This window comes from Paramisgurnus dabryanus, chromosome 16 (genome assembly GCF_030506205.2).
Source record: "Paramisgurnus dabryanus chromosome 16, PD_genome_1.1, whole genome shotgun sequence".
NCBI classification, from domain to species: domain Eukaryota; kingdom Metazoa; phylum Chordata; class Actinopteri; order Cypriniformes; family Cobitidae; genus Paramisgurnus; species Paramisgurnus dabryanus.
This window is the reverse complement of record NC_133352.1, coordinates 22,141,801-22,193,223: the sequence shown is the minus strand read 5'-3', so window position 1 is coordinate 22,193,223 and position 51,423 is coordinate 22,141,801. Positions and strand designations below refer to the sequence as shown.

At 38.8% G+C, this 51,423-nt stretch overlaps 3 protein-coding genes across 3 annotated transcripts in view; 2 read left to right on the top strand and 1 right to left on the bottom strand.

The window, feature by feature from the left end:
* The first annotated feature begins 3,369 nt into the window (after positions 1–3,369).
* lrit3a (info leucine-rich repeat, immunoglobulin-like and transmembrane domains 3a) lies at positions 3,370–11,429 on the top strand. Its single transcript, XM_065270289.1, has 4 exons — positions 3,370–3,485; positions 4,994–5,460; positions 8,414–8,719; positions 9,775–11,429. Exons 1-4 carry the CDS (start codon positions 3,370–3,372, stop codon positions 10,806–10,808), a joined length of 1,923 nt encoding a protein of 640 aa, XP_065126361.1. The 3' UTR covers positions 10,809–11,429.
* Positions 11,430–13,703: 2,274 nt separating this feature from the next.
* On the top strand, positions 13,704–42,257 carry egf (epidermal growth factor). The gene is made up of 23 exons (XM_065272709.1): positions 13,704–14,257; positions 21,555–21,754; positions 21,845–22,026; positions 24,452–24,679; positions 24,762–24,967; positions 25,582–25,695; positions 25,896–26,018; positions 28,827–28,949; positions 29,065–29,190; positions 29,326–29,462; positions 29,706–29,854; positions 29,939–30,043; positions 30,839–31,062; positions 32,573–32,740; positions 34,461–34,580; positions 34,728–34,844; positions 35,102–35,227; positions 36,604–36,726; positions 37,262–37,430; positions 37,891–38,055; positions 39,953–40,049; positions 40,246–40,345; positions 40,475–42,257. The coding sequence occupies exons 1-23, from the start codon at positions 14,056–14,058 to the stop codon at positions 40,633–40,635; spliced, it is 3,465 nt and encodes a 1,154-aa protein (XP_065128781.1). The 5' UTR covers positions 13,704–14,055; the 3' UTR covers positions 40,636–42,257.
* A 6,308-nt stretch (positions 42,258–48,565) lies between these two features.
* elovl6 (ELOVL fatty acid elongase 6) overlaps positions 48,566–51,423 on the bottom strand; it is an 18,551-nt gene continuing 15,693 nt past the window's right edge. The window contains exon 4 of the mRNA XM_065272698.1: positions 48,566–49,474. Coding sequence (XP_065128770.1) covers positions 49,041–49,474 — 434 coding nt within the window. The 3' untranslated portion in view covers positions 48,566–49,040. The remainder of the gene's footprint in view (positions 49,475–51,423) is intronic.

Genomic DNA, 51,423 nt, shown 5'->3' with positions numbered 1-51,423 from the left:
TGGGTTAAATGGCATGACACAAACTATGTGTAAAAAATGTACACATAATTTTTTAGAGTGCACGTTTAACTGTCATTAAGTGTTATTTTTAATGCAAAAATGACATTGTTTGAGATGTCTTTGTTATGACAACTTTAAATAAACCAATAGAACATAACTGACCACTTTTTTACCAGTGGTACAAATGTAAGTTGTCATTAAAATCATTAAGTGTTAATACTCTGTCATATAGTTTTATAACAACATCATGAATATTCTTCAGTTCATAAGATTTTTTTTAGGTTTTCTCTGTGTGTTTAATAATAAAATCAATCATCTAATAATAATAATAATTACATTTTATAAAATTATATTTTAAAGAATTTGGAGACCGATTCACCTAAACTTAAATGAAAACAGTACAATAATTGGTTAAGCCATGCAGCGTTGGGTCCATTGCTGCAAAGTTAATTACATGAATTAAATGTATTAAATGTTTTGTTACTTTTTTCTTCTATGTCAGAAAATTTCAGAACCCTCTGTGTAAGAAAGAACCAGTTCTGTTAGTTGTCAGTTTTTATGTAATGTTCACATACATAAAGTTAAGTATAATCTTTTAACATGTCTGTTGCATTTTGTAAAGGTATTTTTTTTACATGATATTAACACTTAATGACATCTAAATGACAGTTTAATGTAATGTTAACCCATAAAGCTACATAGTTTCTTAAGTTTGATATTTATTCTGCTATGACATGTTTATGAAAGGTTTATTACATGTTATGATGTATTGGGTTGTTAAGTTGTCATAACAACAATGTTATATTTGCATTAAAAATGATATAATTGAACCAATGGCACTTAATGACAGTTCTCATAAATGTGCATAAAATCCAAGTTCATAGCAAGTGTCATGTCATGATTATGAAGGTGTCATGTCAGTCACTCTTATGAACACCCCTTTAAGTAAAGTGTTACTGTAGGCCTACTCAATGTGATATGGTTGAAGCAAGAGATTATCAATTCTCTATAGCATTTCCATCAAATGTCTGATTAAACAATGTAAGATAATCTTCACTGAGTCTGTTGTAAAGTTAAGCAAAAGCTCTAGCACAATAGTAACCATTTAAAAACGACAAGCGTAAACAAACTCTTTTATACCATGGTCTGTTTAAATACTCGATTCTGATTGGCTGGAAGGTGTGCATTAAAACCGTTTAATGCACAGGTAGTTCCAGTCAGTTTGATTACAGTTAGAAATGAATCCGCTACTATAAACATTGGTAACCATAGTAACACAGTTACACTTGCAGAGAGAGCAAGCGAGCGAGAGAGACGTGAGTGCGTCACATCTCTCTTTAAAGTACGTCTCTCTCTCTCTCTCTCTCTCTCTCTCTCTCTCTCTCTCTGGTGCTTCTCTTTCAGTTCTCTGTCTATCTCTTTTAAAACATCGCTTCGAAATTTCCAACTGTTTGATTTTTGTTTTCATTTAATGTCATTCATTTAAATAAAAGCAATACAATGGCACTACTTTATTTAAAGTGGACGGAGTGCGAGCCTTAACTTAAGAAAATGACCGTCATTTTACCCGTCTGTTAAAGAATTCCACTGTAAACATTAATTACAGCTTTAACTTGGCAAATACCAAGGTATAAGCGGGATAATCCACGGCTAGCCATGCATTAAAGGGTTTTAATGCACTTCGCAGAGGCAACCACCCTCCGCTACGCGTCGGGTGGTTCTTCGCCTCTACGTCGTGCATTAAAACCCTTTAATGCATGGCTAGCCGTGGATTATCCCTTACATAAATACCAAAAAAACAGAACACCACACTATATTAAATCATCTCCAAATCTTATCTTAAATAGATATGCATAGAATAATACTTTATTTTCACATTTACTTTTTAATTATCCAGGGAACCTGAAACTTAAAGTTATCAAACTAATTACATTGAGTTACTACAACTTAAAAATTGTTTGAAACAATCTAAAGCAGATATTTAAGTTACACCCAAAATTATGATGTAATTATCAACATTATTGTGTCAGGACAAATCATTTAAATAATGTTTGCAACTTGAGTTTAATTAAATCAATACATTTGAATGTTTAACTTGCACCAATGCATTTGATTAAGTAGTTGTGACAGATGAATGATTTTTTTATAAAGTTGATCTAATGCACACAGGTCTGATATGCAGGTCTGTGCTATTTGCATTCAAACCTCATGGAGGCAGACTATCACAGGACATCTTGCAACTGTCCATAAACATAACTATTTAGCATATAAAACAATAAAATATACATAATTATAAACATACACAATATTCTGCATTTTAATAAAAAGTTAGCCTCCTGTAAATCAAAAGCTTGTGTGATGCTGTATAATGGTTATGATTTGTGCCAATGTTACATATTGCACTTTGAATCTGATAAAATAAGTCTAGTTAAAACACTAAACCTCTCAATATCAAGCAGATGCTATGAGAATGAAAATGTGGATGTTTTAAATTATTTATGTATTGCTTTCATAATCAGGTTACACGGGATTGTACCTTGACAGTCTGTAATGACTAATCTCCTCTGATATACTCTGCATATATTATACAGTACATAGAGTATTTTATACACACATTATACATACTTATACACAATACATCCTTTAAACATTTCTTATGCAGTTGCTAAATAATGTCTCTTATTCAGTGATGTGTATTTTAATGTAAACTGGTCATACACTGTTAACTGTTTAACTGTAAACTGTTTTATTCACAACTTAAAATGTTTAAAACCTAAACTAAATATCTCTGAGTTTGGCCTCCCCCTGCCCTGCTCTTTATAAATCATGACCTGTACTACAGCTTGCACTCAGGTGTGATGTACCCTTATGCACGCACAGCCATTACCTGGAATAAGGCGCTGGTTATATGGATAGAAACGAAATGCACCATTGATCAGCCCTGACACAGTTGATGCAGGATGTGTCACGTGACGGGAGGACCTTCATGATGTTAGCCGATTAACATGTGCCCTGCCCTCGGAGTGCTTATCCTCTAACAGTCGTATACACTTCTACACCGGCACACGCAAATAACCTCATGCACACTTCCCATCCAGCCCTGTTCAACTTTAGTGACCTACTCAGCCTTGAGAAATCCTCTTTCTAATTTAGACTCCCCCTCCCCTTCATCCCTGTGTGTTCCCTCTTCAATCCTTCTACTCCTCTGAAGCATCATGGGTTTCTTTCACCTGTTATCATGCTAAACAGAATACATTTCGCAAGGTACTCTTCTTGCAACTGTTTAAGAGCTGATAAAGGTGTTTTTGTCCACTGGTGATGGAGTGCTGGGTTGTGATGTGTGCATGTGTTAGTTTAACTCAGTGAAGGATGTATCGTCTCCTGGTGGCCCAGGTCCTTTTGGGCTGCTGGAGTGTGGCACAGCCCTTCTGTCCCTCTCAGTGCACTTGTGTGTCTCATGGACGTAGTGATGGCACTGGCACCAGGTAAGAACACTATTGGGCATTTATGTTTGACATTGTGTGTTATTATTTTTCAAACGTTTGTGTTTGTGTTCATACTGTAACCTTGGGGGGTGTAATGTGTATGGTGTTTAGACACACATTGTACATTGTTTTATAAAAATAATTTATTTGGTATTGAGTTTTAGTAAATTACTGTAAATACACATTATCTCAGTCAATATTCAATATTTCATAAATGTATTATAATAAAAAAAGTTTAACTTATATATTTAAACATTCAGCTATAAACACATTTTAAATTTTAAAAAATTAGTCAAATGTGGATTATAAATGAAATTATTTTAAAAACTACAAATGTGGATTATAAATGTTAATGGTTTACCTTGCATTTAATGTCCATGTAGTCATTTCAGATAATCTTTTAAACACATTATATATGTTAGAAATGTATTGCTGAAACACGTTACAAAGACTGAACCATGAAGTACTGAATTGTGGAGTTAGATCGTTAAACAGTTTTTCCACATTTCTGTGTTAAGGATCGTTTGGGCGGGGCTAAAATGGTGGCTCCAGTGCATCATCGAGCCACCATTTTAGCCCCGCCCCTAACACAATTGTAATCGCAGTATTTGAAAGTTGAGAGAGATGTCAGCTTCCAGCCTGATCTCATGAGAATTCACATATATTTTACGAGTTGGCTAATTAGTATGAATTCATACGAAGTTAAAGGCGTTCTAAGCGAATCTGCGAGACGTTAGTTTTTGTTGACTCCTCCCCCTCCCTTCCGTGCTTTCATGAACGCGCCCAATCCCCACCCCCTAATCCGATCTTGTTGTTCATTGGCTGGAACACTTTGTTATGGTTTCTGTTTGTAGGTTTGGCCACTGTGTTGTTATTGCCGTTTGTGAAGCCTGGGCTGTCTACAGAGATCGCGTTTTTTTACAGTTTGATCAGAGGACAGGCAGCAAGCAGATAGTGAGGAGATGTTTGCTGTATGTAACAAAATTGTTTTATGGTCTAAAACGCGTCAATTCGCTTAGAGCACCTTTAATAGTGCAAAAACGTACAATTCAACAAAACCAATCCCCGCCCCTAACCCCAACGTCACATGGGGTCAAGGCAAATTGTACAAAACCTTACAAATGTGGTCGTATGAATTAATACAAATTAGCCAACTTGTAAAATATGTATGAATTCTCATGAGATAGAATTGCAGTTTCCAGCTAGTGGGCGTGGCTTCAGTGCAGACAGTGGACACGCCCTCAGCGCCTGAGAGCAGAAATTCCTGCCTGTTTTTCCAATATTCAATAACTTATTTTATTTACTTGCCGTTTTTTTAATCATCTTAATTGGGTTGGGTGGTTTATATCACATTTTTCTGCGCGAACACATTTAATATCAGACTTTAAATCTGTTCTCTTTAGAAGCTAATTTTCTGCATATAAGCTGAACACTAATAGGCTACTGCAAAGTCTCTAATGAACACAAAGCTTGAGTCTCATTAACCTATCATTAAAAATCTGCAACAGGTCTGTTTTATGCAATGATCCTGACATGGCAGATATTCCAGTCAACGTCCCTGTGGATACAGTAAAGTTACGGGTAGAGAAGACAGCTGTGCGTCGAGTGCCCACTGAGGCCTTCTACTACCTGACAGAACTGCGCTATCTTTGGATCACATACAATTCTATAAGCTCTGTGGACTCCGGCAGTTTCTACAACCTGAAGGTTCTACATGAGTTACGACTGGATGGGAACATGATCGCTACCTTTCCCTGGGAGTCTCTGAAAGAGATGCCCAATCTGAGGACCTTGGATCTGCACAACAACCGGTTGACTATTGTTCCTGTGGAGGCAGCACCTTACCTGGTTAACATCACCTACCTGGACATATCTAGTAACAAGCTAACTACTCTTCCCTCTGAGTTGGTGGACATCTGGCCTCCGTTTTCAGGCATCCTGCCCAGTGCCAATGCTTCACAAAAGATTGTTCTTGGTGAGTATAGATGATGATGATAAAATGTTTCTTATGATGTTGATTATGGATGAGCATAAAGACAAATGTTGGATGACAAGACTTTCTTTTAAGGTGTTGTCATTCTTCATGTTTTAAAATATTATTTATATAAATTGGGGTAGCAGCAGAAGCTAGGCCTACACATGGTTCCAAGCTGATCCTTTAAAATGGTCTTAATATGTACAACTTAAGTATGGATATGTATACATTGAGGTAGGTTGGAAAGTACATTTGGTACCAGTATGTACCTTTGATGTACTAATGTGCACTCTTTGGTACCAATATGTACCTCTGATGTACTAATATAAACTCTATAGGTGCAAAGGTGTACTTTTTAAAAGGGTACCGCTCCAGTGACAGCTAGCGACCATTTTGTGGCCATTTTTTTCTGACAGTGTACTTGCAGTGTAGTTTTGTCCAATTCCATTGACTTTTATTAGTTGTGCTGTGAGGTACGGTATTACTCCGCGCCGGGAACTTTGTTTCTATTCTTTCAATTGGCAAAGGCGGATTATCGCCACCAACTGGGCTGGAGTATTTATTATTCAAGCTCTCAGCGAAAGAATGTACGGGTGTGAGACGTTTGTAAAAATAGGTCCACAAGTTTACAACGAATGCTAAAACACCTGTTGGAAAGCATCTTTTGCAGCGATTTTTCTGTGAGCATATCAGTGAACACCCCTGACCACTCGGTGAGTTTCACGTCTTTGTAAACGAAAGTTTAATGCATTTTAGGAAGAATTTGGTTTAATTATTTGTAAATATAATGTTATGTGGTATTCATATATTTAACATATTTAGATTACATTTTTGTGTAATATTAAACTGTATATTTCAAAATAATTAGCAGCATCTGAGTTAGCGTGTGTTTTGAGCGGTTATCTGGAAATAACAAACATATTCCAGTTTCCTCCCACAAGCCAAAAACATGCAAGTTAGGCAAATTGGAGATGCCAAATTGTCCCTCCCCCAACCTGTGTATTGATCAACTTGTGTATGGATTAACTGGTTCTCGCCATAAATTTAGCCATTGATGCTGGAATGGCGTAAAGAAATAAAGGAAGAAGAAGAAATAACAAATCTGCAATTGTTGCCTCTGGCCAATCAGAATCAAGCATTCCAATGAGTCGTGTAATATGTTATTTTATCAGTATGAGTAATCCCTGCACGCATTTTTTAAATTCTAAAAAATGTGGTTGAGAACATTTAAGAAGTCTGGAATGATTTTTCAATTAACTCGTATTCTGATGTAATCTGATTTAATCACAATTCGCTTCGAGGTCAGTATCACTGCCAACTCGAAAGAAAATAATAATGTTGGGTTAAGCAATTAGTGTGGACAACATCTGTTCTGAAATATATGAATGAAACATATTAAATATTAAAGCAACATGAATGTTAAAGAAGCTGGAAAAGTTCACATGGACAAATAGCTTCACAGATTAACAATTCTGTTATATTAATATGAGTTGAATGTTAACATAATGCTTGTGGATTAATATAAATGAAATGCACATGAAGTATATTCACATATGAGTGTACACATTACTCCTCTCTTCATTATGTCTATATAAAGAGGTTCCAAGTGTGATCTTTAAATATCTAAATCTGGTCTGTGTCTTCAAGGGCTTTCCCAAGTTAAGTACAAGCTAATCTTCTAAAGGCTTTTAGCTGTGTGTATGAGATTTGAATTTTAAGTGCTTGTGTGTTTAATGAAACCGTACCTGTCATCACAATTCATAATTCAGTATAAACCATATCCTTTCACACAATATATGAGGTTGACCAAGGTAAAGCTATTATGAACAAGGGAACATTGTGGAATCTCCTTTGTGTGCATATAAACTGACATCAGCTGTCACCGTAAATAGTCATGCTGTTCACACATGCCAGCCCAAAACATATTTTCTAGTCAAAAATTTGTATGCATCTTTTTTAGCGTCTCTGATTATTTGTAATAATAAAATCAGGCCTGCACTGTCAGAAAATAAGAATTTTAGTAAAATCAGGCTAAAGATTATATTTACAGATTAACTTGTTTCAAAGAGGGAACTGCACCCTATAGCCATAAGTTAAAATGAACATTATTCAGGTACCTACATAATATTATAACTTCAACTTGCTGTGTTTTGGTCAACTTGGTGCCATCCAAAGCTTGACATGTTTATTGAACTGCACTCTGTACACTCTCACCTGTTGCCATAGGTGTCCCAAGATGAACAAAACCAAAACATCTAGAATGGGATATTACTTTATAACATCAAGATATAAGCAGTTATCATCACCCAGCTGTTCAGCTGTATCAGTGCAATGTCTAAATCTTTGTTTACAGTCAACTGACCTACCGTCCTGTCACAGACAGAAATATGTGCAGACTGTGGTGTTTATGTCCAATACCTGATGCTAGTCAGACAGGATTTCCTGTATTGTACAGTATACTATATATCTCTATAAGTCAAAAAACTAAAGCATTGCTGAAGGCTTTATCACATTATGTTGAAATTTTGAATTAGTTTCTGTGCCATTCTTAAAATCTGTTAACAGTATAAGAAATGTATTATTTCAATTGACAACATGTGTTGTGAGATGCAGATACCAATGTGCCGATACCAATATTAGATTACATAGTGTGACATTAATACCAAAAGATACTGATAGTTTTGCTTTATATTCCTTGTTTTAAAGTATTATGTTGTGAAGTCCTAGAAGTTCAGAGCATACAAACTACATACAAATACAGTTCTGTATTTTGAAAAAAATTTGCAATACAGATTTAAGGCTGATATATTAGTGCATCTCTGCTTGTGGAGCGAATTAATGAAAATGTTTACATTTATTCATATTATAATCTATATTTTAAATTGTAAATGTAACTGTATTTACATAATGTTTTAATATGCATATTCTTAACAAGTACTTTAAATCTTTATAGGTCTGCAAGACAATCCTTGGTACTGTGACTGTCGTATTTCCAAGCTCATCGAGTTGTCAAAGATGGCCACCATACCTGTGGTGTTAATGGATCTGTTTTTGACATGCATTGGGCCAGAGAATTTAGCTGGTGTTTTGTTCCAGCGGGCTGAACTGGATCAGTGCCTGAAGCCATCAGTTATGATGTCAGCAACTAAGATCACATCCCCATTAGGGAGTAATGTTCTCCTGCGGTGTGATGCCACTGGTTTTCCTACACCTACACTTCTCTGGACCAGAGCCGATGGATTGGCACTCAACAACACAGGTATTACTGTCAGTTTTAACAATGTCTAATACAGTGGGCGGTCACATTACAGTCTTGCACTCCACTATTTTTCATTAATATTCATGTAAAAATGTCAGACTAGAAACATGAATTTGGATTTCTTTGCATATGAAAGATCAAGTTTGATCTTTAAAGGGACACTACACTTTTTTTAAAAATATGCCCATTTTACAGCTCCCCTAGAGTAAAACATTTGATTTTTACCGTTTTGAAATCCATTCAGCTGATCTACAGGTCTGACGGTACCACTTTTAGCATAGCTTAGCACAATCCATTGAATCTGATTAGACCATTAGCATTGCGCTCAAAAATAACCAACGAGTTTGGATATTTTTCCTATTTACTCTTACCTTGACTCTTCTGTAGTTTTATCGTATACTAAGACCGACAGAAAATTAAAAGTTGCGATTTTCTAGGCAGATATGGCTAGGAACTATACTCTCATTCTGGTGTAATAATCAAGGACTTTGCTGCTTAACATGGCTGAAGGAGGCACAAAGTGCCCGAATATAGTCCCCTGCTATTGAAAGTAACCAAGGGGACTATTTTCAGGCGCTGCGTAAAATCATTGCGCCTGCTGCAGCCATGTTACAGCAGCAAAGTCCTTGATTATTACGCCAGAAACCACAATGAGAGTATAGTTCCTAGCCATATCTGTCTAGAAAATCGTAACTTTTAATTTTCCGTCAGTCTTAGTACATGATATAACTTCAAAAGAGTCAAGTTTTAAATGGGAAAAATATCAAAACTCTTTGGTTATTTTTAGCGTGATGCTAATGGTATGGTCTAATCAATGATTGTGCTAAGCTATGCTAAAAGTGGTACCGCTAGACCCGGAGATCGACTGAATGGATTTCAAAATGGTAAAAATCTAATGTTTACTCTAGGGGAGCAGGAAAGATTATTTAAGAATATAAGAATAAAAGTTGATGAAGTGTTAATTGTTTGCTCCTTAGGCAAAATGTTAATGTGTAAGTAGCTTTGCATAAAAGTGTCTGCTAAATAAAGAAATGTAATGTAAAATTTTTTTGTAGTTATTCAAGAGTCTCCAGGTGAAGGGGTTCGTTGGTCCATCCTCAGTTTGCATAGTATTGTACTGAAAGACGCTGGCGATTATCGTTGCAAGGCTAAGAATGTTGCGGGAAATGCCGAGGCGTACATCACTCTATCTGTGGATGGCGTGGAAACGCAGACTCCATCTGTGCATGTAACCAAGAGACCGGATGCAGATTACAAACCTGTTGATCAAACCGTGATTTCTGTAACGGGTACACCTAAGATCCCAGTTTTTACCTCTTTAAGCCCTGCAATTTTACAACCAACAGTGCAGTTACCTCTGCAACCCAGCAAGAGTCTGGGACCAGGTGAAGGAGTGCAAAGGTCCCCACCTGCTAAAGACAGGCCAGCTAAAATCCAGCAAGGCAAGGGTTACATAATGAATGAAAAGTCGAAGAAAAAAGCTGATGTCGAAGATGTTGAAATAGTGGAGGAGACCAGCGAGACGGCAGTCTTGCTATGGACATCTGATAACTTGCCAAGCGACACACCCATTACAGTGGTGTACTTTCCATATGATGCTAAAGATGATAAGGAGTCAATTGATACAGTGGTGGGGCAAGGGAAGCTCCTGCTGGAATATTTGATGCCTAACCAGATGTATACAGTGTGTTTGGTTACTAAGGGCTCTGTGAAAGAGCAATGTGTGGATTTCAGTACTTTGGGTAACACTGGCGATGATGGACAGAGCAAACTTTTGATGATTGCCAGTGGGGTCGCGTGTGTAGTTGCGGTGCCTCTCATAGTGGTGCTGCTCTACAAGATCGTGTGTCTATGCTGTAAAGGAAACAGTACAGAGAACAGTGGACCAGAGGAGGACCTTGCAAAAGAGACATATGTTAAGTTTGAGACACTTACAATGAAGCAAAGGACACTTAACGGCCAGCCCAACGATCTTTGGGCCAGGAGACAGACTCAGGAATCTGAGCGAATGCTCCTTTGCTCGCGCTCAAGCATTGACTCTCAAATGACATACAAGAGTGACACCTCTAGATCTGAGTACTTGTGCTAATGTATAGCCTTGTGTTATCCTTTCCACAGACTTGAGAAGCAACATAAGTTTTAAAACATTAGGGTTGATGTCAATCCCATTGCCTTACATGACTTATCATCACTCTAAATTGTATTTTGTGTTTAATTTTATACGTTTTGTTCACTTTTGTTCATTTAATCATAATGCTGTATTTATGAAATGCAGAAGATGTACAGTACTGTCTTGATCAGAACAGTTGTCCTTAGTAAATATAAGCAAAGAAGAAATTGGAAATGTTTTTTATAAAAAAAAAAATCACAAAACATTGTATTGATCTAAAATGATAGTGTGTGAAAGATATCAAATCAAATGTTTTATTTCATTTATTTGATTTGATTTGATTCCTTCCACACACTATCATTTTACATAAATACAATGTTTTGTGATTTTTAAATACATGAAATAAAACATTTATTTGATAATGAGATTCCACCTTTGTTCCACCAACAAAAAGGTTTTATGATTTTTTTTTATTTAAGATTATTAATCTTTAAAAAATATATTTGCACAACCTTCTTTGCTCAAATTTACAAAGGGTGCCAATAAAGTACTTTGTGTATGATGAAAAAAAATGCTGGGTTGATGAAACAAAAAATTAAATGGGTCAAAATTAGATGAACCCAGCCGATTGGGTTGTAATATTACGTATGCTGAGTTGTTTTAACCCATTGTTGGGTCAAATATAAACATTTTCTGGGTTCATTTAACCAAAGGATTGGGTTTGTCCCTTTTTGACCAATGCTGGGTGTAAATTCACAATGCATGTAAGTAAATTAAATATACTGCCTTTTCATGCCTTTTAATGTATTTTTGTTTTTCTCAACAGAAAGGTGTAAATATTACTATTTATTTTGTGCATACAATTAAAGGGATAGTTCACCAAAAATGAAACTTCTGCAATCATTTACTCTCTCTCTCATGTTGTTACAAACTTGTATACATTTATTTATTCTGCTTAACACAAAGGCATATATTTGTAATGAAGCATGAAACAGAAGCACCACTGACTGCTATAGTATGAAAAATACTACTATTGAAGTCAGTGGTTTCAAACATTGCTCAAAATGTCTTTCTTTGTGTTCAGCAGAACAAAAAAATTAATATAGATTTGTAAAACATGAGGTGATGACATGATTTCCATTTTTGTGTGAATTATCCCTTTAATGGCAGAGAAAAGTTGACGTATGCCGAATTCAAAATAGGTTACAACTGTTTTCTTGTGGTTACCATTTCAGTTATGTCATCATGTCTCTTTTAAAATGTCAAATTCCTAGTTTGTCATGTAAAGATAGAAATAAAATAATCACTTTCTATGTTACATTATAAGTTATATTCTTACATTTCTCGTCTGAAGTGTCCACGTTTTTTATTATGTCATGTTTTCCTTTAAACGCAACAGGTGTATTTCTAAACGCACTATGATTTTCTGTCTTTACGGGTGGTATGTGTGTTTAAATGTACCCACCCCAACACTGTGATTGACAAGTATATGTGTAGGTATTGGAAATGCAAATGCAAAGGGTATTGCAATTTCATTTGAGTTTTGGCAGGATCCGCACGTGACGCGAGTGCAAGTGAGATAGCAAATCACAACTCGAAAGAAGAAATTCAATTGCAAATGCACTTTGCTTTTCCATTTGAAATTTGGCATATATTGTACGTTCGCGTAAACAGAAATGCAAACGATTTGCATTTACGTTTGAATTAAGTCACAGTTTTTACACCCACAAGTAAGAAACGCAATTGCAAATACAATTTGCAATTCCTTTTTAAAATTGTCGCAAAATCATCTTTGGCTATTTGTGAAAAGATAAAAGTAACGCAGTCACCTACTGGTTTTGTACTGGTCAACGATCCACGTGACACAAGTTTGCAAGTGAGAGTTTACCAGTCTTTTCGCGAAATATTGTTCCACAAGTTTGGGTTCTTGGTCTGACTCATTTGCATATGGCCGGCCCTTTAGGCTATAAAAGCAAATGTTTATTAATTAAAAGGCACCAGAATACAAAAAAAGGGCATGTACACCAGTAAATGTTTTGGACCCATGCACCCACATTTTTTTTCTTCCGAGGCCCATGTGTCAGTGTAAACAAATAGTTAATTAGAGTAACCTAACAAAAGCTTAACCAATTGACACTCAAAGCAAACTATAGTTAAAGCATTGTTGTTTCAGTTAGCAGTTCAGTACAGTTTTACAAAATTATATGTCAGTTTAGTTAGTTAGTGGCATAACGTCATATCTGGTCCTGTAAGTTTGTGTCAGAGTGGATATTGTGCTGAATTTCAACAGGGAATCTCTTGTATTTCCATTTTTCCCATAGTGTCTCTAATTCCTCTGACAATACGACAGTCATTCGTTTAATAAGATTGCGTGTATTGCAGAGAAAATGGGAAACAGAGCACATACGAGCCCCTATGATTTCTTATTCAATGGGCCAGACAGCAGCTATGCAGACACAACAACAACAGTTTGTTTGTATGCACTACAGGTTTGGCTATACATGCACAATATAGAGAAACAATTTTTGTGGAGACATTTTAAGGCTCCTCACCATTAGAAATGGGCTCATAATAGCTGAATGATATACTTTATAATAATGTTTAAGAATTATTTTTAGGGTTACAATCATTGATTATACATCAATTTCAATCTTTGACATGACCTATATTAAAGATTTTAAGGCTATATTTACAGAATATAGGATGACTTTATGTAGAAAACAGTAAATCACTGGGTGTGTGTTTATGTGAGGGAGGGATGGGAGAATCCCATTACTCACGATCTGCACAAAAGCTTTGGGTCTGATCTAATTACCACTCCCACAAAATCATATGCATAGAGTCATGGACTAAGAAAGGCCAGGAGGTGAACTGGGCTGACCGAGGGCTATTCAGTTTTTGTGTTCCTTGAGGCTGTGTTTTGAAACTCTTGTAACAAGGAAAAACCTCTTTATAGCCGTGGCTAGTCTCACCATGTGTCAAATTTACCATGGGACTGTCAGGAATTTCATACTTTGCTTCCAAAACAGCTAGAGAGAGCAGGAGGACTGGAGATCGGAGCACGGTTCTACAGACCTGGGTGTTCCACTCACCGTACCCTCACTTTTACCCAGCTCTGTGTTAAAAGGACACCTTTGGGGTATAGGGACACTTTTTGGGGTCTTTCTGGACAGGTCCTCATTTGAAGCTACTAGGCTAAGATGCATGGAGGTTATGGCTGCATGGTATGGTACCGTGTACATGGAAATACCTAAGCGAAGAGACCTGTAGAAATTGGGATAGGATTATGTTCTGGGAGACTATAGCGGCCACCTTTCAGTTGTGGTTCTGGATGGTGAGAATTGGCCCTGCCAATGCTTCTGGGCTTGCTAAAGAAGCATTATGTTGGGATGGACACCCCTGGGCCACTGGTAACTTCAGCTGTGTGGGTAAGTGCTAATGTTAATGTAAGATCAAGCCAAAAGTAATGAAATGATAAGGTAGATATATACAGTATTGCATATTAAATAGTATTGACTTATCCTCTCTATGAAAAATATTATTATACTTAACTCCCATCAGGAGTCATAATATGTATGCTGATAAGCATAAGTCTGTTAAATATCTCTGTAAACAGAATAAAAATACATCATAATACAGATTATACAACTTCCTTTATTAAATAACATTGTAAACAACTATATAATTGATCAATATAAAATATAAATAGCTTGAGATCCTTTGAAATATTTGATCATTCATACCCAGAGAACGTCTCGGTTACGGATGTAACCCTCGTTCCCTGAAGGAGGGAACGGAGACGTCACGTCGTGACCGACGAATTGGGAACTCGCTTAGAGAGACCAATCTGCTTCGAATACTACTAAAACGCCAATGAACTTGGCATTGAGATATTTGCATAATGCTGGCGCCGCCCCGCCAGGTGCGTATATAAGCAGCAGGTGCAAATAGGGAAATTAGCTTCTTATTCGCTGAGAAAGCCGGAAAGTGTGACCGGCCGTAACAGCAGGTGGCAGCACCTGTGGCGACGGGACGTGACGTCTCCGTTCCCTCCTTCAGGGAACGAGGGTTACATCCGTAACCGAGACGTTCCCTTTCAGTCGGTCACTACGCCGTCACGTCGTGACCGACGAATTGGGAATCCCTATCAAAACGCCACTAGGGGCTGACCTCTTCCAGTGACTGCGTAAAAGCCCTCCGGTTCCACTTAAGGAGGAGGAGGTAGGTTTTAAGGCAGAAGGCCGGGCACTAGATGTTCCTTTAACCCCACAGAAGTGCCAGCGACTGGGAAGCGCCCTACCTGAGCGGGATAGGAACGTTGCGGAAGCCACCACCCGTCTTAAGGGCTAATGGTGGGCGAAAGTCAACCGTAGTTGAGGAAATAAGACAGCCGTGGCTGTGTAAGCAAAGCAGTGCTCTGCTAAGGGAAACGTGGGCTAGTAGGATTAACCCCACGGAAAAATACTCACAATGGAACCCGGTGGGACACAATGTGGAGCCCGAGCCAGACACGTAGGTTCGCGAGGATACAGCTAGTGAAAGGCTGACAGCCAATGCTCCGCAACAAAGGCTGCCAGGGCAGCGGAGGAAGAACAATTCAAACCATTACGCATTTTTGTTCTGAAGGCCTTCCATACTGACACAGTTATGAAGCATCAGTTGGAGGCTGCAAGCCGACCTGCGAGTCTGCTCTCCGTGCTCCCCCTGGTGAGGAAAGAACACGAGAGGAGACAGGCTCGATACGAACACTGTAAAATCTAGTGAACGTATTAGGTGTCGCCCAACCAGCAGCTCTACAGATGTCTGTTAGCGAGGAACCACGAGCTAAAGCCCAAGATGAGGCAACACTCCGTGTGGAGTGCGCTCTCAAATTAAAGGGGCAAGGAATACCCTGAAAATTATAAGCCAGGGCGATAGTATCAACTATCCAATGAGACATCCTCTGCTTAGTGACAGCTTTCCCTTTCTGCTGGCCACCATAACAAACAAAGAGCTGGTCTGAGGTCCTGAGGCTTTGCGTGCGAACCACGTAGAGTCGCAGTGCGCGTACGGGGCACAACAAAGCCATGGTTGGGTCTGCGTCCTCCGGGGGCAGCGCTTGCAAGCTCACCACCTTATCTCTGAAAGGAGTGGTGGGAACTTTGGGCACGTAGCCTGGTCTGGGCCTCAATGTTACCTTGAGGCAGCAGGACCAAACTGAAGGCACGAGTCGTCAACAGAGAATGCATGTAAATCCCCTACTCTCTTCACTGAGGCCAAAGCTAGCAGGGTCAGAGCTTTCATTGATAAAAGCTTCAGACTCGCAGACTGCAAAGGCTCGAACGGGGGGCCTGAAGGGCTTTCAGCACCATGGACAGGTCCCAAGGAGGAATAGAAGGAGGGCGCGAGGGGTTTAGCCTGCGAGCGCCTCTTATAGTGTAATAACCAAATCATGCTGGCCAACTGATCTGCCGTTGATAAGTGAGTGAGTGACGAGCAGAAATAGCGGCGATATCAACTTTAATGGCGAAGGGACAGCCTACCATCTAACCTATGTTGAAGATATAAAGCACAATGTTAATGGGGCATTCTCTGGGGTCCTCGCATTGCAAAGAGCACCAGGTGACGAAAAAGGTTTCATTAAGCGCGTAAGCCCGTCTTGTGGACGGTGCTCGAACCGCGTCGATGGTGTTAGATACCGTTTGCGATAAATCACCTAAACCTTGCGCGCGCTCAACGACCATACATGGAGATCCCACGGGTCGGGGCGCGAGTGCCAATGTGCCCCTTCCTAAGAAAGAAAGTCCTTCCTCAGGGGAATCCGCCAGGGAGGGCTGTCGCGAGGAGCATTAACTATGAAAAACCAATTCCCAGTCGTCCAGTACGGACGATTAATAAAAGGCTCTCCTCGTCCTGCCTGACTTTGCACAGTGTCTGTGCGATTAAGCTCACTGGAAGGAATGCGTATTTGCGCATCCCCCGAGGCCAGCTGTGTGCCAACGCATCCACGCCGAGGCTGCCCTCGGTTAGTGAATAAAATAGGCGACAGTGGGTATCGTCCGGCGACGCAAACAGATCTATCTACGCACAACCGAACTTCAAACTAGCTGGACCGTCTGGGGGTGGAGTCGCCATTCGCCGGGGCGCGCAGCTCGAGAAGCGCGTCCGCTGCTGTATTGAGCGAGCCCGGAATGTGAATGGCACGAAGGGACCTCAGATGCTTCTGACTCCAAAGGAGGAGATGACGAGCGAGATGCGACAGGTGACGAGAGCGCAAAACCGCCTTAACGGTAAATAACGCAACAGTCGCAATGTTATTGGTGTCGGCTAATACATCCTTCCCTCGCATCTCCATAGCGGAGCGTACAAGTCCCAGATATACAGCGCACCGCTCGCGGCAGTTGGGGTGCTATGCACACCCCTGAGACTGCAAGCCCGTCATACGTGGCGATCATCCCGTGCTAAGGGCATACATGCTACAGAATGCCAGGAGACCTTTCAGGGGGCATTGTCTATCGGAAATGCCGGGTCTACCACGGGGAAGTTGGAATGACACGCAGGTGTAATGTTTACACGGTGTATGCCGGTGCGCCACGCTCTCCTCGAGACTCGATCGTAAGCCAACGCTGAAGCGGTCTCATATGAAGCAGCTCGGGCGGTGTCACAGCCGCAGCATGCTGTCATATGTCCAGGAGCTACTGAAATTGTTTCAGAGGGACCGCGTACTTCCCTCGAACTAAACCGAGGCAAGTCAGAACTGACTGGTTGCGCGCTCTTGTAAAACACGCCATTTAGTCGATCGAGTCTAGTTTCCATACTGAGAAAAAGGATCCTCTGCACGGGGCAAAGGACTCTTTCCCAGTCGACCTGAAGACATAAACGAGCGAGATGCCGAAGCATTAACTCTGTGTTCGCGCACGTCTGCCAAGAACGGGCTATTATAAGTCGACGTACATAAAAGCAGAATGCGAACAACCCTCTCTCTGATATTTTAAAGCCGTGACTAGCACATGGAGACACGGAGAGAGAGAGACAGCTCGAATGATGTACTTAGTATTAATATGCCCACCCCACGACGCAGAGCGAAAAACGGTCTAAAGCGAGGGGAGATGGACACATAAAGTACACGTCTTACAGGTCTAAGGCTGCAAACGATCTGAATATTGAAATACGAGCCTCGGCGTTATCGTCCAAAAGAACACCTTTGTAGAGCCGGTGCGTAAATCAAATCGATCGTAACCCGCCGCGTATTTTGGGTACTATGAGATAAAGGCTGGAAAAACCCTATCATCATCATCATCTCGGTAAGAGGGACCGGCTCGATACATCCTTCGCCAACAGGACATCGACCTTTGCACGCAGTACATGTGCATCGGGCGCTTTCACCACAGTGAAATGAAAGCCCGAGAATTTTGGGGTGTGCCGGATCTTGTAACCGAGGCGGATTGTGCGTAAAACCCAACGAAACGGGCTGGGAACTGAAGCCAAGCACCCAGGCACCGTACGAGGAGAATTAACGACACTACCGAAGTACCCGCGGTGGGGCAGCGAAGCGAGACAGGTGGGACTGCCGGTGCGTCTGCTGTGATAGCATAAGCATCTACAGTATGTGTGTGTGACACTGACCTGAGCCCGCTGAGGGTGACGGTCGTCTGGTCTCCTCAGCGGAGAGCACAGACTCCGAGGAGGGTGCTGGTGGTCCCGTCTCCTCAGCGGAGAGCTGGAACTCCTCAGGACACCCGCTGGCGATAGAGGAGAGGGAGGAAGAGCACGTAAATGCCCGCTCACATCTCTCTCGATCCTCTGGAGACCTGGAGAAGGAATAGGAATGCACTCTTTTTGTGGTTTTGTGGGTGCCGGCTGAGAAGCCGGCGGAACAGAACAAAACGAAACCAAAGATTCTCCACCCGGCCCTCTACCGGTGGAGGGAGCGATGCCATCACCGTCTCCCGTAGAGTGATCCCATCCGAATCCAGGTCGCCCGTCTCAGGGCCGCTTCGATTTCCGTCTACCACGGGAAGCGGGTGGGGCGGGCGGGGCGGGCTGCCGACGGCTGTTCCCCCTCCGTGGCCTGGAAGATGTTCTAGTGGGGGGGGTGGAGGCAGCCGCCGCAGGGCGCCCTCGGCGAGGAGCAGACGGGGCCGCCGGCGCTGGAGGGCGAGATGCAGGTCGCTTGCGCCGGGGCATGATCTGAGCGATCGCCTCTGTCTGCTTCTGGGCGGCGGAGAACTGCTGGGCAAAAGACTCCACCGACTCACCGAAGAGACCAGCCTGGGACACGGGAGCGTCTAAGAACTTGTTCTTCTCCGCATCCGACATGTCCGCCAGACATAGCCATAAGTGGCGTTCCTGGACCACCATCGTGGACATGGCACGACCAATCGCCTGCGCTGTCACCTTCGTAGCGCGAAGAGCCAGATCAGTGGCAGCCCGGAGCTCCGAAAGGACAGGCGAGTCGTGTCCTCCCTCGTGCAGATCCCTCAAGGCCTTCGCTTGATGAACCTGCAGCAACGCCATTGCGTGCAGGGCTGAAGCCGCCTCTCCACATGCCTGGTGGGCAGCGCCCGTTAAACCGGAGGACTGTCTGCAGGCACGAGAGGGGAGGGTTGGGCGGTCCTTCCAAGAGGGAGCGTGTGCCGGACACAGTTGCATCGCGACAGCACGCTCCACGGGAGGGATCCCCGTATAACCCTTAGCGGCTCCGCTGGTGAGGGAGGTGAGGGGGGAGGGCTGAAACGGCCGTAATCTCGTGGAAAACGGCGACTTCCAGGTTCTAGTCAGCTCCTCGTGCACCTCGGGGAAGAAAGGCACCGGTGGAGAGGGTTGTGAAACCCGGGCAGCTCCAAAGAACCAATCATCCAGGCGGGACGGTTCGGGCTGAGGGGGGGGAACCCACTCTAACCCTACGGTCTCCGCCGCTCGAGCGAGCACGGCCACCATCTCTGGATCGAACTCCGGCGTCCCAACCCGACCAGAGGGAGGAAGGGCGTCGGGGTCCACGTCAGGGGGAGGAGGCCCACCCTCGGATGCTGCGGCGTCGGTGGACCCGGAGGGCGGCACGATGGATTCTAGAGACATCGTAGAACACGACGCTGAAGTCTCCATCGGCACATCAACCGGCTGTGGATGAGGAGGCTGAGAGCCTGAGGACGAATCCCCCGCTCGGCTCAGCACAGTGATGCGCAGGTCGTCCTTTGAGAGCTTCACAGCCGCACCGTGGCGGCGTTCAGCACTCGCATGACGAGGGTTGCGCTTTTCCCGGAGGAAAGACAACCGTCTGCGCAAATCCACAAGGGACATGCTCTCGCAGTGAGAACACTTACCCCCAGCGAACGCTGCCTCTGCGTGCTCGATGCCCAAACACGAAAGACAACGCTCGTGACCGTCCTTCGGACCCATGTATTTGCCGCACCCAAGATCGCACGGACGAAAAGCCATCCTGAAAAGGACGCTGATGTCCGGATATACGAGAGAGTGGCTGCCTTTAACAAGGCACAAAGCTCTCTCGTATCACTCTTTTAGGGAAATTCACTCAGATGCTTAGTTGATGAGCGCACAGGGAAAGGCAACGCACACACTAAACTCAAAAACAACAAACAGATGTAGAGCCGTGGAATAAGCGAAGCGTCCGCTGTGGTACTGCTAGTACAACCAACTTCAGCAATCAGATCCCAACAGAGTAGAGTAGCTTCTCAGTAGCAGATACTGCAGGCTTTCGAAGCGAATAAAAGCTAATTTCCCTATTTGCACCTGCTGCTTATATACGCACCTGGCGGGGCGGCGCCAGCATTATGCAAATATCTCAATGCCAAGTTCATTGGCGTTTTAGTAGTATTCGAAGCAGATTGGTCTCTCTAAGCGAGTTCCCAATTCGTCGGTCACGACGTGACGTCGTAGTGACCGACTGAAAGGGAACTAAAAGATCAGACTTGCATCATGCTATTACTCTTCAAAATGTTTCCAGACTATTGACTTCTGACTGTAAACAGCTTACATCCCCATTTCCAAAATTTTGTGTTATTTGTCTCTACACATCCTAGCAACATGACAGTGTCTCTGTGAAATACATGAGCACAACCTCATTTAGAAGACCTCCATTGTGGTGTGGGTTGCTAGGATACAGTTGCTTTATTTCTAGAAGCATCTGTGAGGCATGGACCTCTCCCTATTTATGCATGAAAAGACTTGGGTCACAAAGCAACATTAATTCACTCGTTCCTTGACATTATAGGTGCTAATGTGGGTATGCAAGAAAAAGAATAATTAGCAATTTTATGACCAAGAAAGAATGTATTTGTGTATGTGACAGGTCGCATTTATCAAATGCATTGTTTTTGTGACACACAACATGGATTCAGGGTGAAACATGAATGTTAAAGCTAACTGATCTGATTTATTAAATACTGAGATGTAATAAAACTGGCATAACCCATCACTTGTACCTCATGACCGTTGAGGACTTTTTTGTTAAATTTTTTTTTTTTTTTTTTAATATTTTACAGAACATAAAACTTTCTAATTCCTTATAAACACATTTCCTTTTAACCAATCATATCCTGATCCTTTGCAAAATAAAATGTGCATAGTGAATAGTGAAAGGCTAGTGCGTGGTTAATTGAAATAGTGGTCCATGATAAATAAAGAATCATGGAATTTAAAATAATTTTGTGAATATTTGATATGAAAAGAAAAACTAAATTCAGTTAACATACTTTCAATTAATACGTTATATTTATCTCTCTAAAGATCCCGAGCCTTATCTGGTAACTGGCCTTGGAAACAGCATTATTAAAATGAACCTGAATGGCAGAGACCAGAGAAGAATCCTGTCTGGAGTGGGAAGGTCCATCCTGCTGGACTTTCACTTAGGTGAGGGGACAGTGTTTTGGGCTGACATACATGCAGGACTAATAAACAGAGCAGGACTGGATGGGACACACAGACAGGTACTATCAAAGCATCATCAGCGACTAATATGTTTGTGTCTATCAGCCTCTTATTGCTGATCGTTTTCATTGTTTCTGTTTTTCATTTAGACGCTTATCTCATCAGTGAAGGGAGTCACAGGGTTGGCTGTGGACTGGATTGAAAACTCAGTAATCTGGAGCAGTGCAGAGAAAGGAACAATACAGAGAGTAGACACAGATGGGAGAAATGAAAGGACTGTCCTACAAGACCTGTCCCAGCCAAGCTCTGTTGTAGTGGATCCGAATGAGAGGTAAAAATGAGTCGCTATACAGTGATGTCAGAATAAATAAATTAATATTACTTTATAAAACTACATTAAAATAAGCAATGCAAATGTCGTTATGATAAAAATAGATTTAGTATTTTGTTATTTTATAGAAGTTTTCATCGGGCACACGCACATTGCCACGTTACACCCCTGGCCCGAAGTTAACTTCTGGTCGGTGTTTCTTTATCAGTTTGGTTAGTTACAACCTGACCTCTGGAACAAATACTGTGTCGAAAATAAAAACAAATTTGTGAGGCGACGGGGAGACAAGGGGAGATGGTGAAAATGTCAGTGGCGGCTGGTGACTGCTCTTCCGAGGGTCGCAAATTCAAATTATGTGTTGGGAGTGTCATGTGTGTTGGGAGTGTTTTTTAAAATATTTGTTTGTTGCGTCATGTGGTGCATCACGTGTTTTGTCAAAATAAGTGCCTGCTGCAGACTCGTCTAAACTGTTTATGATAAAAGAGACGCTCACGTTTACAAAATACATGCAAGGCACTCCCTTAACAGTAAACTCTGATTACGCATGACATTATGCGAGTATGTGGCAAACGCGAGCGTCTCTTTTATCATAAACCATTTAGATGCGTCTGCAGCAGGCACTTATTTTGACAAGACACCTGTAATTCACATAGGATCACTCGACACGTAGAACACATATTTTGAAATTAAGAACCACACACATGATGGGCTACATACATGTTGTGACGAACTTCGCATCGTGCGCCATCGAAAAAAGAAGTCACCGGCCGCCGCTGGGGAATGTGTAAAGAGATGTTTGGCAGCTAGGCAAGAATTCAAAGAGAGCTAACATTGTATTGGAATTGGATATTTATAATAAAAAAATCTACTCTAGAGGGACTCTCCCGAAAGTTAGATTTGGGCCACAAAAATCATTTGTTTATCTTTTTGCCGCTGAAGTGTCTGTATTATCATATATTATCTTAATAATTATAGAATGAAATATATGATAAAAATCAAAATAGTGATGTATCCAGGATTGGACTCAAATTGCCCTAGATGTAGTCTGGAACCAGCAGACCTGAGTCATATGTTCTGGGGATGCCCCAGATTAACAAAATTTTGGTCAGACATTTTCAGAACTTTCTCATCTATCTGTAACAAAGATCTTGATCCGAATCCTCTATCTTCCATATTTGGAGTGGTGCCAGAAGAGTTACAGCTAACAACCAACCAATTAGAGCTCATCACTTTCTCCACACTGTTGGCTAGACGCCTGATCCTCCTTAATTGGAAAAAAGGAACCCCTCCATCTCATAAGCGATGGGTGAAAGAGGTGATGTCATATCTCAAACTAGAACACCTTAAATATACTATCCGAGGCTCCTCTAAAAAATTCTATGCGGTCTGGCAGCCCTTTTTATCTTATTTTGAATCTTCAGTCTAATTAATAATTTGCCGGGAACAATATGGTAATATTGAGGGTATTTAAATTTTTTTTTTTTTTTTTTTTTTTTTTTACGGGGTGACTATGTATGTAGGTTTATGTTAAATTAATGTTATGTGTATGTATCTCTATGTGTTTGTAATTGTTGCATAAGAAAAATCAATAAAAAAAAAAAAAAAAAAAAAAAAAAAAATCAAAATAGTGGTTTGCCAACATGCTAAAATAAAAATATTAATTTAATCAAAAATAAATAATTACAATATTTAAAAAAATATATATAATAGATTTTTACATTCATAAATAATTATTTTTTTAATAAAATATAGCCTAAAACACAAAAGCAACAATAGTTGAAGAGTAATAGGAAAACTCAAAGCCAGCATATGGAAGCTTGTGGAGCCATAGGTCAAACCTCTTAGCCACAGCAACATGTTTGACATTTTTAATCTGTTCTCGCAGCAATGTGCTTGTTGACTATAAGGGAGATGGAGAATGACTAAAGTCTTTGTTAAATTTTTCCTCAAGACTGTGTTGCTCAACTCCTAGCTTGCATGTGAGCTATAAATGCTGAAGCATTCAGACAGTCACATTCTTTGAAACATGACTGGCACATAGGTGTAATTCAGACAGACAGTGTTTCACACAAACTCTCCTCAATTCCCTATCAGAGGACTGCTTTCTATACAAATAATCAACTATTAATCACAAACAAGTTTGGTTTAACTTAAACAAAATAAAGCATATATTCACTGAGAGAACTTCATTTATTTATTCAAATGTATGTAAAAAATTGAATAATTGACTGCATCACACTATTTACTGTATGGTTATATTCATATTTTTTTTTATTGCAACCATTTGTTCACCTACAGTACACTATAATCCAAATTAATCTAAATAAGAAGTTTCTGCTTTTAATTTCTTTGTTTATTTCTACAGGTTGAGATGTATGCAGAAATGTCAGAGTGCCATCACAAATTGTTCTTTGCAATTTTCCAGATATATTTTCTGGTTGTCAGATGGAGTAACTCCCAGCATCCAGCGTTCGGACACCAGTGGTGGGATGAGTACAACTTTGCTGAAAGTTACAGACAGGCTCAAGGTGTTGGTAATTGACCATAGGGACAGGCGATTATTCTGGATTCAGCAAGGCCTAAAAAGGCACACTGCACTGGGGTCCTGCAATTATGATGGCAACATTATCAACGTCTTCAATCAGCCCTTAAGGTTAAACTCTCAGAATGTGTATTATTATTTCTACGAGGTACTTTATGGTAAAATCAGTATGTGTTTTCTGTTTTACGCCTAGATCACAATCTCTGAGGTTGACAGTCTTCCTGGATTATGTATACTTAACAGATTCTAAGTCAAAAAGCATAAGACGAATAAACAAGTATATAGGGGGCCCAGGAGAGAATGTCAATTCCAAACGGATGCTGCACCCCCCTACTGATGTCAAAGTGGTACATCATATTAATCAACCAGTGATGGAAAGTCCTACTTCTTTGACTCCAGGTTTGTATTAAAAAATTAAATGTCTGTTTTCAGATGCCCCCCTTAAAGGAATAGCTAATCCCATAATATAAAAATGTTTCCATAGCTATCCTATCCTAAGTGTGAATTACAGTATCTTCTTCTTCCAGCCAAACACACTCAATGGCATTGGATAGTTATTTATGGCTCCACAAACACATCCATTCATCAATAACTAATTTGTATTGCCGAGGCGAAGCATTGAGTTTTTGTAGGAAATATTTATATATCAAGCTTGGCCATATATGAACTATATATGGCCAGATGTGTGTTTACAGAAGATTTTAGGTAATAATGTAAGCAATGGAAGATATTTAATAACTCTATGTATCCTGAAAAGAAATAATATGTTTGTGAGAGGAAACAATTAATTTTTGAGCTTATTTAGCTATCAATATGTTGATAACGTTGAATCTCATTGGTTCGTGCATGTGTCTGTGCATCTCCACCATGTTTGTGTTTTCACAACTATGACCTATGAGCTTTATATCCGTGCACAGCATCCCTAGTCGATCTTTCTTTACGCCTCAAAGCATACAAACTCCATTTCTCTAATAGTATGAGCTTGAAAGGAGATTGTGTCTGTTTTTGTGCAGGTTGTAATCCACAGTCAGGAGATTGTGTAAAGGTCTGTTCTCATCAAAGTGACACCGGATTTTGCCACTGCAGGGATGGTTTTTCTCTCAATAAAAAAGGAAACTACTGTGAAGGTACAACATCCATTTCCCAATATTCAAGATTTTATTAAAAATATTCAACTGATATACTAATCTTCTGACATAAACTGTAGACTGTGCAATTATATATTTTCATTTTTGGGTGATCTATCCCAAAGTCCCTAAGGGGAACAAAGTGACAAGTAAAGCTTGTTTTATATTTCAAAACTTGATCTTTTGTTACTCTCCTGTAGATATAAATGAATGTGCCCTGTGGAATCACGGCTGTTCGCTGGGGTGTGAGAACGTCCCGGGCTCTTACTTTTGCACCTGCCCTAAGGGCTACCTGCTATTGCCTGATATGAAGACCTGTCAAGGTACGAATAGAGAATGGGGAGCACGGATAACTAAAACATGTTAATGGCACTGTTATCATACTACATACAGTGTACTCAAATTTGGGAAGACGTTAGGTCAGAGAGAGCCCAGTGATAAGATGATGAGGTGACATCAGTAATAAGGAACATATTTAGTCAGCAGCTTTGCCTTGCTAAGCAGGTCACAAGTACATCAACAGCCAGACTAACTCTCAATACAATTCAGTCACATGCAGACACACACATCTGCAATCTGGTCTGTTGTTGTGTTTCTTGACTTATTAAGTGAACAGTCATTGAAGAACAGTCAATTGTAGATAAAAAAATATGAAATATATATTTATATTCACATATTTAAAATATGGTAATAAAGGGATAGTTCACCCAAAAAATCATTTTCTCATCCTCATGTTGTTCTAAACCTGTATGAATTTCTTTTCTCTGATGAACACAAAAGAAGATATTTTGATAAATGATGGTAAGCATACAACTGATTGTAACCATTGACTTCCATACATAAATACGATGGAATTCAATGGGTCAACTGTGTACTTACCATCATTAATCACAATATAGCTTCTTTTGTGTTCATTAAATAAAATAAAAACTTATACAGGTTTAGAACAACATAATGATGACAGAATTTTCATTTTGGGGTGAACTATCCCTTTAAGAAGGACAATAAGATTATAATGCAGAAAGGTTGTGTTAATGTATGCAAATATATAATTTTAAGCCTATATATAGTTTTAAATCTATAGTCTGGGAGTAGTAAATCAGTATTTAAGTTAAATCTCTCTGCAAAGCTACATCCCAGAACATCAAATGCTGTCAGTCACTCTGTACAAGAGACTACTTTTGTACTTTCACGTTTGTGGGTGGGATTATGGTTGTGACATCATAATGGGATTAGAAACAGTATCCTGTTAAGAAGCTTGTTTGCCACAACCATCTGGCTTCCTCAAAGCTATTTGTTGAAAACAGCACAATTTCCATTTTTAGGATACAATTTTTTCCCTTAGCTGGAGCTTTGTAGATTAAGATATACAGCAATTAGATACATATACATTTATCTTTCGTTTTATTTTGTATGTTTCTTTTATTTTGATATTGCTGAATTGTTAAGTAGAATGTAAAAATCCTTTAGATGTAATAAATGGATTTTAGAAGTGGTTTTTTGTGTGTGTTTGTGTATATATTTATATATATACGCTGCAACACATCCTCATCCCATGACGCCACTTGACCATGCGTCAATATGTTACGCGGAGGGTATACCCTTCGCGTCATTTTTTGACGAACTGGGGACTTCAATACTATTAGGTACGCGAAATTAAACAGTTGTCGCCTTGTACACACATACATACATACATACATACATACATACATACATACATACATACATACATACATACATACATACATACATACATACATACATATATATATATATATATATATATATATATATATATATATATATATATATATATATATATATAACTACATGTACAACCACAGTGCAGTAAATTGTTCCTTAAGAGAGGTGAGAGGAAATGTTAAGGTGAGAGTTGATCAGATAAGGGGTTTGAAACTTCAAAGATTGAGGCCATTAGCTTCAGACTTGTCTACTTTATCATCATCCTGTACCAGGTTGTTCAGCAAAAAATGCATGAGCAGATTATTATGTAGGTCTTTCTTGGCTAGACCAGTAGGGGAGCGATGTTGAGCTAAAGGAACAGTGCATTTTTTCTTTGCCAGTAAAAGTAAAATATCAAAGGCTGTATTTAATACTGTAGCCCCCTATACCCTCAATCAATATTTGTTAACTAATATAGTAACAACATAAAGAGCTGTAACAACATAAAAAAACGGCTTTTGTGGAACACACATAACTTTCGGTGAACTCCGTAGAGTGGTTTATTTCCGATAACAAGCAAAATAAACAACACATAGATTACTGTGTAAAATGTGTACTACTGTATATGATGTATGCAATCTAAACGACAGATTGGCTGCCAAACCTCCCATCAAATAGCAGTAATCCATGATCGCCGTCTTCCCTCGTCTTTGGAAAACCAAAAAAATTAATTTCGACGAGGTAATTGTACAAGAGTTCAGTTTAACAACTAGTCACACCATTAGACAAACAAAGACCGGAAGTAAAGTTTTACTCAGACAAGTAATCATGTCACCGCACGTGCGTCCGATGACAGTCTTGTGTGGTGTATAGATCGGTTGTATTATTGCAGTGCACTTGGGATTTAATAAGTGCACTTGATAATGTCCTCTATAATTTCAGACAAAATTGTTGCCCCTTAAATAATGCACTACAAGGTTATTGGGGGCTATTTCGGACACCGACACTATGCTCTTTTATTTGATTGGTTTGACAGTTGTTGTCATAATTTCAAATAATAATAATGAAATATGCTTAGTGTTGAGGTAAGCAAGATGATGCAAAATAAACAAACATAAAAGTTTAAACTTGCAAATACAAACCAAGTGTATCTAGTTTATCTAGTTAAAGGGGATGTATCAAGAAAAAGTTTGTCCAAAAAAAGTCTAAATCAAAAATGTAAAACGTTTTCAAATGCTTTTTGTTTTTATTTTTTTTATTCTTTTATGTTAATTTTTTAATGCAGTCAAGTAAGAGAAAAAAAACGTCAATTTGCTATTACTCTTTATTAATAAATTAATGTATGCCATTCTGATATGCACTTATTAATCTTTTAGTCTACTTAGTTAGCCAAACAATTAATGACATAAAGTTTATTCTGTTTTCTCTTCTTCCATATGCTTTAACAGAAGCTAAACCATGTGTAGAAAATAAGACAGTTTGTGATCATGCTTGCATCCATACAATACAAGGAGATGTGTGCTTGTGTCCAGAAGGATCAATACTAAAGGCAGATGGGCGTTCATGCACAGGTGTGTGAATCAATTAACTTGACACCTTATTTACTGAGAAAAACATCCTGCATGCTAGTGTATGTGTAAGAGGATTTGTGGGTATTTTGTTCACCACTTTCTCTGTATGTTTCAGGCTGTATGTCTGCAGATCGTGGAGGCTGCAGTCATATATGTGTTACATTATTTCCAGGCAGGTGGGTATGCGAGTGTCGACCTGGATATCAGCTACAGCCTAATGGAAAACACTGTGCTGCCACAGGCGAGTTACACTACATAATCCTGTATCCTATTTTTTGGGTTAAGCGTGTAGTTAATCAGGGTTTAAGTGCATTTGCTTCTAATTACCTAGACATGTCTGGAATCCTCTGACATTTCTTTGCTTTATTTCTAGCAGGACCTCCACCATACCTGTTATTTGCCAATGTAATGGATATAAGAATGATGAACGCAGATGGCACAAAGAGCAAGAAACTGCTGGAGGAACCAAGAGGCACCATTATAGCTGTGGACTATGATCCAGTGCAGAAACAAGTGGGTGATCATCACTTACCGTACTGTCAATGCTGATGAGGCTCCTATTATAATTTAGGATGAGTCTACACTGCCATCTAGTGGAGCAAATCCAAGAGGCTTTGAGAATGAGGTCACAATAATGTGCATTTACTGCCATCTACCGGCTACCAAGCATACATGCAAGATTTACCTTTTATACATGTATAATTTAAATTCTCATCTGTGAAAATAACGATCAAGTCTCATGTGGTGTATGTGTAGGTATATTTTGCAGATAAGGGGCTGAAACGTATTGAGAGAGCTTCAATGGATGGTAGTTTAAGAGAGATATTGTTCTCCTCTGGATTAGACTCACCTGAGGGCCTAGCTGTAGACTGGGTCAATCGTAAACTGTACTGGACTGATAAAGGGTAAGGCAAAACACAAAAATGTATTTCCGAAAAAATTAACTGAGTTGTTTATTTCCTCAACGGAGCTAATATTCTGTATTTCAGATTATCTTCAATTTCCCGCAGCGGTTTAAATGGGCTTGGCAGCGAAATCTTTATAGATGAAAACATCCAGAAACCCAGAGGCATTGCGCTTCATCCACAGGCACAGTAAGACCTTTTACAATTAAAAAGGTTAATATACTGTCCCAATAACTCTGAATGACATTGTTTACTTTTACTTTATGTATTTGTACTTTTGTCATTGTTTACTCCCTGTTGGAAAAAAAACACCATAAACAACCATAAACCAGCACCAAAGAACAACTTATGCTAGTTTTGCTGGTATGCTGTTTTTTTCAGCAGGGCTCACCCTGATGTTCTTCCAAATTCAAACATTAATGTTTAATAACATTTGGATTGATTGTTATGGCAAAAATAAACTTATGGTGCTTATGTTTTGTTTTTGTATTTATATTTTTTTTTAATTTAAAGAGTAACTAAACCCTAAACCAACTTTTTTTAGTTAATGATCTGTAAGAATGATGCTTTATTAGTGCTGTTCATTGATTTTAGTAAGTTTTTTGACATTTGGATATAAAGTGTTTCAATACTACAATATATGGTGTAAAAACGTCTGAGTGCTGCCCTCTTCAGGTTGAACGGTGGCTACTGCAGTTGAATTTTCCTATTGGATGGTGGGTCCAAGAAATAACTCGTGACGTAAGCAGGTTCAAGCTTACCACACCCTTGTTACGATCTCACCACACGTCCCCTCTATCTCCGTTGGGATCTGCCCACTTTTCTTGCATTTTTCAAATATTGCAGTGGGTGGAGTCAGGCCCTGACCAGGGGTTTAGTTACTCTTTAACAGACTTTTTAAAAATAGAATTACATGGCCAGGATTCGGTTTCTATAGTCATAGTCATTGACTCATACAAGGAATTACTATGTCTTTGTGTGGAGGAAGGTGTACTGGACAGACATGGGAAATCGTCCTGCAGTGGAACGGTCAGATCTGAACAGAGAGATGCGTGAGGTGGTTGTCAGCACTGGACTGGTGTCTCCCAGTGGATTATCTGTGGACCACGGCTCTCAGCGTCTGTTTTGGTGTGACCTGAATAGTGGTCTGATCGAGTCAGCCAACCTGGATGGTTCTGATCGCCAAGTACTAAGCGAGAACCAAGTAGGTGAGGCTTCTTTGGCAAACACACACACACACACACACACACACACACACACACACACACACACACACACACACACACACACACACACACACACACACACACACACACACACACACACACACACACACACACACACACACACACACACACACCTACTGGATTTTTTTACATGGAAATGAGCTTTGTACTTTTGTGAAATAACCTTGTTCAGAAGACGAGCTTAAATCAAATCATCATTAATTTCCATGCTGATTCAGGCCAGTGTTTGCTGATTAGGGCTTGGTTCAGATTGCAATTTTTTTTTATTTAGAGTTTATTTTGTTATAGTTTAAACATATCTATCTTATTATAAAAGCTGGCCCGTCCTGAAGGCAACACAGGCAGTCGCCTGGGGCCCTGTCTTGTCAGGGAAATTAAACTAGTTGCACCGGCTTCCTCAAAGGACGTCATGTGTGTGCATGCAAGTGGGAGTCAGATTCTGGCAGGAAGTTGGAATCTGGCGTTAGAGCTTGACATCGGGCTAACATGATCCTGACGTCAGGCTTGTTTTCAGACCGACGTTAAGTTTCAATGTCAGTCCAACATTGGGTACAGATGTCAACCCGACATTTGATTTTGAAACCGATCTTGTGTTTTGTTGTCAAATCCGGCTTTGTTTATTGATATCAGTCCGACGTTGGGTTTCGACATCGATCTGACGTCGAGTTTTGACATTGATCCAACGTCAGGTTTTTGATGGATTTCGACATAGATCTGACGTCCGTTTTTGTTGGTTTTCAAGGTCAATCGGATGTCGAGTCCTTTTCGGGTTTCGACGTAGATCCGACGTTGGGTTTTTGTCGGATATAGACCTCAATCTGACTTTGTCGGGTTTCAACGCCAATCCGACGTCAATTTTTTGTCGGGTTTTAACGTCATTCCGACGTTGGATTTTTGTCGGGTTTCGACGTCATTCCGACATCAGGTTTTGTTGGGTTTCGACGTCAATCCGAATAGCAAGTGAAAAGGTCAAATACATTTTACCAAACAATGAGGTCTTTGATGTCTTTAAATACCAGCGCCGAGGGAGAGACGCGCAAATGCAGCAAATATGTTGGTAAAAGCATTTTAAAGTGTCTGAGAAAGACGCAAAAACATTCAGCACTACAAGTTTAATTTATTATTTAAAATCAAGACATCCTGAACACCAAACAGTGTATCAGAAAAACACGGCATTGGGTATTTGTCTGCTGAATGCACAAGCACGAACAACGAGAGACTTTAGCTCTCATCTCATGTCATAGAATGACGACCATCAGCAGTATGTAATTAACACTTCCTAGAACCAGTAAATTCCTAAAATGATAAACACACTTATATTAAATGAGAAATAACAGACATTGGTCTGTATTTTATTATTAACTTTCTTTCTGTTAAATTTATACTTGAACAGTCTAAGAAGAGCTGAAATATATTTGAAGTCATACTCATATGCACATAAGACAACATGCATCTTTTCTGCTTGGCTCAGGTCATCCGTTTGATGTTGCTGTGTTTGAGAACTTTCTTTGGGTCAGTGACCAGGAAGACCACCAGCTCTACCGCCTGGACATGAGAACTGGAGAAAACATTCTGGGTCTCCATGTTAAGTCTGTCCAACCAGCTGCTTTGATTGTTGTTCATCCTCTTACAAAACCAGGTTTGGATACTGATGCCTGTTCTTAGCCCAGCTACTTGAAAAATGGAGTTTAAAAGAAATGCATTACAATATTAACTCTTTCACCGCCAGCGTTTTAAAAAAAAGTTGCCAGCCAGCGCCAGCGTTTTTCATGATTTTCACCAAAGTGTAATGCCTTCCAGAAAATCTTCTTCTTTAAATATATAAACATACAATATACCAAATGAAAGAACAGAACCTCTGCTTTCAAAAAAAAAAAAACATTTCATCCTTCCTTTAGTGGTTCTTTTTCGATTAATCGTTTTATTATACGTGGTCAATTCAGAATCGATTCTCAAAGAGCAGAATCGATTTTTTCCCCCCATATTTTTTCCTGCAAACAATGAACATAAGATTATCTTCTTCACTATGTCACCCTATTTTTTGCCTTGCACAATGTTACCAAGGAGCCTGTCATTCTTTCATTCAGTGCTTAAAATGGCGGTTTTAGGTGCTTCATCGACGTTGATGCCCCATTAACATAAAAAGTAAGAGGTATGGAAGCATCCCGAGAACCGGAAGCGAAAATATTGAAAATCGAAAAGAGTTAAAGGGATACTTCACTGATTTAGCATTCAGCTTTGTATCTGTAGAAACCCGGCAGTATTACTGAATGACCATGTTTCCCTCCCTCATTTCCCCCTGAGAGGAGAGAGATCTGCATTTTGGTTCTGCAAAAAAAGTCCTCCGATGATGTAATATGACGATTTTTGCATCATCGGAGGACTTTTTTGCAGAACCAAAATGCAGATATCTCTCCTCTCAGGGGGAAATGATGGAGGGAAACATGGTCATTGAGTAATACTGCCGGGTTTCTACAGATACAAAGCTGAATGCTAAATCGGTGAAGTATCCCTTTAAGTTACTACCAAAAAAGTAACTAATTGCGTTACTTCGTTACTTTTCATGGAAAGTAATGCTTATGTTACTTTTTAGTTACGCATTACTTTTTCTTGGCCGAGGCTTGATCTCTTTCGGCCCTTGCAGGTGTTTTTTGTGACTGAAACATTCTGCATTCAGAAACTGCATATTTCATCACAAAAATGTTGAGCTCTGGTCTGCCATCTCAGTTTCTGACTCAAACTGTTCCCACACAGGCGTGCACGCTCAGAGTGCATAATGTGACTAGGTTTCGTTTAATTCAGTACATCATTTTTTTATCGAATTAATTAAACTAAAAAAGTAACTTGCATTACTTTTTTGAAAAAGTAACACAAGTAATAATGTGTACATTTAAAAAGTAATGCGTTACTTCAGAAAAGTAATATTACAACGTACAGTAATGCACGTTACTTGTAATGCGTTACCCTCAACACTGCCTGGGACTAAGGGATTGACATTTGTAGTGTATAACCCTCATGGTTTAAAAATGTTGTATTTTATTAATTGATAGAACAAACTAACTTTAAAGGAAATAGTTTATCCAAATATGAACATTTCCGATAATGTATGCCATCCCAGATGCAAATTAAGCGACAATCAGCGCAGTAAGTTCAAATATGGTGGCTCAACAAAAAACATTGAATCGTGTCTCATCTTGTGACTATGTCACGGGAGATTTTTTTTATTTAGGTGAACCATTCCTTTAAATTTAATATTAGAGCCCTAAAATGTTCAATTTATTACGTATTCTCAAATTAAGAATTCATACAGCATGAAAGCATTTTTTAACATGAACATGTGTTTTTCCACACATGATCAGGTGGTCCTGAATCAAGTCTAAGCAATAAAACACTAAATGACAAGAACACACCGCTGGCCATGTCAGACATACGTTCAGATGAACACCCACAAGGACTCTTTGCTGAAAAGATGGTGTCAGGTAGAAGCCCACAAGAATCCAATTTAGTTTTTGAATTTTGCATTTCTAAGAATCTTCTCAACCTAAATAATAACACAGTTTTGTTTTATAATTTGAGATGTATAATCCACGTTGCCTGCTAATACTGTTTGATGTTTTTTGTCATAGACCAGGATGATTGCTATTCTCTTAATTGTGATGTGAACACTCAATGCACGCTGGAGGAGGGTAGAGCTGTTTGTCAGTGTGTGAGAGGCTTTATTGCAGATGGAGAGCTGTGTGTAGGTAAGTGTAAGCATCTGTGTGTGTTTATGCTAGATGTCAGATGATTTTCATTTAGTATGGACCTAAACAGATGGTTTGTGTCTCTGATGTACGTGTGAAGCTGAATTTGTGTGTATGGATATTGATGTGTAGGTAGTAGATGTGTGAGTAGAGTATATGCCTAATATTGGAGGTATTGATCATGTTTTATGTAAATGTGAGTTTTGTTTACATGTACACATACAGTATTGACAATAAGTGTGTGTGTGTTTGCACAGATATCGATGAATGTGCAGAAGGTCTGGTGGAGTGTAGCAGCTCTCATTCTCAGTGTGTGAACACGGCAGGTGGATATTTCTGCCAGTGCAAAACAGGATTCAGCGGAGATGGTCACCAATGTGTGGGTAAGACAACAAATAAACACACATTCAGTCTTGGCTTGTTCAACTGGGGGGACAAAACATTATAGGCATAGTTCACCATTATTTTCTCACCCTCATGTTCTTTGAACCCCCAATGTCTGTCCCGTTGATAAAGCCTTATAGCAGGCTTACTTCAAGAACTCATAAACTAGAAGTGGTGCGAACATTAGGAATTGCAACATCTAGTCCTTTTAATCCTTTGTTCTTCAGATTCCAAATGCAGATTTTTTTTTTAAAGTGTTGCTTCTCTTTCAGTACAAAACAGTGATATCGACATTAAGAAGGTAGAGAAATAAAAGTCTTCAGGACATTTAAAATATGAACTTATTATTAAGTAAGCATTTACTAATTGTTAACAAATACAACCCTATTGTAAAGTCTTACCAAAAAGTTTCACTGTACTACTACTGATGACGCAATGTAGAAATTGATAAAATACATTAATTATTAAATTGCACATACACTCACCTAAAGGATTATTAGGAACACTTGTTCAATTTCTCATTAACTAAATTATCTAATCAACCAATCACATGGCAGTTGCTTCAATGCATTTAGGGGGGTGTGGTCCTGGTCAAGACAATCTCCTGAACTCCAAATTGAATGTCAGAATGGGAAAGAAAGGTAATTTAAGCAATTTTGACCGTGGCATGGTTGTTGGTGCCAGACGGGCGGTCTGAGTATTTCACAATCTACTCATTTACTGGGATTTTCACGCAAAACTATTTCTAGGGTTACAAAGAATGGTGTGAAAAGGGAAAAACATCCAGTATGTGGCAGTCCTGTGGGCGAAAATGCCTTGTTGATGGTGTAATGATGTGGGGATGTTTTCTTGGCACACTTTAGGCCACTTTGTGCCAGTTGGGCATTGTTCAAATGCCACGGCCTACCTTAGCATTGTTTCTGACCATATCCATCCCTTTATGACCACCATGTACCCATCCTCGGATGGCTACTTCCAGCAGATAATGCACCATGTCACAAAGCTCAAATCATTTCAAATTGGTTTCTTGAACATGACAATGAGTTCACTGTACTAAAATGGCCCCCACAGTCACCAGATCTCAACCCAATAGAGCATCTTTGGGATGTGGTGGAACGGGAGCTTCGTGCCCTGGATGTGCATCCCACAAATCTCCATCAACCGCAAGATGCTATCCTGTCAATATGGGCCAACATTTCTAAAGAATGCTTTCAGCACCTTGTTGAATCAATGCCACGTAGAATTAAGGCAGTTCTGAAGGCAAAAGGGGGTCAAACACAGTATTAGTATGGTGTTCCTAATAATCCTTTAGGTGAGTGTATTCCTCCTTATACTAAATGTCTTAATACATGTGTTTTTGTGTGTGTCTTTACAGATATAAATGAGTGTCAGTTAGATATGCACAAATGCAATAAAAATGCTAAGTGCTTGAATACAGTAGGAAATTATCAGTGTAAATGTCAAGCCGGCTATACGGGCACTGGATTCCACTGTCACGGTAAGAAAACCAGCAACAGTCTATGTTTAAGTCCTCAGTGTTTTGTTACTGTATGCTTCCTACAAGAAGGAAAAGTCACAAATGTGATATCTTTAATATCGCAACTATTTCTCCTAGACCTCATGATGACAATGAGATTAGATGAAGAGCAAATGGAAATGTTTCATTTGTTCTATTTAACTACTAAGCAATTTTAGAGAAAACATCTGAGACTAAGAGATAATTAAATGAAACACAACTATAGCAACCTATGTGCAATTTTGTTTATTTGTTTATTTTATTTTTTTTAATGGGACCATGCACAATTTTTAACATAAAATTTCCATTTCATGTATTGTACCAGATTTAGCCAAGGGCTAATTTTCATCTGTAGTCCCCCAATAAAATGTTCATCTGCGTTGAGAAGTTACTTTATAAGATAATCTTATAAATATGTTTGTGTAAAAGAGTAATGCACCGATATTTAACAGACAATGCATGATACAACAGGATGTGGCATAGTGACCCCATTGTCATGCTCTTTTTCTTGTTACAGAGGAGGTTAAGGGCGCCTCCTCCTGGCCAAGTACAAGTAGTCCACTTGATGTCACATCACAATGGCAACACAATAACAGCGTGCAGAGCTGCCCATCCACCCATGACTCTTACTGTCTGTATGAAGGGGTCTGCTTCTATTTACCCGAGTTAGAGTCTTTCGCCTGCAGGTAAGTGTCGGAATATTTAACTTTGCCAGGTGAAAACTTCCCCTTGATCTGCTTACACATTTTTTGGAGTCACTTAATATGTGTCCTTGCATTTTCCACTATTTCCTTTAAAACTAAAAATCTCTACAATAGTTGTCTTTGCAATGTTGATCAGCAGCAGATGGCAGTCTAGTACTACAAATGACTTTGCTTTTATTGAACATTTACCCTTGACGATAAGGACATACATTGAAGGAATAGGTCACCTAAATGTGAAAGTATTAATTTAAGCATGTATCCTTTCTATTCAGTTTTTGCTCTGTGTATCCGCTGATGTGTGTGTGTGTGTGTGTGTGTGTGTGTGCGTGCGTGCGTGCGTGCGTGCGTGCGTGCGTGCGTGCCTGCCTGCGTGCGTGCCTGCGTGCGTGCGTGCGTGCGTGCGTGCGTGCGTGTGTGTGTGTGTGTGTGTGTGATGCTGCAGCTGTGCTTCAGGCTACATGGGGGAACGCTGTCAGTTCAGTGATCTTGAGTGGTGGGAACTGCAGCAGGCTGAACAGGAGAAGAAGAGGAACGCGGTTATAGCTGTGTGTATTGTGCTCCTTGTTACCCTGCTCTCCATCGCTGCCTGTATCACCTACTGCTATGGGTGAGAGAGAGTCAAATAGGCCCATGTGTACACTTACTGTTCTCCAGAAAATTGATGTTGTACTTTTAAATTATTTTTATTCTTTATATTTACACATTAGCAGATGCTTATATTCAGAGCGTGTGCATTCAGTATGTGGGTTCCCTGGGAATCAAATAATTGAAACCTACTGTAGCCTTAGTTACTCAGTTAATTAGTTATTAAGATTTGAATTCTCCTATTGTTATTTTATTAATGTTAACCATAATTGACTCTGGTCTGGGGGGCAGTGCCCCCCCCCCTGCCCCCGCAAACTCCGCCTATGGCCATCTGCCATATTTGATGATCTTGAAGAAACAAGATCAAAATAGAGCTTGACAATACAATGGATTAAGCACATCCTTCAGCTGCTATTTCATCAAAGAGTTCAATTGTAGCCAGCCTGGGTTTATTTCCCTGCTTTACCGGGTGAACAGCGTGTAAATGTGGCATTAAATTGTTTATTAGGAGAGCGTGGCTGAAGCCAAAGCCAATGAAAGATTTAAAGATGTGTTTTTTATTCCTTGAGCATGTGTCAAAGGATTTTAAACACATACAATCACACCTAGGCGGTAGTTTTCCCAACCTGGTTAAGTATCTAATTCTGTATGCCAGTGTTTGGGGGGCTTAGTGACATCGAGCAGTGTTTTGGGGATTGCTTATAGTCTTATGTATGTTTCCTCTCGCCCCTGCACTTCAATGCATTAGTTGCACGCTTTCAATTACATGCTTGGTTTAGCTTGTAATACAGCAATTACACAGCAAAAATAGGTCATTCCTATACCCCAGAATGGACTCAGTGATCTATAACATTATTTTAAAGCTACATGGGTGCCAATTTTTCTCTCTAAAATTGCATTTTTCACTGTTTTTCTTACTCTTTATCTTTCATTTTCTATCTGTTTTACACACTCGTAGGTACACACGCGCTCGCAAAACAAAGCTATATTGGTTTATTTCAAAGTCCTTTATTGCCGCAGGTGTAAGGTTGAGACACACATCAAATACATATGTTTGTAATACCAATATGTTTATAATATGTTTGTAGTACCGTCATAACTAGACGCAGTTTTCAATATTTCATTCAACGGCATCTAGAGATTGTTTTTACCCTCCGTGTCAGTTGTCGCTCCAGGGACAGAAAAGAAAATCCTCATCTAAGTGTGCTATTTACATAGATATGAGAGTCACGTGACTATAAACCGATGCATAGGAGTCAGTCAATGACTTTGACATTTAACCGCTTCAAGAACAAAAACGTCTTTTGGAAGGTCATTGAATTTACAGGATACACGACTGATGCAAGCCATGTCCATGGCTTAGTTTCAGCAAAACACTACATTAGATTGAAATATGTTGTGTTTAAAAATGACACTGATAATTTATTTTATTATTTTTATTCACTATTGTCAACATTTGTGTTACAAGTGTGTTAAAGGTGCAATGTGGGACTTTTAGAAGGATCTCTTGACAGAAATGCAATATTATATACATAACTATATTATCAGTGGTGCATAAAGACCTTCCATAATGAATTGTATTGTTTTTGTTACATTAGAATGAGGCATTTTTAATCTACGTACACCGCGGGTCCCCTCACATGGAAGTTGCTATTTTGCGCCGGCATGTTCCTACAGTAGCCCTAAACATACAAACTGTTCTATAAAGTGCGTTTTGTTACTACGTTGGCTCAGACGGTTACGTGTTTGGACTGTATCGGCTACCGTAGCTTCTCTACGCGTTTCGAAAGGGAGGGGTGATCTGTGGACTGAGCTGTTGGTTGCAGTTCACAATCTCACCACTAGATGCTGCTAAAATTTCCACATTGCACCTTTAATAGTATGCAAAAGATAATAATTACATTTTTACATTTTGTCAGGTCTAAAAGACGTTTTGGAGCTTATCCTTCAGATGATGACGTGGGTAACATAAGCATGAGTGAGGACAGTATTACTGAAACGACAGCCATTTCACAGGTTAAATCAATCATAGTACTGAGTAAATGATTGTATAGTGTATAGTAATGTTTGATGTGTAGATTAAAAGTGTGAGTGGATAGATGAAAGTATTTATTTACTTTTTTCTACATACAGTATATTGAGTAAATCTATATCTAGAGATGTGAATCGCTGGCTTTTTTAAGATTGTTTTATATATGTTGTGTTTGTGTAGATCTTTGTAGTTTTGGACAGAAGATCATGTGGTGATGAAAGGATCCTTCATGTTGTGGGGTGTCCAATAAGCGCATGCTCCTCTTGTTCCTCAAAAGCAGGTATTTTAATTCCTGTCTTCTCCCTTATTGCTGAGTTTAAGATTTAAAATAATTTTCAGTTGAGATAAATGTTTAATTTCTGAAGTCGCTGATGCAGTGTATTGTTCTGATTCAATGTGTTTTAATTAGAAATAAGTATTGCTTCAGTGGAGTCTGGGAGATTACAGAGAGACAAACATGATCTGGATGCTGCCAGCTGCTCTGTATCCTGCAACGCAGACACATTGGTTATGGAGAAGACCACTGATAACCTAATATCTTTAGAAGACCCCCTGTCAATGACCCACTGATTTACCCAAAAGCCTCATTTAAAATTCTGTCATATTTTTATCATCTTCATGTTGTTCTAACCTGTATGAGATTCTGCTGAACGCAAAAAAAGATATTTTGACAAATGAGGGTAATCACACAGTTGGTTGTACCCATTGACTTCCATAATATTTGTTTTTCCTAATATGGTAGTCAATAGGTACCATCAACTTTGTGATTACCATCATTTTTCAAAATATCTTCTTTTGTGTTCATCAGAATAAAGGATGAGGGTGATGACAGAATTTTTATTTTTGCGTGAACTATCCCTTTAAGAGACTGGCATGTGAACTTTTAATTTCGTTCAGTATACAGTAGGTGGATGAAGGAGTGCGTTTTGTTTTTCTTTGTGTTCCAGAAAAACAAGACTCCAAGTAGCAACAGTTATTTGTCAGCAGATTTCATGCAAAAAATAGGTCAAGACTTGATCTGCTGGGATCTGTAAAATCAGTGCACATCCTGCAAATGCAATACAAATAAGAGCTTTAGAGTGTATTGAGATCATTTAAACTAACGGTGCCATCTAAAGAGAGTTGTATATTCAGCTGTGTATATTCAGCTTGCTGTTTCTTTTAATTCTAGAGCCATGAGACGTAGTATAGACATAGTACTGTTAAATTTGTTACCCATTGTATTGAGTATTAACTCTGTAAATAGTTTAAAATGCCTCTTTTGCTTTTGAACATATTGTGTAAGATTATATTAAACTTGAAAATATAATATTAGTTGATTTATAAAATAGTTTAACATGTTTGAGCAGATACAGAGGGAAGAAATTATGCTTTATGAGCATTTTTTTAAAGAAATTATAATAAAAAAAATCATATGATAGACTCACAAAAAATACCATTGGAATTATACAAAAATTTTAAGTCTGGATTATCATAATACATAAATCAGTGAAAGAATATACTTATATATATTTTTTACAGTAATGTGAATAACTAGAAAATAACTACACTTCTTACAGCTCATTTGGTATTTCAGTCACAGATATTCTCTGTTTTTTCAGCACGCCTTTAAATTTAGATACATCTACTGTATATCTGTCCAACAGATAAAATATATGCTGGGATTATAAGGCTTTAACCTACTTCTGCTTTCTGGACCAAATATACAGAATATGCTTTTTGTTTTCTCTACATTTGTTCCCTTTCTTCCTTTGTCTTTTAATTGATGTGCCCTTTTCGACATATGTTATCCAAACACTGTCTAAATCCATAGTGATATGTTTCTTAAAATATATGCTCAAACTCTTTTCTTCTAAAGGCTGTAGATGCTTTAGTGAGTAATAGATAAATGCATATCTTACAATGTTTTAATAAATGAAAAAGGTGGGTAACGGTTCTGAAGTGTTAGTATTATTGTAAAAAAAAAAAAAAAAAAACGGTAATTTTCTATTTTTTCCAGGGAATGTTTTCTTTCTCAGAAAATGTTGAAACGTTTATTCACACACAATTACATATACGTCTTTTTGTTTTATGTGTCATGTATTGATAGTATTGTTCAATAATATTTAGTCTTATGTATTTCCTAAAAAAAAAGAAAATGTAAATAACTTGGAAAAATTAAAGAAATTTAGCTGAAGGCCGAGAACATTAAATAAAATGGTTTATATAAAGCATGTGTCATTTCTTCATCTTTAAATCTTGTCTTGAATTTATTATTATTCACAATAATTTTTTGACTTAGTTATCCGTAAGCCTTTTGTTTTGACTGAGAAAAGAACAACCCACACATACTCTCTCTCTCACTCTCTCTCTCTCTCTCTCTCTCTCTCTCTCTCTCTCTCTCTCTCCTGTCTCTCTTTGCCATCACTGGCCCACATCTATTGATTTTCTGAGAGGGTCCACTTATCTATATATTGCTGTCTGATATGATGAGCAGTGCAGTCCAGGTTGCACTTCAAACCGGGTGGAATGGAACCTGTAATAAAGATGAAATTGGACCTTTGTCAGTTTCTCTTATATGATACAAAAGCAATAAGACTCAAAAATGAGTGGACATGTTGTCTTTAACACCTCAGCATTTTGCCCCCTTCAATTTTTCATTGTACACACACTAAAGGCAAAGGGCATATTTGTGCCAATATTTCCTGGTAGAGTTTAAATTTACTGTATTTTTATTTGTGGTGGTGAATAGATTTAAGTTTCCGTTTCTTTGTTCATCACACAGTATCATCACATTTCACATTGTAAAAGCTCACAATGCCTTAATATTATAAGCTGACAAGGAAGTGCTTTTGGAGGAGATTAAGAGCAACAACAACACATGCCTCTTACTATAATAATTTCAGTATGTTTGGAAGGAATCGTGCTTTTCCATTTTTTTCCAACTGACAAAATGTGAATCAGGATCTGAAACAATCTGGCCACACTCCCTCTCTCAGCTGTAGGGAATTAAAATGTGGGGATCAAAGGATGAGAGAGCTAATTCACCTGAGAGAGAGAAGATGGCGATATGAACAAAGGTGTTTGCAGTTTTTCAGTTTTTTACCATCTTTTCTCCTCTCATCAGACAGGAAGCAGTTGGTCTGTGGAGAATCCAAAAGGTGCACAGATGAGAGGACTAAATAAGGCATTAGATGCCCACTCAAAGGCTTTGCTGCTGATCCTCTAGGTCAGCACTGCACCCTTCTGGCCTGTGACCTGCCCATAGCCACGCTGCTTTGCTAGGCTTTGAGTAGATTTAGCGCAGGAGATAATGCACGAATTTGGGAACAGGCACATGTGCTTAATGCTCAATTTTATCGACGAGAACATCCTAATAGAGCTGTCAAACAGAAGGGAAGAACTGGGGCTGGGGAAACTTGAGCTTGTTCATGACCCAAGGCAAATGCATTTCATGTTTTAATAATGTTACCAGAATGATCAAGAATGACTTGTCATGTGAACATGAGTGATTGGTTCTGGATGTACTCCCCCCCATTATCAAAACTGACAGTAACAACCCCCATTAATATTATACAATAAATATGAAAGATTATAAGACGCGACTTCATTCCCCACATTTGCAAACCATTAATGTGATAACACTTCACTTACTATTACATATATGGAAAATATAACTGATTAGAAGCTGTACACATTAACAGCATTACTAGCTGATTCGTGGATCAAGGTTGCAAACCATTCTGTGGAAGATAAAAAGATGAATCTACCTCAACGAAAGGCCGGTGTTGTTATCACCTGTCCAGTAGGGGGCGATGATAAATAGCATTGGGAAATAACAGGAAGTATTGCGAAGGAATTTAATCCGTCCGGCATGTGAAACAGATGAGATATGGGTATTTATCTCTTTATTTTCACATCAAAGCCGTCAATTAGGTAAGACAATCTGCAGTTTAAGATGTTGTATGGGCCTGTTTTTGCTATGATAACACATCATTGTGTGCCATTTGTTTCTAATTTAATTGTCTGAAGCTGTTTGATGACTAAGTTTGTTTGGTCTGTCTATAAAGGTAATTATTTATCCCCATAACCACACCTTTTTGTGTTTTGAAAATGTCGTTCGAGTTTTGAAATCTCAACTCTGACTGTTCCCCAAATTCGTGTTGTTAGGTTAAGTGCTATATACAGGAACAATGGATACACTGTAGTCTTGTCTGGATGGCTTTTGATAGCTGTTTTCCCAGCCCTAAACGATTTGATTGGTCTTGAGTTAGCCTTCATAATGGCAGTATATTCTGTGAGCACTTTGGGGCGGTTTCCCGGACAGGGATTAGCTTAATCCAGAAATAGGCCTTAGTTTAATTAGGAAATATAACTAGTTTTACCAAACATCCCTTACTAAAAACATTGGCTGTGTGCATTTGAGGCAAACAAAGGGCACTGATGTATTTTAAGATATGTCATTGCAAGTTGTTTTCAGTTTGGACAGCTCTTAAAAATTTTTACTCTAATATTAGTGTAATCCCTGTCCGGGAAACTGCCACTGTAACTATATGAATCCTAAATAATCTAGCATTCATTGTTATGGTGTGCAGATCTACACGAACTGTCAAAAGCTAAGAGCCACGTTTTCTCCACAACACAAATGTCACTATGGAAATTATATTGTAACTAAACAGTTCAAAATGAATGAATTTTTAAATTGTAAGAGTGAACATAAGCCTATAAAATTGAAAAAAATTAAAATAAAAAATAATTATTTCATACATTTAAAAAAGAATAATAAGTTGGTAAATAAAAACATGTTTTAAATAATATAAAAATATATACATTTATTTATTTGATTTTTAACGACATAAAAGCAATATGTTAGCACAATTATATATTTGTCCACAAAATAACTTCAAACAATGAAAAAATGTTTAAGCTTATGAGAAGTGAGCCTAAACTTTTAAATGGTGTTTTTTGATAATGAAAAATATACAGAAAATTTCTAAACTTATATTATATATAATATTTTCAATTAAATAGGTATTTATGTAGGCTTATGTAGAAATCATCTATATTTAGGCTAACACTTTAAAGTTTGTCTGATCTGAATTTCCATTCATCATTGTAATCGCTTCTTGTATGTACATCAACATATCTGGGGGCGATACTTTGAATTATTACCTGTTTCGCTGACATGCTGCACACCGTGTTGATTGATTGACCCTTTAAATGATAACTGATATTTTATGAACTGACCTGAGGCTTTTTGTGGCATTTTCCAAACAGAATCAAATTTATTGCCTGTCATGTGACTGTAATAAAACAATTAAATAGACTTCCACTATTTATCTTATGACACAACAAGTGGGAGATTTGTAACATATTCATATTGACTATAAGCAGGAGAGTTTACAATTCAATGTCTGAGATCAAAGGTAATGTGGTAAATGCATAATGCATAACTAAAACTGTATAGAGAGAAAGCTACAAAGGTCTAAGATCTGTTTCATGTCTGTGGTTGGACTATTTTGGTATTGTATGCAAAAGCTGGTGAATTGCTTGGGTCCTTGGGCCAGATTTGCCCCTGCCTCAGATGGTCTGTAGCAGCATTTTGGGTGATGATCTTCATTGCAGTATGGGTCAGCAGTGAGTTCTCCATGGGTAGGAAGGTTATTTTCTGAATCCTGACTGAGGTTTGTTTTTTAGAAACTCAACACTTTCTTAGAAAGACCCTTTAATGAGTTGCTCTTGCAAAAGATTTTATTGCCGTAGGTTTTGTCTTGGCTGTCAACTTAATTTACAGGGCCTAGGACAAAAGTGTGGCTCCCAGCAGTATAAGGTGTAAATCTTGTGCTTGGTTATCTGAAGGAGGATTAGTTTACACAGCTTGTCTGGTTAGAACTGTAATCATGCATTAAAGTCATTGAGTACAGAAGAGGAGGTGTCATTTTATTTTTACATAGCCACTGAAGGGAATGAATGACAGAATGAGTGATTGAAACAATCCTGCAGGGCTGAAATTTCATCATGCGGCTACTGTTGTACACTATCACTAGTTTTTCTTGTTTTAGAAGTGACTGATGGGATTAACAAAAGAGGAAAACTAAACGCACGTAAAGTCATTCCTGATCTCTTTTGTGAAACTCAACATATCAAAACATTTATGTAAAAAATGCAATGATTTACAAAATCTGTTCCAGTTGATTTGTAAAACATGTATGTGCTGTAATTGCACAACCAACATTCATTCATCTGCACTGATGCACATTGTGTTTTACAGGATCATATCTTGGTTTCCTAGAATTATCTTTATGTCTGCACAATGTTGCTTAAGCTTTAATATTAACTTAAAAATGAGGATGTTGTTCAGCCAAAAATTTGATATTGGCTGTTCATTATTGGCTGACACTTTTATCTAAAGCAACTTTTAGTGTAGTCAATGTTTAGGGGAGACTTTGGCTCCATCATTCAAAAAATATTTAAGTTAGATTGATATTTTTTTAAACAATCAACACACACATCTCTGCTACGAATGAACACTTAAAGTTTGTTTGTGGGACCTACCGTTATTGTACAATTACACCAAAAGTGACATGAGTGCAAACGTAACTTATCCCATAGGTGGGGTTCACTGTAACAAACAGAGGGTTTGTTGTAACACCTGCTAGAAAATGTTGTATAAACACAAATAATTGAATAACATTCTGTCTACTAAAGGTGGATACTGTTTATATATCTGCCTATAATAGATAGATATCCACACATTCATCCTTCATCTAACCATCCTTGTATTAAGCATCAATGCAAATAAATGACATAATTAATAAATGACATAATTGTCAGTTATTTCCCCTGATATTGTAAGTTATCATTTTTATTTCATTATCATTGTATCTGAGGCTTAATTGTAACACTGTGTGACTACCCCGCAGTGTAAAATGTTTTTAATCCCAGCTATTAGTTACTTGGAGTTGCTAACATGTTTCAAAATGGTGTTATATTTTAGGTAACAAGACCGTGATTAAAAAAATATAAGGTTGGATTTGATGACTAACACACTAAAAAAAACAAAAACCATAAGATAAAGAAGTTTACTTCCATGCCTCTTTGTTCAATATCTTAACCAAAACACATCAAAACGTTTCACAAATTTACAGGAGATCATCTTCTGACAGCAAGAGAAAAAACTAAAAGCACAGATGTACTGTGTAAATATGTACTGTAAAGTAGCCATGTTACAATTAACCCCGCGTTAGTTTGTGCCCCGCTCACCCCTACATTTTTTATCATTATGTGTTCCATGGGAATCAAACCCACAATCTTTGCATTCCCAGCACTAGTCTTTGATCTCCCCATTGAGCTATAAGAACATGTGAATTTAGAGGTTTGATGACAGACCATTTTAGCATAATTATTATATGCATGTGATTTGATGTAAGGCAGAGCGACAATGGAGAACCTGTAAAGTATCATCTTCATGTGGCTAATGAAATTTCAAAAGTCGGGCTAGTTTCCAATGGAAACTGTTAAGTCTGTGACTTCGGCAAGTTAAAAGTGCTTTTGATGGATTGTCTATTTCCATCATTTCCTAAAGGCTTGAAATGTCTCACAGCTGCATTTCTGTCACACTTACTCGAGCACAAATTCACAACCCCACCCCGACAGGCGCATCAAAACATACCGCTTAGTATGGCTTTAGAAACCAGGACAGTCTGAGCGTATGCCTTATGTCAGTGTTTCCATCTGGCATACTGCTGAGCTTGTTCGCAGCGAGACTGACAGTTCAGATGTACAACCTGCAGTCATGAGCAAAATATGTAGCCTACCAGAAACAGCACTGCATGCTCCTATCATTTTTAAAGTGAAATATAAAGGAATAAAGACAAACAGACACAGATTATTATTTTAGCACTTTTGGCTCTTTGTTAAAATTGTCTATAGATGTTTTACATTTATAGAGTGCAAATGCACAAGAGCACAACAGATACCATTCAGTGACAGAGGTTATTCAGATTTGTTACAGCGGATATAGACATGTTGCATTTTGTGTAAATATGCCGGACTTTAGACAGGACTACTGTAGTTAAGCTAGACTCTGCAATGTTGGTCTTTGGACTACATGAAGTTAATTAGGACCTTAAGCCATCGGAAGAAGGTCAGGCCTGTTAGAAATCAGAACAACCAGTGAGTCGCAATGATTTATATTCCACGAGGCTCTTTAGTGTTCTGATGATCATTAGACCCAAATGTCCTCTAAATGACCTTCATTGGTCTTTATTCCCTTTATATACTTGTGTATGTGTATTTCAATGGCATAAACATTTACCTGCCTATTCACCTACTATTTTGCACTAAAATGATATGCACATCAAATGGAAAACTTGAAGACCTGAGAGAATTTTGGTGCTGCGATGCTGAACAGACAACACTGTGGCGTTTTTAGCTCAACATGGACCAGTCATCCATTGACATGGCTTTTGTATAAAACTACCGTACACAGTCTAGTATCTAATAAATAAAAATTCAAATGGAACATTAACATTTAATGTTTAGACAAACATAACCATACAATTTATCCATTTAATAATCTCTGAATTTGTAATTCATTGTTTTTTTTCTTCTTCAAAATATCCTTCATTACATTTCGACCTCTCCTCCTAAATTCTGTTTTAAATTATTTACCTCCGTTTTCATCTATACATCTTTTTTAAAAACAGAGAAATGGGCACATAAACATCACATAAAAACACTGATTTTTTTTGTTTGTTGAACTGATATCATAATCTTAATGATTTCTCAGTGCGGCTCAATAGAGCTCCCCTAGTGGCGAGGAGGTTTACCTCTATACGTTAGTAGTACAGTATGCACAAGCTTTGAAAGTAGCCCCTCATTGTCTTCACTTTGAATGCGAGTTTAAAAGCCCTAACGGTAAAGACTCACTCATTGGTCCACTTTTCTGTTCTTTCCCAACTTATCTATTTAAATAAATTAATCTTTAGCTTGCTTTATTGGCTTTTCTTGACTGCATTGGATTTGGTTTTGGTCATGTAGGCTTCAAAGAAGAACTGACAGAAGAGTACGAAGTAGCTGAGGTACATGAGGGATGACCACACAATGTTCTGCACGTGCGACGGGCACTCTTGGCCTTGTTGCATCCACGAATACACCAGGTAGTTGACCACGCAACCCATCACCATCTGTGTGATCTGCGTCAGAGTGATGAACATGGCAAACTTGCGGGAGATTTTGAAGCCGGAGGCCCTAAGAGCGTAGTAAGAATACATGACGGCATGAACCAGGTAGTTCATGGTCATGAACCATCCACCGCCGGCCACCATGTCCTTGTAGGAGTACCAGGAATACAGCAATACTGTGATGTGGTGATACCAGTGCAGGAAGATTAGCTTCTGCTTGCGCAGAACAATGAACAGTGTGTCTCCTAAAAGTATAAAAAACAGAAATGGCATGAGAACACTGGACAAAGATTACAATAGTTTTTATTTTAGTGGGAGTATGAGGTGTAAGACGCTTTGTTTTTGATGGAAATTTACATTTTGTAATCTTACAAAACTAGTAACAGAAATGTTTGGTGAAAACACTGATCTCTGCACAGCCAGTTTTTGAACATGGGGAGATTGTAAAGCTATAATATTGTGAAGGTTACATCAGTGTTCCTAAATATCATCACTATCTAACCATAGCAAAGTTTATCAATGTATTCAGTAGACAAAGCATACAATTAAGGTTTCATAAACACCTTTTGTAAACAATATTTACTTGGAAAAGACGAATAAGAATAGAAAAATCAATAAAAAACAATTTAAGTTACACATTATGTCATTTATTAGTATGAGTGTGTGTTTCAGCCGGTCAAAGGTCTGTGCATCGTCATGCTTGGTTTGACTCTATATGAATGTTAGGGTCATAACATTGTCTTATTACTACTGTCTTTCTTTACAAATGGACTGGTAGCTTACTAACCACCAGGACGTGGCAAACACAAAAGGCCCAAGCAGGCGGAAAATTGAACCTTGCAGCATAACCCTGAGTCTACAGACTTGGATAGTGGTTCTACAATAAATTTAGTTACGCTTCAAAAACCAATTATATTCATGCAGATGAACATGAGACTTCTCAGTAGTGCTTTGTCACTGAGGCATGCTGGATTGCAGAGCTTACAGCTTTCTGTTAATGGATTACTGTTGCTTTTAGAATTCGGGACCTCTGTTACAGTGGCAGTAACCATTTCTGTGGCAAGATATTTACATTTTTATTACGGTACATAAGAATGGATTTTGTATCTTTTGCAATCCAACAAGGCAAAAATGTAGCCAAAAAAGCATGACTTTAAAATGTGGCCTGAGGGTCCAACAGCACATCCTGCTTTTTACAAATGCAATATTTAGGATAATACAGTGGCAAGAAAAAGCATGTGAAACCCAAGGAATAAACCAGTTTTCTACAGTAATTTGCCAAATGTGATCTGATCTGCATCTAGGTCGGTCACAGCAATCGACAAACACAAAAACAAATAAATCTAGTTTCAAAAACACCCATTAAACATTTACAGTGCTGGGGGAAAATGTAAGTGAACCCATAGACTAATTGCTTTAATGAAAGCTAATTTGTGTCAGCTCAGCAGCTGGCAAACTGGAGTCTAATTAATAAAATTAGTTTAAATGTGTGGTTTAGTGCAACTTTGATTAATTAACGGACACTTAAACAGGGCTCCAGACTAACTTTTTTCACTAGGAGCATAGTGGCCCCCAACTGAAAATGCAACCAGAAAATTTATGGGGGCACACTGTAAATCAACATGCCAACCAAATATTCACATTTCTACTAATTTCCACTGTATTACTAATACATACTTTGAGGATAGATGCAGAAAGTACAATGTGCTGTTTCAAATTCAGTGATCACAAAAAAGGTCAAATTTACTGGTCGCACATGTGCAACTGGATGTAAAATTCAGTGGCACACTCTCAAATTTTGCTGGCAAAATGCCGCCATATGGTGGCAGCCTGGAGCCCTGTTAAACATTTTAAGATTGCTGTCCTTAGGAAGCATCAGCTCTTATGAACCATGCCTCTCTAAAGATATCCGATCGAGAGTTGTTGCACTCCACAAGGCTAAAAAAGGATACAAAACAATTTCAAAATGTTTAGACATCCATCAGCCTACAGTTAGACAAATTGTGTATAAACGGAGACTAGCTAGAAGTGGGTGCACAACCAAGATAACTCCTAAGGCACAATGCAGAATACTCAATAAAGTAAAGAAGAACCCACGAGTAACAGCTAAAGGATTGACCCCATTATTGGAAGTGGTACACAACTCTGTTCATGAGTCTACCATATGTTAGTCTTTGAACAGGCATGGCAAAAC

What these genes read in the sequence shown, in the direction of transcription:
- egf (XM_065272709.1), top strand. Translation starts at nt 14,056, where the DNA reads ATGGTACCGTGTACATGGAAATACCTAAGCGAAGAGACCTGTAGAAAT. An exon ending in TGATATGAAGACCTGTCAAG is followed by an intron (nt 26,019 to 28,826) that starts GTACGAATAGAG and finishes ATGCTTTAACAG; the next exon opens with AAGCTAAACCATGTGTAGAA. An exon ending in TGCTGAAAAGATGGTGTCAG is followed by an intron (nt 34,581 to 34,727) that starts GTAGAAGCCCAC and finishes TTTTTGTCATAG; the next exon opens with ACCAGGATGATTGCTATTCT.
- lrit3a (XM_065270289.1), top strand. Translation starts at nt 3,370, where the DNA reads ATGTATCGTCTCCTGGTGGCCCAGGTCCTTTTGGGCTGCTGGAGTGTG. An exon ending in TTCACAAAAGATTGTTCTTG is followed by an intron (nt 5,461 to 8,413) that starts GTGAGTATAGAT and finishes AAATCTTTATAG; the next exon opens with GTCTGCAAGACAATCCTTGG. An exon ending in ATTGGCACTCAACAACACAG is followed by an intron (nt 8,720 to 9,774) that starts GTATTACTGTCA and finishes ATTTTTTTGTAG; the next exon opens with TTATTCAAGAGTCTCCAGGT.